Source organism: Papaver somniferum, chromosome 1 (assembly GCF_003573695.1).
Source record: "Papaver somniferum cultivar HN1 chromosome 1, ASM357369v1, whole genome shotgun sequence".
Lineage (NCBI taxonomy): Eukaryota > Viridiplantae > Streptophyta > Magnoliopsida > Ranunculales > Papaveraceae > Papaver > Papaver somniferum.
In genome coordinates, this window is record NC_039358.1 from 120,105,936 (window position 1) to 120,178,024 (window position 72,089).

A 72,089-nucleotide genomic window follows, 5' to 3' on the forward strand; every position below is an offset into this window, starting at 1 on the left:
TCTCTGTTTCGTAGTGCGAGATTTAATTATCAAGACGACTTTAAAATGATAAAACGACTTTCCTCTCTATTTGGTATATGCATCCTGATTCCTGCACTTCAAACATGTCCCCTTTGTGCCTAACGAGAAACTCGTTGTATTTGTAGCACAATTTCTTAACCTGAATAGTCCTTGAAGAAAGATACTATTTCATATGGGCGTGTTTTCTATACTTATCGTCTAACTTGGAATGAACACAGGTGTTGCAACTTGATTCCAAAATATAATATCATGCCAGTATGTTCTAGGAAGATCCTTGACGACGTAAAACTTTCTCACCCATTCGGTCTTTTTGTCAATATCCTTTTGTATGTCCCCAAGTTTGATTTGGTTTTGAATTTATTTGTTTCTCTTTTATATCTTTTCTTCTATAGCAACAATTGACTCGACAGTTGATGATGATGTAGTTTCTTTTGGAGTTATTTGTTTACTTCTTTTGCATAATCCTTCTTCCATAACAATAATATATTTGGTAGGTGATGATGATCGAGTAATTCATTTGTTTCTTCTGAGTATTTCTTCTTCTGTAGCAGCAATTGACTTGATAGTTGTTGAAGATGGATTTTACATTATAGTAGGATGTTTCTTTGAATGAAATAGTGAATGAGGGAGAAGGATTTCTTTGAATGAAGTAATGGATGATGGAGAATGGGTTATCCTATTTATCTACATAAAGAACCAACTTATATATTTTCAAATAAACTAGCCGTTTGAGTCAAAAATAAAAGAAAAGCATGACAAAATCGACATAAATAGATGCACATATAATCCGATTGTAAACTTGGAATTTTGGGAAAATAGTTACTCTTCCACAATCGTCACACATGGGATTCTCATAACGGCTGATTCTAGATTAAAAAACATACATAAAAGTGGGCATTTCAGATGTAAACAATCGATGTATAGGGTACTCCTATAACCAACGATTCTTCTTTTGTGCAAAATTTCAAAATAAAATTTCAGAATCGGAAAATTAGGCACACCCATAACTACCGACTATGTGTTCGTGTGAAAATTCAAACAAGGTTATATAATCAATTAAGATATGCTTATACGTATACCGATTCTAGTCAAACATGAACAACATCAAACCCAAAATCTGTTGATGTGTATCTACTTTATCATCGTTTCTGGGCGATGTTCTCCATGTTTGGTGAACATGCATCAACTAGAATCAGTAGATATTGTTGATCAACGTAGACCAATTTTGGATGATTTTCAGAAGTTATTGATCAATAAAATTCATCGTTGATAGTTAAATAATTGATAAACATTACTGAAAAGAACAAATTAAAGAGATTTTACTCGATTACTTGAATTTTTTGTCGGAGGGAATAATGTTAAAGGAAAAAAATAATTAAAATTGAGTTGTTTTTTGGATTAGGTTTTAGTTTTTCATTATTATGGAAATTGAAAATATAGTATGTTTTATATTATTATTTCAAGGTCTGTTAATAGAAATGATTTAGGTTTTCCGTTTTGTTTTAGATTAAGTGGATTAGTAAGTTTGGTGTAAAGGACAATCTGGTATTTTCATATATTTTAGATACCCGTTATCCCTTTGTCTAAGCGGAAGCTAATTTTGATATTCAGATAATTGAGTAGGCATCACACTAGCCGGGTTATACAAAAAAAAAAAAAAATGAAAAGAAAAAAGTACGAATAATATAGCAAGCATAACAATGGAGCAAAAGGGAGAATAAGAGAGACAGAAATGTAGTTTTTGTTTGTGGTCAGCAGTGGTAGTGGGATTATCCGGAGGAATAACTCTGGTTGCATGCCTTTTTTTCTAGGAGAAAGAAAGAATGTGCCCAAGATGATCTTAAAAAAGAAACTGATACTCACTTGTTCGCAGTAGGTTTTAAACTTTAAACCGAGTGTCGGCATGACATAACAAATTTAGTTTGAGCATATGCATCTTAAGTCGAGATGAGCATCACTCCGAAATTGCTAAGGCAAAAACAACAATTTTAGACGTTATTCAGATGAGCAAATGTCACCAAAACCAGTCTAAGATGTTATCTAAATGAGCCAACGTCACCATCATACCGACATTTGAATTTTGTGCAGATGTAAGGACAAAATTCATCTTTGATAGGGTTATAAACTTTGATTCTCATGTTCCCAACCCAAGTTTGTTCTTCTTTAATCCGGAATAAATCAAAAGACGTAAGCATATATTCATGGATTGGTTTTTTTAGTCGAAAAACTTCAGTTCTAGTTCTCTCATTAGGAAATTGCAACGACATTTAATATTTCCAGGTTCATTATTGGCATTACTTTGGAAACTACTGCATGTGGTTATCAATCGTGTTGAGAAGGCAGAGAAAGAGTTACCACAAGATTTACAGTCATCAACCCTGTAATGTAAACAAGCAAATGCACATACAACCTTGGATCATCTCCATGCACGCAACAAATACAACCCTTTGATAAAGCAATCCCAGCGTAAAGAAGCAAAACAAAACATAAATGATAACCATGGCCGGAGCCTCATGACAGCTAAAAGACACACCAACACCCTTCACTTGACGGCCTATTGCACAGATACTTGCTTATGGCTGTCAATTTGTAACAATACATTAACAATATCGTTTAGACTATTGAAAGAGGAGCCACCCGGTGAAATGGCATCTTCAGCTTTCTTCTTCCATTCCACGGCTCTATTCTTCATTCCCTTGCCCTTTTCTCCTTCCATCATTTCTCTCACTAACTTCTCAACCTCGTATCTTTTCACGTTATTATCAATCTCCATTCCTATATCCCCAGTGAACACAGGAATACCTACAATTTGTCTGTTGTTCAGCGAAAAAGGGCCAGCAAATAACACGAACTCCACCAGAAATACTCTCTATTGTTGAGTTCCAACCACTGTGTGTTAAAAATACACCAATAGATGGATGTTTTAGCACATCTGCTTGAGGACACCAACTAGCTAGTAAACCTCTATCTTTGGTTTCTTCTACAGACTCCGTAGGCAGAGTTGCAGTGTCACCCTTTACAATATCGGCTCGAACTACCCACAGGAAATCATGCTTGCTATTAGCTAATCCCCAAGCAAACTCAATAAGCTGTTGATTTGTCATTACGGTGATGCTTCCGAAATTTACATAGACGACTGAGTTGGGTTCTTTAGAATCAAGCCATTTCAGACATTCCGTTTCTTCTTTCCATAGACTGCTCCCTATAGACATCATTGTTGCCTTCAAGCCTGGGTTCTTTTTCATAGTTTCTGCAATGATCTTATCATCGTGGTGAAGTAATTGGTGAACAGAACCAACTGTATACAACGGAGGTAGTGATAATTGATTGAACCCGTTGAAGACGTCCATTTCTAGTGTATCAAACGTATTCAGAATCAATGCTGTAGCTTCTTTGATTCCTGCAAGTTCTCCTATAAAGAAGTCGAACATGATTTCACTTTGATCCATGCTTCTTGCAAAACTAGGAAGATCTCTAAAACGGATATCTTTCATTCCTGGTATCCAGTCGAATTTGGTGTCTAGATATCCATTTGTTAGGTAACTCTCATCTGCAACAAATACAATAACATGCACATACTGTTATTTGATAATTAGCATACTTCAGAGTTCAGTAAGCCACAAATTCAGATAAACTTTATAAGCATCTGACTATCTGAGACACTACTAAGTGCTTACTTTAAACGGAGATGATTTTTATACAGCATATATCTAACACTTCATGCATGCAGCTCCTAGTTTAATTTTTTTACTATTAGCTTTCAGTGGAACAAGACCTCTCTCTACGAGTTGAGGGAAACTCAAATAACCCATGAGCCCACATGCACTAGCAGTCCAGAACAGAACCACTGGGATTCCAAGTTCTTTACCAACTTTGCGAGGAAAACTAATGACTCCATCAGAAACTATGCACGTAACAGGAGGTACGATGTCATTGGAAGAAAAAGATGATGGATTGCTCTTGTTGTTGTTGCTGCTGCTGTTGAGTTTCTTAATAAGGTTAAGAAACGGTAACAGCATATAGTTCCTAATAGAGTGGAAGAGATATGGAATATCTTGGGTTGCATTTAAATCGGTTGGTAGTGGAAGACCATCAGGAATTGTTTCGAAACGAAAATCTGGTAAACCTTTAACAGAATCAGGTCCTTTAGAGTTTATTAAACGTTGATGATTGAATTCTGTATTCACAAAGGTTATATGAAAGCCTCTACGATGAAGAAGTTTGGCAAATATCATCATAGGACTTACATGACCTTGTGCTGGAAATGCAAAGAAAACAGCATGAGGTTTTCTCTCCTGTGTAATATGATCATTCATATCTCTCTGATGTTTAGAAAGTGGGATGACAATGGAGGAGAAAGGACAAGGCTACACCCCTAGTTTCGCAGTTTTTATAGAAGAAAAGTCTGGTGCTTTTCACTTTCTTTACTAGTTCAAAGTCAGTTTCTTCTTTTCTCATACACCCTGCTAACACCTTTTCTGCAATAACATATTTGGATTTCTTAGACCATCTTCTTATCCTGCATATCAGTATCATTAGGTAGTCAGGACACTCATTAATCACTGGGCATCTATTGACCATTTTTGGTAAAGTTTCATGTAACTGCTTGGTCTCCCTTATTTAGACCATCCAACATATTTGGCCCTTGTGTCATAAAACAGGTGCATCCAAGGCAAAATACTGCCATACACTCTGCCAACTAAAAATACTGCCATACACCAATAAGTACACGTAACATAAGTGGATTTTTATTTATTTTCTTAAATAGATCTGATGCTAATTCTATCCAACCAGCTATGAGCACAAAGAAAAATTCTCAACTGAAAGTCGAAAGTATGTCAACTGGCATCACTCGTATCAAAGAAGAAACTAACCAATTATTACCAGAATATTATCTAGTATAGTGGTGGGAATAGAATATTAATTTGGCCTGTGTTTTTCTATAATTTTGAAGGAAAGTAAATTCCAGTCTTAAGATGTCTTCTTTTGCAAGCATTTTTGTCCCGGAAGCCATATTAAATCCCACGGTAGGCCAAAACTGAAAGTGCTCTCTCGGTCTACACCAGAGTGACCAGACGTCTGCCACATTTTATTTCGAGCATAGTTGTTTATGGTTCCAAATTATTTTCCGTCTAAGCAATTAAAGTGATCAAGATAAGGCCGTCTGAGTTATTGCCACGAAACTGGCCGAGTCAAAATAGCAGCTAAGCAATCTTCAACTATAGAATTAATGATTAATCTTATCTTATCTAAAAAAAGAGGAGGAAGAAGAATGTATCAACTGTGCAAATATAGCAATCTTCCACTTAAACAAAAGTATACCAATTCAGGAAAGAGTCTTTCAACTCTTTTCAAACTTGCTAAATCTAGGTTTCCAAAGGGCAAGCATGTTAAGGGTTATGATTCTCTTCAGAATTCAAACAACAGAGTGGAGTACATGTCCACACAGAGCATTGCGTTCACTGATAGTAGAAAAGGTCGACGTCGAATTTTTCTGCAGTTGGATCGGAAACACTTGGTGACACACACAGCACGCATTTCCGACATGGCAGCTGGAACCACACCTTATTGACTGCTAGATGCTCCCTTAAATCTAGGGCTTCCAGGGTTCTTGCGTGCAATACACGAATGATCTAGCAATTAGGATACTGACTTTAGGTTTACAAAATTTCAGAATTAGGACAATGCCACATCTTTACCTAGTGTCAGGACACACAGCCTGTAAAGTTTATATATGTAAATGCCCCCTCGTATCTTTGATCCTCGATTGTGTATGGAGCAATTCCTGAAAATTATTTCATACTATAATGCTTAGAGAGCTGGTTCTCTCTTAGGTCCTCTAGAATGTTTTTATTGCATTAAACGATTGAAACTAATCTTAATTATTTTCTATTTTAAATGTGATTTCCCTCAATGACACTGCATTGATGGCTAAAATGTTCATTTGGTGCCTCAGTCTGGCTATTTTGAGACACGCTACAGTTCTTCGAATCTATGTAGATATATCTACTTAAAGTAAACCATTAAAATGACCATTTAGGTTCATTATTTATATTTATTTTTTTTATCAAAAAAAGAGATCATTTAGATTCATCCATTGAGGTTGACAACGATGTCCGAGAGGAGATTTCAAAAATAAGAAAACCCATTATCGCTTCTGAACAAAAAAGATATATATGCTGAAAGTTTAGGCTTACCGCCTTACTGTAATAGTATAAAGATAATGAAAATTCTTCCTTCCACCAGATCACTGCATCGCTGGTGTTGATTTTGCTCAGACTGACCTTTGGTTTCATTTGCTGAAAATAAATTACATATTAGTGATTATTAAGAAATGAACACAAACTGGAAGTCGATAGTGACAAGGCTCGAGAACAAGTACATTGGTGATGGTGACACATCTACATGGTATCTTCAAGAGCATTGGGTTTCTGCAATGAGGGAACAGACACATCCGACTTCTTTTTCTGTATGACAGTGCCAAATTTCTCATCAGTTTCATACTTCAAAAGCAGGAACATACAAAATAAGATTGCATATGACTTGCAAAAATAAATAAATGAAGTCTTGCAAATAACGTAAAAGGTACCTTTTGAGTAACTATTCATTGTCAAAGAAGAACCTGTGTTATTGACTTCAAAAATGGTATCGGAATGATTAGCAATACATGCAAATGCTTCATCTCCCTTGAAACCTTAGGAAATCGAACTAATAACACAAGTTTTAGACTGGTGTAAATTAAAGCATGCTAGTAACAAATACTTAGCATCAAAAGCCTAAAAACGAAGATTCTTGTATCTTTCTCATGGTCTCAATCTCGGTTTAACCATTTTGGACCGAATCTTTATAGATTTCTTGAGTTATCATCCAGGGTAATTTCAATGGTTAAGTATCCTCCCAGTAGTCAAGAAATTCTTTCTTCTGTGGCTGCACATTTGATATGCTTCCTTGGCCCCAACCTTTCTGCACCCGCTTAAGAACTCTCACTGCAAGTCCACTCCCATCATCTCTACAAAAGAGAATAAGAAGCACTTAAAGGAAATACAGAGACAATATTAACAGGGGGCTGAAGTTCTGTACGGTTAAAGCATGAGGTAGAACCTATTTATTCTCTATCCCAGTTTCCCTTAGTTGTGAACAAATAACGTCAATGTTATTCGAACGGTTTAGAAGGGTGAATAATCCCATGTTAATTAAACAAAAACAGATAACAAAGAGGACCTCGAGATGCTGATGCAAAAAAAAGAGTTACTAAACCTCTATACCTGTGCAATATTGTGTGCCATTGATTCCCACCATAACCATCTTTCTTGAGCTTCCTAATGTTCAATTTCTTGTCGTTAAATCCTTTCTGATACAACTTCCTGTCCTTCCTTCCTTCTGAATCCATCCCCATCATAGTCTTTGCAAGTTTGTCAGCCTCGTGTTTGTTCCCTTCCTTGCCCAATCCCTCAATTACCGGGATAAATGATGCAGGGTCAAAGTCATAACCTTTCTCAATCAACTTATCAAGTATCTTACGGGCCTCCACGAATTTCCCTTCCTTGCAGAGGTCCTTAATCAGATCTCTGTATGAGAAGACCTCAACATCAAAGCCTCTATCTATTGCAGATCCGAGTATCCCCTTAGCTTCTGAAAGTTCTCTACCAGCAAGTAACTCGTTAACTATTAATCCATAAAGAGATTCCTTATGACCACAAATACTCAAACCAATATCAAATACTTCCTGAGCTTCTCTATAATAGCGAGTCTTACAAAGCGCACTGATCAATAACTTAAAAGAAGACACATTAGGAAAGACATGATTCTTCAACATTTTGTCCAGGACTGAAGTAGCATCAGTTGCTCTTCCTCCTTCGCACAGAGAGCTAATCAAGTTATTATAAGTGAAGACATCGGGAGAAATTCCTTTCATTTCCATTTCCTTCATGAGATCATAGATTGCATCTGTCTTCTGTTCGCTACTTAAGCCTGAGATCAAAGAATTGTAGGTTTGAGTACTAAGTTTGCATCCCTTCTTCTCCATGTCCCTTAGAACTCTAATTGCAGATGAGATCTTTCCCTGATTGCAGAAACCGTGTATAAAAGTCTCGTAGACAACTGAATCAGGACTCACATTCTTAGCCTTCATCTCAACGAACTTCTTTTTAGCTTCATCTAACCTCCCAGCCTTGCATAACCCATTGATTAAGGTGGAATATGTGATCAAGTCAGGAACACATTTCTTCCCATTATTAGTATTATCTACTAACCCAACAAATGAGTTTCCGAGATCACCAAGGGAAGCACTTCCACGGGTCCACATTCCATCTACAATCATAATTGCCTCGTCTAACTTCTCACTTTTGCATAGACCATCGACCACGATATTGCAAGTCACTGTATCTAAACTGTGTCCTCTTTCATACATCCTCTGCAGCAATATCTCTGCTTCTGAGATTCTACCTTCTCTCCACAGACTCTGTAACAAGATATTGCAAGTGAAGGAGTTAGGAAAACACCCATACTGCACCATCTCGTTTAATACACTATTGGCTCCTAATATTTTCCCTTTAGTGCAATGACCATGTAGTAAAGCACTATAAGTTACTGTATCTGGTGAAATCCCATTGTTTCTCATCAAATCCATCACCGATCTTGCATCAGAGACAAGACCCTCTTTGCATAATCCGTCAATCAGGATGTTATAGGAGTATATGTTTGGAGTTATGCCTGTCTCAAACATATCTTTCAGCACCAGCCTTGCTTCTAACAACTTTCCATTCCTCACCAAACCCGACAACCTAATGTTATAACTTTCCAATTTTGTGAAAATACCATCTCTTTTCATAGTCTCAACTAAGTCCTCGGCTTCCAACAACATCCCTACCTTATAAAACCCTTCGAGCATTATATTAAACGTGATGATATTAGGTTCAGGCAACCCCAACTCATCCTTCTTTTGCATATCTAGAAATAATCTCGAAGCTTCAATAACCTTTGCCATACTACAAAGAGCAGAAATCTTTGAATTGTAAGTAACAACATCAGGAAATATACCATCCTTTATCATATTCTCTTCCAATCTATTCGCTTCCTTGATATTACACTCCCTACAAAAGTAAGAAATTAAAGTGTTATATATTACCCTATTCGGCAAACACCCAGAATTCCTCATGTCATTGAAAAGCTGCGATGCTTCAGTACCAAGACCCTCTTTACAATAGCCACCAATCAAAATCCCAAAACTATACTCATTTGGCTTACAACCCTTTAGAGACATTTTATCAAACAAGTTACGGGCATTTTCCAGACGACCCAAATCACAAAATAACGAAATCAAAAGATTAAAAGTATAAGTTTCCGGAGGAACTCCAGCAACAAGCATATCTTTATACAAGTCAGAAACATTTCCTGATTGATTTAACTTAACCGAAGATTCAATAAGTACATTGTACAAACGTATAGAAGGTGGTTCAGTTGGAAAATTCCTTCTAAGAGATTGAAATAGAGATAAAGCCTTATCTAAAAGACCAGATCTAGCTGTTGTTTGGGTAAGAGAAATAAGAGATAGCCGGCATACATCGGGAGGCAGATGGAGAAGGAGTTTATGTAATTGATCCATTTCTTGAAACATTTCGGCACGAATAAGGATTTGGGTGATGGTTGGTATTACAAAATGAAATGAAAATTTGATGGAAGAAGGAGATGAGATTAAGTATTTGAAGAGTTTCCATGAGAGTGATGGATTTGTTGTGTTGTTTTCCAGAGCTTTAATGATTTTAGCAGTTGGGTCCATATAATGATGATAATGGTCGCTCAGATTTGAATTTTGGTTGGTCTTCTTCTGGTAGGTGTTATATTTGGCGGGAGCCTGGTCTTCCTCTATCATGCGCGCCGATAACGAAAAATGAATTGAAAAAGTTCAGTAGTCTACTTTTCAATAGTGATTACACAGTTTCTTTAATTACCGATCAAGAAAAAAGATCGAATGCACAGTACTTAGGTTCAAATCTTCAATGGAAAGAATAAAAGGAAGTCACCTTTTGTTTTAGATAGAGAAAGAAAAAATAATAAATATTCACCAAATATTGTGTATTTAAAATGGAAAATACGGTTAATGGTAGAAAAAGTAAAACCCCTGTCCGGTTTTGCTAAATTAATCTGACCAATCAGGAAAGGGGGAATGTGAGCGGGGTGCACATATTTGCACTCTAAACACGGTGTAAGAAAACATATACTCAATCTACATCACACGTTTAAACACAAAGCGACTTGGGTAGTATATGTTTAAACACAACCTTGTCCTCCTAGACAAACAAATTAAAAAAAGATCACAGTGCGAGGATTTTAGGTCTGTGAGATGATCAACGCTGATATCTCAAAACTGTAATTCCTTGTTCCTTGTTCTGATCTACGTGGGAGATGTGATTAGAAGACAACTTAAGTAAAACTTCTTACAGAAAGACTAGTCTTGGCAGAGATATTATTTAAGATGGAATTGGACCAGAGAAACCGCATCCAACCAGGATCCCGAGATTCAAATAAAACAATGCTTTAAAGTAGTAGGACATAACAAAGGCGATTCTGAAAGACCGGAAATTTTACTTCTAGATGTAGCTACAAGTGCCTCTTGGGATACGGAGTCTGACCATAATGATGGACAAAACTACTATCATTGTCGCACATTGCTCGAGCACAGTTAAGGATGCAGACATCATTATTGTCATACATCTGGGGAACATATTACATCATTTATGTAAGAAACTTATAATCTCGTTTTTAATGGCAACTGCAAGATGAAACTTAACTTATATAAAGACAACTCTCTTTATTGATGTTTAGAAAATTTCTCAAAATTAAACACAAGCTCTAATCTTGCTCATATGATCAACCACAACTTTGGTGATCATATATATATAGAACTATGAATTCTTTTTCCTAGTCCTATTACCTTATTACATGTCTTTCCTTTTCTTAGAACTAGATGACTTCTAATTCCCTTAGGATTACATCAATTTCCTAATCTTGTCCTAACCAGCTTGTTAGTGACTTCTATGTTGAAGTTTAACCAACATTCTCCCCGTTAAGCTTCAACCTTATCCGTGACATATCTTGTACTCCAATCAATTGTCTCATTTCTTCAAACTTGATCCGAGCTAATGCCTTTGTCAATATATCTTCTTTCTGCTCAGTTCCTGGTATGTGTTCAACGTTGATGATCTCCTTCTCGATACATTCTCGTATGAAATGATACCTTTTGTGAATGTGTTTCGTCTTCCCATGAAACATTGGATTTTTAGTGAGTGCAATTGCAGACTTATTATCAATCTTGATGAGAACTTTTTCAGGTTCTCTTCCTTTGATTTCACCCAACAGTTCTTGAAGCCATATTGATTGTTTAGCTGCTTCTGTTGCAGCCATAAACTCAGCTTCACAGGATGAGAGGGCTACATTGTCTTGCTTCTGTGAACACCATGTAATAGGTGTTTCTCCTAGATAAAATATATGACCAGTTGTACTTTTTCCATCATCTTGGTCAATATTATGAATGATGTCACTATACCCAACAATTTCTTTTGATCCTCCTCGACCATACTTCAATCCATAACTGATTGTTCCTCTTAGATATCTCAATATCTGCTTTATTACATCACCATGAGACTTGCGTGGACTCTGCATATAACGGCTTGCTACTCCCACAGAGAAAGCCAAGTCTGGTCTTGTGTGTAATAAGTATCTTAGGCATCCAACATTTCTTCTATAACTCGTTGAATCAATCTCTGCTTCTTCTTGTGCCTTTGAAACTTTAAGTCCAAACTCCATTAGTATCTTAGTTGGATTACAAGTTTCAAGTCATGCTTCTTTCAGAATTCTCCTTGCATAAGCTTCTTGTTTAATCTGAATCACATCTACTCCTTGATGGACTTCTACGCCAAGGTAATAAGTGAGTTTTCCGAGGTCTGACATCTCAAACTTTGATGACATTTCTCTCTTGAACTCATTGATCACCTTAAGGGAGTTGCCAGTCAAAAATAGATCATCTACATAGACTGAAATCACAAGAAGCGTTCCCTTTTCTTCTCTTCTGTATACTGATGTTTCTTTAGAGCACTTAACAAATCTGATTTCTCTTAAGATTTGATCTAACTTTGTATTCCAGGCTCGAGGAGCTTGTCTTAGACCATATAGAGCTTTTGATAACTTATAAACCTTATGCTCTTGTCCTTTTACTTCAAAACTTTCTGGTTGTTCAACATACACATATTCTCGCAATTCACCATGTAAGAATGCTGTCTTAACGTCTAAGTGGTGAATTTCCCATGAGTTTGATGCAGCTTCTGCTATTAAGAGACGAATTGTCTCTAGTCTAGCAACTGGTGTGAAAACTTCATCAAAGTTTATGCCTGATTCTTGAACGTATCCTTTAGCTACAAGTCTTGCTTTATATTTGTTGACAGTACCATCAACATTCCGTTTTATTTTGAAGATCCACTTAAGACCAATCACTTTTACCCCACCTGGCTTATCAACTAGAAACCAAGTCTTGTTTCTGTTGATTGAAATAATTTCTTCTCTACATGCTTGTGTCCATTCAGTCGAGAACTTTGCTTCCTGAAAATTCCTTGGTTCATCATTAACAGAAAGTAGCATAATCTCACATTCTTCTGTAGCTTGAAGAACATAATCCTCCAGATACTGTGGCTTTTGTATCTGTCTTGTTGATTTTCGCAGTGGAATGGGTTGAGTTATTTCATCGATCTCCTCTTCTTCTTCTTCTTCTTCTTCGTTATTCTCAGTGTTTTCATTATTCTCTTATTCTTCTTGATTAACATCATTGTTTCCATTGGTATTGATGATTATGGGTCCTTCTCCTTCATCAATTACTTGACCCCATCTCATGTGAAACATTCCTGGATCCCTACTTGTTCCATCATTAGTTTTTTTCAAGTTCCAGTTTGCTTTTTCATCAAACACCACGTCGCGACTTACTACCACTCTGAATGTTGTTGCTTTTGGAAAACCTTGACGCGTTTGTTTCCCAACTAAACATGATTCACATATCCTTGATTCATCGTTTATCTGTGGTAGCCCTCGAACCATCTTGTTCTGAGACATAGTTTTTAAGGTTCTGAAACTTATGTGTCCTAACCTTGCGTGCCACTTCCATGTCTGATCTTCCAGTCTCATATTCAGACATAATGGCCTTCCAATCATGAGACTTATCTTGTAGAGTCTATTCTGTGAGCGTGAGACTCTAACTAAAAGTCTTCCACTTGGGTCATGAACTGTTAGATAATCTTGTCGCATTCTAACATCACATCCAACTTCTGTAGCTTGTCCTAAACTTAGAATGTTGCTTTGTAAGTTTGGGATGAAGTAGACGTTTGTGACAAGCTTCTGTTCTCCGGTCTTGCTCTGAAATAGAATTGATCCTTTCCCTTCAATTTCTACAGAAGATCCATCCCCAAACTTCACTTGTCCTTTGATTTTCTCATTGAGTTCAGAAAAGTAGTGTCTCTTACCAGTCATGTGATTGCTGGCTCCATTATCTAAATACCAGATTCCTTCTTCTCCATCCTTTGATTCGTAGTTCTTTGGTATTAGTTTCCCTTCGTTTAAGAATACAACTTCGTGCATGAAAAGAGCTGTATCTTCTTCCCTTGTTTCATTCTTGTTTGTTTCTTCCATCTTTTGTATTCTTTCAGGGCATACAGAGGAGAAGTGTCCTTGTTTATCACATCTGTAACAAATAGTGTTTGATCTATCCTTCTTTTCTTTCCCTTGGTTTTGATCATTCTGACTTGTTGTTCTATCTTGTGAGTTAAACCTTCCTCCCCTTCCTCGGCCTCTGTTTCCTCTACCACCTCTTCCACGACCTCTTCCTCTTGTCGCATAGTTTTGTTGGTAAGACTTTGTGTACAAGAGTTTTCCTTGAGTTTCTCCATTGTTTTCTTCATCAAGGATTCTTTCTTCATATGCTTTCAATCTTCCAATTATATCTTCATAGCTAGTCTTCTTTAAATCTAAGACTTGTTCGAGAGAAGCTATGATATGAATATACTTGGATCTTGGTAAACTATTGAGAAACTTCTTTACCAGTTTATCTTCATCAATGGATTGTCCAAGTGACGCAGCTTTTGAGGCTATCTCTGATAGCTTTCCTGCAAAGCTATCAATAGTATCAGTGTCTTTCATCTTCACTCTTTCAAATTCAGACATTAAGGTTTGCAGACGGGCTTCTTTAACTCGATCAGCTCCGAGATTACGTGCCTTTATTGCATCCCAAATTTTCTTTGAAGCTTCCTGTTCACCAACTTGTAGAACAAGACATTCTGGTATTGCTTGAAAGAGTAAACCTATAGCGATGTTGTTCTTATCTACATCATCTGTTCCTGGTTCAATTGTATCCCACACCTTGTAGATTTTCATCAGTACCTTCATTCTCATGGCCCATACTGTGTAGTTTGTGGCGTTGAGGATTGCAACTTGTATTGATAGTGGCGTGAACTGTTTTGCACCCACAATGGTGGTTTCGCTTTCCATGGCTCAGAAACAAGCTCTGATACCAATTAATGGCAACTGCAAGATGAAAATTAGCTTATATAAAGACAACTCTCTTTATTGATGTTTAGAAAATCTCTCAAAACTAAACACAAGCTCTAATCTTGCTCATATGATCAACCACAACTTTGGTGATCATATATATATAGAACTATGAATTCCTTTTCCTAGTCCTATTACCTTATTACATGTCTTTCCTTTTCTTAGAACTAGATGACTTCTAATTCCCATAGGATTACATCAATTTCCTAATCTTGTCCTAACCAGCTTGTTAGTGACTTCTATGTTGAAGTTTAACCAACAGTTTTTACCAAAATTGAGTATTTCTGATAAATCTGTAACCTATCACTACCACTACTTTAAAGTCAATCATACGAGGAAAGTGTGTTGTGTTCATGTTGCTGTAGAAGCCTTAAAGCATCAAGTTGGAATCGTCCATACTAGCATGTACTTGCCTACCATCACACCTGAAATGAGAGAAAAAAAAACTGTAAATAAATTGCAAACTGCCTCTTTTCTGTTCTGCATGTAAATGAATATGCCGAAGGTCTGAACTAAGTGACCATGTCTCAAAACACCTTTGAAGCAATAAAAGACTCCATGGCTACAAACGCAAAAGACAATGCCAAAGTGTAATCAGGACAGGTATGGGTACTGTTCATGGTCCAGAATAGTTACCAAAAATACAATCCCGGTAACGAAATCTAAATATCCATTTTAGTTCGCAGTTTCTAATGTGCATAATTACATGCATTTTTAGTAGTTAAACATGGTGAATAAAAAGAACTTCTTAACAAAAAAGCGTAGTGCTTACTCGCTTTCATGCATAGATGTTACAAAGCTTTGTGCATCCTCATAGCTTGTGAACCTCACCAAAATAACTGCCCGAGGTAGGTGACGCAGGTCCTTGTATGACTGCAAGCATAAAGATAACATGTAAATAGAAAAACTTTTACATGGGTATTTTCCATTTCAGAAGAATTCTTCTATCCTTATACCTTCTTCGTCAATCATCTCACCAACATATTTCAAATAGGAAATAATGGAAAACATATTCAGGGTTCTCCGCATACCTCAACTATATTTCCTGGACCAAAATTTGTGCATCTATCCCCAACAAACAACATCAGTCTGGTTCGCAGATTAATATCGTACTGCAAAGGTGCAAAACAACTCGGAAATTCAAAAGGCTGCAAACAAAAATTCGGAGCCCAGAGTGCCAGATATTGTAAAACAACATCGGTCTGGTTCGCAGATTAATATCCACCCACCCCAGATACTACGCCTAAATATTCCACCAGATATTAACTTACCTGCAATTCAGCTGCAGTCGGCATAAAACGAAGAATAACAGTATGCCCCTCTGCATATGAAAGAAAGTTAAAGTGAGCGACTCATGAGCCATATTAAGTGCATCTACTGGTGCTAGATCAGCACCACTACTTCGATACCTTTGTTTGACGCATTAAGAGCTGGGAGCTTAAAAGACCCATTGCAAGACGAGACTTGCCCCATTCGGGCATCTTTTCCTCAATTCTCCTCCTTTTTTTATTTCTATCCTCATTTACTTCTGTAGAATTATTACCTGCAGAACAAGTAACGGGCCCTTGTAAAAATTGAAAGACAACCAATGCCCTCCATATTCCACAAAATTGAACTGACGTAGGACATTGGTGTTACATATATGTTACCTTCTTTCTCAAGTTCCAAGCTGGCAGTCGATGAACTGGTCTCTTGTCCAGCAGAAGCCACCTAGTGGGAGGAAAACATATCCCAAAAATAATTTAAACAAACATACAATACAGTTAAAGAAATCCTGTGCAAGACGCAAGTGAATCTCAAAACAAGCCTTTTTTATGGAGCTAAGACACATAAGTAAGAACAAAACCTAGCACTTACATCCTCAGCATCAACGGGAACCCAGAAGCCACTTTTGAACTTTAGCAAAAACTTCACGCATCGCTTAAAGCGTTTCTTTGTCTTCTTAGCCATTGCATCCAGCTTTCGGCTGCTCATATTGCAGAACTCACGCAAGTCGTTGAGTAAATCTTGGTCACTTGTGCACTTAACGGCCCATATCTGTTTCACAACCCTTATCAAGAAGATTCACACAATACAAAACAGTAAGAATAAAACAATGTGAAAGGTCAACGCACCTGAATAATATCAATAACCTGATCGTCATGAAGAACTCCTAGGATCATAAGCTCAGCCAAAAGCCTTAACAGCCTTTGATCTTGCTGAAACCAAGTGAAAAGAGTTTCCCTCAACATGACCTTTTGATTGGGAAATGAATTCAACAGATACTCGATTGCCATGCCAAATGTAAAGTGTCTTTCTGGAAACTTTGATGCATTCTTCATCATTAAGTTCAGAAGATCCTCTAGTTTTAAACCTCCGGGCTCGAACTTGGAGACTAACAGATTTACTTGTTTCTCGATATTATCATCTGATAATTGATTTATGATAATAATGTCTAGCATGCCCAAGGCATTATTCTCAATCACATTCTGTTCATTCGGGTTTAAAGGATTGTCTTCCATGACCTGTTCAATAGTGTTCTCAACCACATTCGGTTCAGTCGGGTTTAAAGGAATCTCTTCCATGACCTGTTCAGTAGCATGAACCCTATCTGAGAGTTCTTGCAAAATCTTATAACGCATTGCTCTTTCTCTACCACGAAGTTTATGTGATTTCTCCCTGATTCTGTTTATAATTTCATCCATTGTAAGGGCTACACCATCATCACCATTCACAATAGAGATTAGCCCATTCACTTTCTCATTGATATCCTTATATACATTTTAACGATCTTGTCTACAGCTTTCATGAGATCAGCCTTTACTTCAACAGCAAGAACTCTATCAAAGAATGCCTGTGGGATCATCTGATAAACTTTTTTTCTTTCAATCTGCGGTCTCTGAGCACATTTTGCTAAAGTGACCCAATTATCCTACAATTCAGCATATGGAACAGTCAGGAACAGCTCGATATACAAAAGATTAATGCGAGGGAGAAATAATTCTGATACACAAACTGGTGTAATTGATTTTCAGGACCAGTTTGAAATGATACAATCATATGAGCAACAACTTAAATACATCACAAACACATCAGAATTCTCTATAACTGAAATCCAAATCTAACTAACTAATAAGAAAACTCATAAAGTAAGAAATTGCAATAAAATACGTACCCTCAATTTGAATCTATCCTTAGTAGGATCATCTTTATAAACCTGATCTTTCAAATTAGCATATGAAAGCCCATGAACTTCAGCTGCTTTCAACAATTTTTCCGAGGCGATCCATTGATCTAATTCTTCTTTGTCAAAATTCGCTGCAAAAGCAGGAAGTGAAAACTACAGGGAGACCCATTCTCCCAGACTTTTTCACTATGAAACCCACGCTCAGAAAAAACACAGGCGTGCACCCATTTTCTGAAAGAAAATTATTCTTAAACCCATAATTTCTGAAATTATGTTTCGGTCTTTTTTTTTTCCCTTCTTCTTCTTCTCAGATTCGTATCTCCCTACAACTTTCTTTCCTATCTGCCGACGGAGTCTAAAATCTCGATTGAGATTAGAAATTGCAACAACCAAGTTGGGTCCGTTTGTCAACTGGATTGGGTGTATTCAAGGGTTCGTTTGTGATTCGAATCATCTACAGTTGAGGTAATGTTTGAGAGGAAGAAGTTAGGGTCTGATCTGTTGATGTAATTGATTGTAATTGATTATGAATGAAGTTTTAGAAGATCAGATAAGGAATTTGGTGAAGTTGCAAAACTGAAATCAACAAAGAAAAGGGGATCTGAGACTGATTGATTAAATGGGTTTTGGTGGTTGTGTTCGTAGAATCGGGAGCTCGAGATGATGTAGAAGTTTGGGTTGTATTTTAACTCAAGAGAACCAGGAAAGAAGAATTTCTTACATCCCCTCTTTTCTCTGTCCAAGAGATGTTGTTGCTGTGGTTGATTGTGACAGTAAATGATGATGATTGAGTCTAGTTTATAATTCCTGGAAGAAGTGGAGTTATTGGGCTGTGTTGAATGTGAAATTGCAGGAATTAGAGAGCTGAAGGAGATGGTTTCTCAACATACAACAACACCATCAGGTAGTGTATATCAACTGTTCGACAGAAAAGCTGAACCACCATCTTATTACCACCTAGTTCGCAGCTGTTACAATGGTTGCTGCTATGGGCATTGCTGATTATCTGGGTCGTGTAAGAAGAGGAGAAGAAACAAATGTTGCTGCAGATGTTTGTGTGGGTGCTGTGTGCTGTTGTCGTGGGTTTGAAACTAGCAAGATATCGAAGGATACATGGTGTCTATGGTGAGGGTTTGGTACAGTTCTGGCAGCGAGAAAAAAAGGAAGAAAAGGGTGCAGAGTGATTCGCAAATTTGGTTAGTGTTGTGGAAGATTTGGTCAAGGCTAAACAACAAGAACATAACCAGCTGCAGCTGCTTGACCGCACCATTTCCTTGATAGTTTAATGTGCGTTTGTGGGATGAGTACAAGGGTTGTTTGCAGCGGATGTGACGTTAATTAGAAGCCAGTAGGGTGAGCTAACTTGGGTACCAATTTGTTTCAGCATCGGATAGAGTTTGGGTCCTTGAAAATAGCTAAGAAAGAGTGTAGTTGCCGTCAGTTTTACGAGATGAATGGCTGCAGATTGGTGGTGTTTAGTGTTTGTACTAAACAAGGATTGTTGGAGGCGGTTTAGGGTGCGACATTACAGGGTTTAGCACATCAGGTTTTGACAGAAGAAGCATTATCAACGGCAGCTTGGTTTGCGGCCAGGATTTGACTTGAATCTGTGATGTTTTATTCTACGTCTGCAACAATGGATATGAGGGTGTGTTTGTTGTCCGAGATTGAAGAGTCTGATTTTTGTCGAGATATAGATGGGGAGCTGTGAAGTTGGTGGCTAGTTATGCATGACACGTTGTTATGACTGCATAACATGTCATGCGGTCGAGAAAATGTCTGCATAATCTTTCATGCATCAAGAAAATAGCTGCATAACCTGATATGCATCCAAAAATATGGCTACATAACGCATTATGCATCAATTTTTTCTGTATCCACTAAAGTCAACCAAAACAGTGGCTACATAACTTATCATAGATGAAAATGGATGCATAACTTGATATGCATCCAAAATATTGCTGCATAATGCATCGAGAAAATTGTTGCACAATCTTTTATGCATCGAGAAAATAGATGCATAACCTGATATGCATCCGTAAATATGGATGCATACTGCACTATGCATCATTTTTTTTTATGTACGCACTAAATCAACCAAAACAATGCTTACATAACTTATTATAGATGCATAACTTTGTTATGCAGATGCATAATTTGTTATGCAGTCGAGAAAATGGTTGCATAATTTGTTATGCGTCTGCAGAATGTGTTATGCATCTTTTTTGGTGGCTGCATAATGGTTATGTATCAAATTTTCGAAAAATTTACATAAGTTGGTGATCACCTCTGATTTTTTCGTGAAAAACAAAAATTTGATATTCTTGTTTGTACTCGTTGCGTAGCTCTCTTAAAAAGATTTCCAACGATATAAAATTTGTAAAATTTCAAGGCACGGATTTTTAGATATGTAATGTCCAAGTTGTGTTGCCAATTATACCCTTGAAAAATTAGGGTGCATAATGAGTTATCCCTGAAAAAAATAGTATACATTACCCGTCATGCGGATGCATAATCCGTCAAACAGACATATTTAATAATTTCATATAATTATGGGTGTCACAAAAATAATTATGGTTGTCACTGTACCCAAAATTAATTGTGGACCTGACAATAAGAATATTATTATTTTTGGGTCTCCCCCTAATTTTTCCGGGCAGGAGCATTATCCGGATGTTCTTGATCAGGAGGATTATGATCTAATTGATCAAGCGCATCATTTTCGTCCACCATTTTTTAAATTGAGATCTGAATCGGGTGGATCTCAAATGAGAAAGACGCTTTTTTGGGTTTTCAAATTTTTTGAGAGACACGTTTTTTATTTTCAAAATTTTAGGGCTCTTTTTGATTTTCGCTTGAGAAAGACGCGTAATATGAACTTATATATAGAAGCCTAGGTTGAGAGGGGCTCCTCAAAGATACGGTTGTTGGTTGGGCTGTCCTTAGACATATCAATTGTCTAAGTTATCTTGCGGCCCGACTACGATGGGAACGGGGCGCATACACAGAGCATGAGGCCCTCCCATCTAGCCGACACGTCAGTCCCAATAACCGTCTTTCAACTGAGTTCGATATGTCTACTTCGATTTTTAACTTCCCTAAATCTAATTACTGATTTACCCTAACATTCCTTACGAAACAAGATCTTTTACTATATATTGGAGATTTTTTCTCAAACGGTTCCTCATTAATCTGAAACAGACGAGATAAACCATGTTTCTTCTTCCAGAAACAAACTTAAGCTTATTCAGAAGAGAAAAGTCGTTAACTTATTTCATTCCCTTATTTGTATGTTGTGAAAAATACTAGAACCCCCTACTATATGGGTTCAATATATAGAAGCCCCACAAAATGGATCCTTCACTATCAACTCCATACTTTAGGAAAATGATACTGCTAGGCCCAAAATATCAATTTTTCTTCAGATCTGGCCCATAATTAATTATTCCGAATTTTAATAATGGCAAGACTACCCTTTACTATATATACAAGAGGAATATCAACACATATTTTCATTTATCAATTTATTTTCTCTCTCTTCTCCGTTCTTTTTCTCTCTCGGCTCTGGCAAAAACCCTAGAAAACTTCTTCATCGTCTCCAAATTTCACCGATCTTCATTTTTTTTCATTCATTTCATCTCCCTGATCTCATATTTCGAAATTATCATGGACTTCTCATCATTTTAAGCTCAGATTCGTTCATTTCGTAAGCCAAAACCCATAAAAATTCGGTGAAAATGTCTGTGAAATGAACTCATAATGCGTTTTCAGCTATTCTTTGAGGCTATGTAAACTTAAAACCTGTAGTTCAAGTATTTAGATAAAAATCTGCTGGTAATATCGCAAGATCGACTTTGATTACTGATTTCTGACTCAGATTCGACTCATTATGTTGTGTCAGAAACTCGGTTGAATGAGAAACTGTTCAATGGCGATATTCGTAAGGGATCTGTGGTTCAATCGATTGATTAGATGTGTCATACTAGTCAGAATCGGAAGTAAGTTTCACTGAGTTTCGATCTAATTTTAGGTTTAATTTCAATTTTTGATATTACGAATTTTTCAATTTGAAATGAATCTCAGTTCAGATTATTAGTTTCATTCATATCTCTGAATACTATATTGAATGCCTGCCTTTGCTTATTGTTTTCAAGCAATAAAATAACGAAGAGCTGAAGTTGTTACTACTGATTATTTTCGTGGGATATATATGAAGGGGATTGTTGCAATGATAGTGTCAATTTGAACGATTTTATGATTGTGTTTTGTGTTGGATGTGGAAATGTTGCAGGAAGATTATCCCTTCTTCACCATTTCAAGTTCATATGATTCTTGGTAAGTCTCTGTGCAAGTGTTTTTGCTGCAATTTTTTTGCCTTAAGTTCTGGCAGCCGTTAGGTGAAGAATTTGTGGAATTTCAAGACATAAAATAGCTGGAAATGGGCGGTTCTACGATAACTTGATTTTGTTCTTATTATCAAAGCCACCAGTAAGCAAAGGCAGTGGTATGTGTGGGTCTTTATGATGGATTTAAGAGATAATTGAGGTTGTGAAGATCTCAGGCAGAGAAAAGAAGAAAGTGTGAGTATGGTGGATGTTACATGGATATGAACTGGGGTTGTATTTATGGCTTGAGCATGGTTGAGTATTTGGCAGTTGAATCTAGTTGTGAAGGTCGGTGAACCAGGTGGGTATTTGTCATGGATTCTGGAGGTTCTGGGATGAATGTTATCTGAGCAAGGAAGAAGTCAAGTGGTGTTATTAACCGATAAAGCTGTGGAGACGCCAACAGTTTGCATTGGTCTTGTGCTATTATATCCCTACATTAATGGCTAAGTAGGAGGGTTCATTACGCAATGGCTAATGAATGTTATCGATGACCACAATAAGAGAAGATATGGATTAGATTGGTCAATTTTGGAAGGAGTTTACTACCGTAGGAAATTCATGTCTTTGGAAAGTTGTGTATGAATCTCTCCCTAATTTGTGAACTTCTTTAAAAATTATCTTATTATTGTTTGGTAACTACCTGTCCTTGTCTTAATTTAATTGGTGGACCTTTTATCAGCTTAATGGTACACACTCCTTGGATGGGATTGGGATGAATCATGCTGGAATACGTCTTTTGGAGAAGTAGCAAAACCTGCACCTTGAGGTAAGATGGATTCTCAGTTTTTAGTTCATTCGATAAATACAATCTCTTTGTACTGGAACTCCCTGTTTAGCATGAAGTCTATAAACATGATTGACTAAACAATTACATGCTTACAACAACTTGTATTATATAAACTATGCATTAATGAATGGTTCATATCTGAGATGTATTATATAAACTATGCATTAATGATGATTTCTGCTAACTAGTAGTTACCAGGATGTGTAACTGCTAGTTACACATCCTGGGATATAAAGTTTATGTTATATATATTGCAGGTTCTTATAAAAAGAATAGTTATATGGATGTGTAACTCGCAGTTACACATCCTGGGATATAAAGTTTATTATATATTGCAGGTTTTTATGAAAAGAGTAGTTATATGGTTGGAAAGGTTTCTCTCATTTTCTCTTCTATCAAGTTTATGAGTGTCGGTATTTCCTAGCGTTTCCACCTGAGTACTCGTTTATGAATGTTTTCCTTACACATATTTTCTTTACTAGGTTTGTGGTATGGAAGATGCTTTGGAAATTTTATATCACTATGGTCTTGGGTTCAATATCTCAAGTATGTGTAGCTATTAGTTACACATGCTAATTAGATGTGTAACTTATAGGTACACATGCTAACTGATTGAGTGATTTTCGTTTCATTTGTCAGGGTATTGAATTGGCATGATCTTGAGCGCGTTATCTAGTCATTATACATTGTTATTTAACAGGGGGGAAAGCAAAATTATTGGATTATTGTGTAACTTCTAGGTACATTAGCTAAATGGATGCGTATGTACTAGTTAGACATGCTAATTAGATGTGTATCTAGTAGTTACACATGCTAAATTATGTGTAACTAGTAATTCTGTCACAAACATTCAATCATTCTGTACCCTGCATTAGTCATTTCCATAGATCATCTTCTTAATGTGTTATTTATGTCTATGCTGACATAAACCCTGACTCTCACTTTATCAACTACTGGAATAACATATTGAAATTTGCATCTAAATATAGAACTTGATTAGAATTATTTATGTCTATGTTGACATAAACCCTGACTCTCACTTTATCAACTACTGGAATAACATTTTGAGTAGACCTTGCAGTTAACATTTTGAGTTAACGTTTTGAGATATGTGAATTTTGAATTATGCATGGTTTGGGTTTCGAGTATCCCTAGTTTATTTAGCATTAGTGAAGTAAGATACTACTCTTTTTAATAGACTGAATCATGCCATATGTTGTTGTTGTTGGTGATCATCAGTATATGTCCGAGGATATACTAATTGAATGTGTAACTACTAGTTACACAATCAAATTGGATGTGTAACTTCCGATTACACATGCCATATGCATGTGTAACTTCCGGTTACACAAGTCGTATTACACATCTACTTAAGTTCTTATTGCAACTGATCTCTTAATTGTAATTTATTTTTGAAGTGCAGGATGAGGGCTTACTGTCTTGGACGAAACTGAAGATGCACTTTTATGTTTTGGGTTATATGGAAAACCAATACATTTCAGGTCAGTGTCAGTGCTAAAATGGGGAATTCAGAGCTCAATTTGTCTACTTTTTTTTTTATGAACTTCGATATTATCCATGGGTTTTGTAAGTGTTCTTGATAACTTGACTTTCATCTTTCAGTATCTAGTTTCAGGTTTGTATCCTTACTGACCTTTTTTGGATGGGTAATACCTTTTATTTTTTGACAGAGTCCTACAAGATATTTTTTCTATTAGGAGTGACGTTATAAAAAAGCATAAATAGGAATTGATGTGTTATACTAGAACTTTGTACTACAAAACTATGTTATAAAAGTTGAGAACATTTAGAAAAGTTAGGTGTTGGCTTGTTTTTCAGATTATGGCTGTAGTGGTCTTTTGGAATCAACAATCATGGGATTCCATTATAACCAAATGTTGTTTGAGTAATGACTTGTAATTGATGAAATATCATTTCTTTCGAATTATTTGGTGTCTTTTTGTTCTCGCAATGCTAAGGTAGTTTCCTTGAAAAGTCTTAGTGTAAGATCTGGAATACATGCATCACGCAGTTGAAGTTGTGCCAGGTTCGGTTCTTTTCTTATATTTTCCTATCCTATTTTTCCCTATATCTTAAAATATTTTTATTATTTACATTACTCAACTATAATTAGGCTAGGTGATTTTGGATGTTACCAAGATGATTCAGTAAATTACTATGTAATAATTTTCCTTGTTGCACTGTAAGTTGAATATTTAGTGTTTTTGCTTTATATGTACAAAGATATTTCAAGTTTACATGCCACTATATATGTGTAACTATTGGTTACACATGCCACTATGCATGTGTAACTCCTAATTACACATACAACAGGCATGTGTAACTTTCAGTTACACTACCCATATCCATGTGTAAGTCCTAGTTACACATGCTAAAAATGAATAACAAAATTGTTTTTTTTGCATCTCTGAATCTAAGTACATTTAACCTTATATGTATGTTTAACTCCTAATTATACTAGTCACATGCATTCGAAAGTGATTATGCATTGTTTTGTATGTCTTTCTTTTAATCTCATAAAATATGTTTGTTTGTTATTCTTCAGGTTGCAGATAACTTCATAAAAGCTGGTGGCTTATTTGTGGTGGTGGAGGTGCAGGTTTTGGAGGAGGATGAGGAGGCAGTGGTGGTGGCTAGCAGCGGTTGTTGGGCCTAGACAGATGCATGTAACTCTCAATTACACAAGATAGATGCATATGTAACTCTCAATTACACTAGACAGATGCGTGTGTAACTTCTAGTTACACATGCTAAGAAATTATTATAAATGAATATTAAAATAATACATGTACTTTTTGTATGCATTCTTTTTGATGTCTATTTTTTGATATGTAACTTTGCATTACACATGTCATAATGATGTGTAACTTCTGGATACACATGGCATATGCATGTGTAACTTCTGTTTACACATTCACGCGATATTTTAATAATCCTGGGCCTAGATTTAATAACTTTGGGCTTAAATTTAAATTTTATTTAATTTGGGGCTTGACAATATATGTAAGGGTATGCGTGTCTTTTAATAATTCGGGGCCTAGATTTAAACTTCTTTTAATTAAAGGCCTCATGTTATGGGTTATCCATGGGTTGGGCCTTAGCCTAATTTTCCCTTGTATGTTTGGGTGGAGTCTTGGATTATACATGAGTTTAGATTACGGTCCGCGAGTTATAACCCCAGAGGTGTCACCATCCTTCCACAAAAACCCATCAAAACAAAAGTAACACAAAAACTCCATCAAAACAAAATTAACACAAAAACCCCAAATTTAAATGTTGGTTTCATCAAATTTGGAGTTTTTGTATCAATTTTTAAAAAATTTGGGATTTTTGTATCAATTTTATTTACGATGGAGTTTTAATGGATCCCAACATTTGAGTGGGGTTTTTGTACCACAAGTTTGGTCACCTTGAGTTTTTATGACTAGGTTTCTTTAGATTATCTTAATTGATTGCCAGCTGAAGACTTTGATCAAGACGATTTGATCAAGACGATTTGCATCACGATGATAATGGATTGTTAGAGTCGGACTTGAATATGGACAGTAGTGATAACAGTGATAATTAGTACCTGATGGGGATTATGAATTAGTAATCCAGGTGATTACGTGCCAAAACTTGGAATGACATTTGAATCAGATGACAAGTTGTTTGATTTTTATATGGACAAGCAAGAAAGGATGCCAAGTTTTGATTATTAATAAAGTCTCGTCAATTCTGCCATTGCGTGCACCTAGACATTATTTTTTAGCTTTGTTGTGTTCATTGTTTGATAAACTTGCCGAAATAATCTTCATTTGTTAATTGTATTCGTTGTTGCCATTGTCGTCTGGATTAATCCTGCCCAGAGCTAATTTTTAATTTGATTCCGTTGATGAACAAGAGTAATTGAGTCTTATGAAATTGCTTGAAACTTGAAAATGTAACAGATATCACTCCATTGTTTTGAGTTGCTAGTCTGATTTTTCTTATAGGTTTCTCTGGTATACTTCACCTTCCTCGTCTGGGATTGTCATGCCAATAGTTTCCGCTATTAGTTGAGTCAACAAAGGAAAGAATATATTTTAGAGAAATCAGTGGAATCATTTGAGGGGCAAATCAGTAAGTCGAAAGAAAAATATCTAAATAAAATTGCGAAACAAATAATCAGTTGAAAGATGGTTATTAGGACTGACGTGTCTGCTAGATAGGAGGGACCTCATACTCTGAGTACGCGCCCTGTCCCTTCGTAGCCGGACCATTTATCTTGTTGTTCTCGAGGTGACAGTGTGTGTGCATGTGAATGATGATTTTTAAGAAGTCTTAGTGAGATATATAGTTTCAATTTAACATTGAAGTGGAGTGTAGCAGTAACACTCTTTATGGAAATTCACCTATCTGAATGAGAAAATGGGACCGCTTCCTATGAGAATATGAGCTTTGATTCTCTAGAGCATTTTGAGAAACATGATATGTCCAAGGTCTAATTGGACAAAACGATTCGAGCTTGGCAGCAACCTTGGAGATATCATCTATGGTTATTATCGCGAATTACATCAAAGGCTAGCAGTTCAAGATATCGTGTTCACTGTCTCTAGCAAGTAGTTCCCGTAATATCTCACTATGTAAAGGTTCAAGACCTCATGGACACCTATGCCTAAAATGGTATTTCCCCCGTTTTTTTATGTGATTTTCGTTTTGATGGTTTTGGTATTACTGGAACTTAGGACCTTAGGGTCACTAAGGGTTCACTAGTTCATGCTTTTTCACTTTGGTGAAAGAAACCTTTAGTCTATTATGTGAGAAACTAAAGATGAAAGCTCTATATACTATTATGATTTATACAATCCATAGTATGACCTGGGGTCAACACACTTTTGTGTGAGGGAGATGACTTAGAAATGACTAGTATGATTTCAACACATGGACGGTCCGTATGTCTGTTCGTTCAGGCAGGGTCGTGGGGATTAGGGTGTTGATTTACCAAGATCTATCTGTGTTTTTCATGTTTTACTGAGGTTTTCATTCATGTGGGGGATTGTTGGGAAACAATATATATTCATTTTTATTTTTAAAGTTTTTAACTAAATAAAATTAATTTTTGTTTTTTTGGTGAATGAAAATCTTATTAGTCCCATATCGGGGAGTTCCTCTTCTTAAGTTGTATTATTCCATTATATAAACAATTTATCTATTTTTGTAAAATCTATGGGAAAGGGGTTTCTCTATATTTTAGAGAGACCGCCACGGGAAAATTTATTGTTTTCTTTAGCGTTCGTGATTTTCCTTAAGGGTTTTTCGGAGTTGCTAAGCTCAAGTTGAGTATCTACTGCATATGCTAGTAATAGGTGTAGTAGGGTGTTTTATCTTGGAGATATCCGTCCAGTGAGGGCTATAGTATCACTCATGAGTGTATCCGGGTGCTAATGTCTTAAGGACAACGTGTTAAACACGTGGTTCATTCTGTTTTTACAAAGTTTTGCCTTGTTGCTATTGCGGAGATCTGGGGAGCTCGTCCGTTTCGTCAAATCGGTCACTTCCATTATAAAGGACATAAGTATCAATAAAATTTTCTTATTTGATTTTTCCTTGTTTTTGATTATTGCACTCAACAATCTTAAGACATTATAGTTTGTAATAATTATGGATGTTGATTGTGGAGTGAAAAACAAAAAACAAATTTTTGGTCAACTGCAGAGTTTCGAATTTATCTCTTAACCTAGAAGGAATTTCCGTGAACCCTTTTGACCTAATGTAGTAGGTTATAGTTACCCACATAAAATTTCAGAATTTTTGGTGTTGTAAAAGTATTTTTTGATATTTTACAAAACAGAGAAATGTTCCTGGAAAATTCTGACGAGCAAAAATTTGTTGTTGACTAAATTAGTTTTTATGGGGTAACCATGAGTTTTTTGAAATGTTGATTCAAACTAAGTTTGTATATCTAGATGTTATGTTCAATACTCATATTTTATTTTCTGATTTGGAACTATGGTTTGTGAGATGTAGTGTATTAGGTGATTGAGAAATTAAGGGTTTTTTCGGAGTTTCCAAGCTCAAGTTGAGCATCTACTACATATAAAAGTAGTAGGTGTAGTAGGATGTTTTATCTTGGAGATATCTGTCCTATGAGGGTTATAACATCACTCATGAGTATAGCCGGGAGCTAATGTCTTAAGGACAGCGTGTTGAACACGTGACTCACTCTGTTTAACCGATGTAATCCAGGATTTCTCATCACCATTTTGAAGAAAATTCAAATAGGAAGAGAATACAAAAAGAATGAGGTCATTTCGAGTTCATACGAAGAAATTACGGCCAAAACAAGTAGTCAAATATTGACGTCTACAGGCGAGTTCGCAAACGGTGTTTGCAAATGAAATTTCGTGAACCGGAGATGTTGCAAATGGTGTTTGCGAACTTATGTCCCTGAATTTTAGTTTTAAATGATGGTATGCATACCTGGTATGTGTACCATGAAGGCCAAACATCCCGAACTACTATTTTCAAACCTAAACATTTAAGAACCTTAAACACAAATCAAGTTAGGTAGACATGAACGATACACAGGGTATATGGATCATTATAAGTACTTTAAGCAAATAATAAAAACATAAATATTTCTCAAGTTTATAGACATACCTTTTTAGAGGAACCCAATCGAATTCTACAACCTTACCAAAGACTCAAAATCACACTCAACATAATATGTGCGCCCCAATTCTTATGCTTCCATCACCGTATACATAAAATGACATTTCTTGGTAAGGATGCACTATACAATCAAGTTGTGCTAAGGTGAACAATGTCTTTCTCGCCACAAGTGACTGAAACTGATTTTTCCGTAACTATGAAATTTTCACCATCTATAGTTTTTAGCTTATTCCGTTTCTTGTTCCACCAGTTCTTGTGTTTCACTTTTTGATTATCATAAAAGATCGCTTTTAGAACCTTTCATATTCAAATCCAACTTTCCAAAGAACTTTTAACTTCCAACATCATGGATACTAGCTTCTCCATAGTCATGGAATTTTCGGGGAGATCATTCCTTTTCACACTCAAAGCATCATTGAATTTCTTAGGTACCCACTTCTGAGTGGGTTTAGGACCAACCAGAACCTTCTTCCCATTACTCTCTTCTATAATTCTCGGAAGAGAATTGGATCGACTATTCTTTTACAAGTTAGTGTTTCTCCATTTAGGAGCATCAGATCTTGTCTTTGTCTTTACAAATTTATCCTTTTGATAATTATTACAATTGTAAAAAGACTTTGTATGACGTTTACAGGAAAAAATCTAGGTTTATCACAGCACTGATTCCTTTGCCTAAAGGTTGGACGTTCACAACCCGTAATTTCAAGGATGTTAGCCTTAACATATGATCTAGGCTTAATCACTTCTTTTGACACCCAAACAAGAATATCATGAAGTTTTTCATTCCTTATACGAAAACGACATATCCTTTCTAGGTGACCTTTGTTTCCGCAATAATGACAAATATAAGGAACGTTCTTACCCGCTGGTTTTGGAGGTTGATATACTTTTCTCTTTCGAACCTTAACTGTTGGTGAAGGAATTTCACTTTTGCCATCAGTGGAAACCTTTTGTTGAGAAGAGTCACTAGCTTTGGCAAATTTTACCTCTTTGCTAGAACTTGGAGCATCTATTCCCTTATATCCCAACCCTCGTGTATCATGATGATTTTTACTTGCTCCTAGGATAGTGGTTAATTTGTTTGAGCTAGTATTGAACTTTTCAACTCCTCTTCCAACATCTTGATTTTATCAAGAGCATCAGCTAAATCAGCCTCAAGGCGTTTTTCTCGAGCGAGACAAGCACTTTCCATGTCATCAGAACTTACTTGCTGGGAGTTAATCCTTGCTTCAGTTGCTTCAAGTTTTCCTTCCAACTTATAGAAATCTTGACGAAGATTATCACATTCATGTAGCTTTTTACTTAGGTCATTCACACGATCTTTGGGCATCAAATCGTTAATGTTATTCCAAGAATAAAGACCTGAGTGAATTCTTCTCAATTTCTTATTTTCTCGACAGATATGGGTTAGAAAAGGAGTGACAGAAGAAGTCGTCAACTTTTCCACCGGTTTCAACAACTTAACATATTCTGAGATTTCCTCGTCAACATCTCTATTAATATCTGAGTCACCTTCGTCAGAAAGTTCATCCAACTGTTCTTTTAGGCATGTTTCCCAGTTATCAACAATTTCTACATCAGGAGGATATTTAAATATTGACCTAGATGTGACAGTTATCTCAGGTAAATTTAAGCTTTGATAAACATCTGATAATTTATGATTTGGTACATTATTAGAGATAGAGTCATCCATAAAAATAATATTGCTTCAAATACAAACTTATTAGGTCTTAGATGTTTACTGGCTCTGATACCAATTGAAAAAGCAGGGGTATAACAACCACACCCAATAATTTGTTCGGAAATGTGTATGGACTAAACGCCAATATAATTCCGAGAGGACCAACTTAAAAGTGAGATCAATCAAGAAATATATCAAAGAGCTTTATCTTTCTTTCTCCATACAATCAACAAATCAAACAGATAGAAATCTGTGAGCTTGAATGATATGAGAAATAACTTGGATGGTACCAAAGACCGATACCCAAGTGGAATCACAAAGAAGGAGACGAAGAGCATTTTGATTACTTTTTATATCTTACATATCGGAGATAAATCTTAAGCAAATCTTAGAGAAGATAGTACTCAATACGATAGAACAAGTAAGATCAGAACACGCAACTACATAATAAATAGTTGGGTCTGGCTTCACTAATCCCAAATGAAGTCTTCAATTCGTTAACCTATAATGGTTTTAGAAAACCTAGGTTAAAGGAGAATCGACTCTAGTCGCAACTAGTATCACACAAAAGTGTGGGGATTAAATTTCCAGTTGCTAGAGTTCTCCCTTATATATTCTTCAAATAAGGGTTTGATAGATTTAATTGAAACAAAGCAATCAATATTCATCGTTAGATGAAATCCTGATTTAAGATTCAAGCTAAGTTTGCGTAAAACCAAAGCAATATCTCTCCACCGTTAGATGGTCTTAGCTAGCTTGTTACACACAAATGAAATATACATTCATTTAGATATGGGTAACCCTACCTAAACGTGTATATTGAGTTGGCCCAATAACAGTTAACCGAAGTTGGCCATATGAACACTTTTTTATTAACCACATTCATCTAACACTTCTAGATCAAATATGATGATCAATCAAACATGAAAGATAATCAAATGAATCTAGTTGTGTTACTCATAGAATTGTTCAATTGTTTATATCTCATAGAAGTATATAAGAACACGATTGACACAAAATCGTATTTGATTCATGATTGTACAAAGTACTTATTCAAGAATCAATTCATGAACATTTAGCCACAGTTTGCAAAGGTTGCATTCCTTAACTTATAAATGTATTTGTTCATGAGTATGAAATAATACTTAACCTATTTTAGAAATTTAACCAACACAGTTTGCAAATGGGTACGCAAACTTAAGTTTCGGACTTTGGTCTTGTCCGACAGTTCGAAAACCGGTATGCATACTATCGTACTAGACCTAACTCAGGTGAAACCGTACGCGTACTGGTATGCATACTTGGTTCTCGGACTTTAACAGTTAAAACCATTCGCATACTAGTATGCAAACAAGGTTTCCGGTCCTGAAACATATCACAACAGTTTGCATACTGGTATGCATACTGTAGTGTATCCAGACAAAGGTTAATCTTTCTAAACTCCCAATTCAAAATTTGAAACATCCTTAAAAAGCGACAATAGCTATCTCACACAAACTATTAGATTATAAGTAATTTGCAAGTGATCGAATGATCAATATGAAACTTTCCGAGTCGACATCAAATGACTGTCTCACGCAAATCATGTAAGAATGTTTCAAGGAAATTCTCACATGATCATCTTTTGACTTATTATTTAGTTTCCAACAAATAAATTGTTTCCAACTAAACTCGTCAATAATAATGATGAACGTAGCTAAATCAAAAACCTTTCAACTCGTATTTCGATAAATAGATAAGCGAGATAAACTCGGCTCGAAATATCAAATGTATATAATATGAAAGTCTATATAGTTATACGACTTAGTCTCATTAGGAGATAGAATAGAATAGACTTGTGAGTGATAGATAAGTTTTAGTCTCCACATACCTTTTGTTGATGAAGTTCCTCCAAGCTCTCCTCAGTAGATCTTCGTCTTCAATCGATGAACACCGTGAAGTCTAAAGCTCAACTACACATTCTATCTTAATCCGAGACATGACTATAAGTCGACTAGAAATCAAGACTTATAGTTTTGACACCTAAACTTGACAAACTAACTTGAGAGAGCAACGCTTGCGAGTTCGACCGAGCAGTGCTCTAACAATCTCCCCCTTTATCAATTTTAGTGACAAAACTATCAATACATATGGATTACAAAATAAATAAACTTTGTAGCTTCTCATCCAACATGCTTGATTTCCTTGGTTCTTCAACATTCCTTGAATTCTTCTCCACTACAAGTACTTCAGTGATTCTGAACGTGTTCAACTCAGCATCATTGTTGTTGAAAATCCGTAACCATAACAATTATGAACAAGATTATTTTCGTATTGTTATACAGTGTCATAGTATTATTACACAACATCAAACTTCAATTGTACAACTTTGAAAATAATACTATGGTGATATGTATCACTCCCCCTAGTTAATACTTCATCTCACAATGAAACCACCCCCCCTTACATAATGATCCGTAAACCATATGTATTTGTAGTGTGACCTACACATTAAATCTCCCCCTTTTTGTCAATAAAATTGGCATAGGTACGAAAACTAACGGGATCACAATAATGAAATTCTCAAAGTGATTATTCATGACTAAAAGAGAACATATCAACTTTGTTTCGATGATTTCACATAGTCGAAACTTAATGTATTCATCAAGGAGTTTATAAAGATACAAGATGACTCCTACAATATTCCACAACCGCACTCCCCACAAAGATTTGGAAATTCAGCACAAGTTCAGTTAAGAACTCTCCCCCATAAAATTTCATTCCCGAAAGAACAACAAGAGCGACCTTACTTTCACGAGAAAAGAAGGATTTCTTTGGACATTAACAAATTACATGAATTTATATCCTGAAAACTCGAATAAATTAACCACAAGAAGGCCTTAATGATTAATTTAATCGGAAATGCTCAACATAAGAAAACTTACGGAGCCGTACAGTAATTTCACATAGAAGTGGATCCGAGAAAGATCGGTACTGCGGAATATTCAAAAGTTCATTCTATCTTTTATCAATATTTGCATAAAGACATAATAGACTTAACTTTTGACATATATGAGATAATCATAATTCACGGATGTAAACACACATATCCCATAAAAAAATTGCAATATATAAAACCAATAAAGATTAATACTACAAAATCATTTTTCAAATAACTTAGAATTTAAATAAATAAATCAAAAAATATTGCAAGATGAAAATCGTTGGCAATAGCTATGTGTAATCACAATATGTGCTATTCCAAACTCTAGGTATCCTTCTTAAAAACATAAGAATAAATTCTCATAAAAAGTTTCTTAGAAAAAATAAAACTGATAAGAGTACTTAGAGAAGCTGATCATCATCTTAATCATCGTAATCGATCCAAGAGGCTTGAACTTTTTCCATTTCTTCCTTGATTTCGGGAAACTTTGAAGCAATCACATGTAATTCTTCTTACACACATTTTACCTTGGAATTGATCTTATGTACACCCTTGCGAATTTGATGAAGAAGACTCAAGGTGGTAGGATCACAAGAACCGTCAGGAGAAGCACATCTTTGTCTTTTGTAGATATTCGTCTTCATACGTTTGATAGTAATAGAACGAACAATTTTTGGAGTTTCAATAGAGTTGCCAATGGAAGCAATGGAATGTGCACTACAAATTTGCTCAATTAAACATGGAAAGCCTAACTTCTTGTTGGATGACGTCAAATATGTGAAGTTTTTATGTGAAGTTTTTTCAAGACCGAATCTGGGGAAATATGTTCGGATTTGAAAAATATTCACCAAACATAGTAAGAATTTTTTATGGTAATATTCACAATATTAATCATGAAAAACTTACTTTTAGCACTTTTGTTGGAAGTACTTTTCTTCATGTCAACATAAAGATGATATCAGAAATCATCAACTACAATGTGAAAGGACATATGATTACTGGTTTTGAAATTGAGCACGATAACATTTCAAAACTCATCAGTGGTAAAACTGTTGAATGGAAAAGGGAAAGATGTTAACCAAAGATGTACCCTTACACTTAAGGATTTTCGGTAAACTCGCCGTAGCAACTCTCTTTGCTTGTTCAAGAGATTCTCTAATAGAGAATTTGCTGAACTTATATACTATCTTCTTGAAGGCAAAAAAACGAATTTATATTTGTGGAATAATTATCAATCAAATGGTTAAAATCATTGAATCTCTCAATATCACAGGGTTTCATAGAAATCTTGGATAGCCCTGTCTCATCACCAAACTATGTGAAAAAGCAATGGGGAACAACTTTGGAGATGAGAAAGATATTAAAATTGTCTCACAAGGAATTATCAATCGAATGAGTGGAACTAAAAAGGGATGTAGTATCTCATATGATCAAATCTATAGAAATGGAGATATCATGTTCCACATTTTACGTCTTGGGAGACAATTGGAATGTATTCAGAAACAATTGGCATTTTCCTATATAAATGATCTGGAAACCCTTCAAAGAATCCTAATGATCAATAATGAGTTTCTAAAAGGAGAACAAGAAGAAGATTCTGATGAGAAAGTAAATGAAGATTGAATTGTCTTCAAGAAAAGAAAATAGACATTGATTTTTGATTTCTTTCAATAATTGTATTAGGTCTATTATGAATAAAACTATTATTATGAATAAAATTATTTGATTTATAATTTTTCTTGTGATAGTTTTTTATTTACATATCTTGTACTTGAATGCTTTATTTATTGCTATGTATGTTCATGGGATGTTTGATTTCGGTTTTACTACCTTGATATTCGATCTCATAATGTTGTGAACCCTTATGGTTTGGGTGACTTTTTGATTTAGCAGGATTAAGTTCTATCCCATGTTGGTAGGCTTTATCAAAGGATCATGAGGGGTTATGATAGAAACAATATGTGAATAAATCACAATATATTGAATCGTTTGGTTTAGCATAAAAGCATGTGTGTTTCGGGGTTTTCAACTTTTGCTTGCAATAGTTAAAAACCGGTTTTCAACCTTTCTATGGTAAAGGTTGGTTGTTGTTATTCTTTTGTTTTGCATAAGGATGACAACATAATGATATTTCGATATCAATTCTCCCTGGAAGAGGATGCGAAATTTGAGGTAAGAATCTTGTTAGTTAATTGTTTTCCTGTTTAAGAAAAGTCTGATTTTATTTCATATATTTATTGCTTTTGCTTAACAAAATTTCGGTACAATTGATATTTTATTCCATTATTTGTGTATGGACGTGTGTGTGATTCAATTGGTTCCGGTTAAGAAAAACTATTGTTATCTTACTTTATAGTTTGGTATCAATTGTTTAGGCTTACAAAATTTCGGTGCAATTGCGGTGCTTTAATGTGTATGTTGTTTCAATTGCTTCCGGTTGAGGTGAATAATTATGCAAGTTGATTTATTTGGTTTGTATGAATTTTTTATGGCTTAACGAAAGAAAAAGGTTTACGAGATGAATTGTTTAGTCCAATTCGATTCCGGATAAGAGAAACTAAGTTAATTATGATCTTAGTTAGACTTATCAAAGTGGAGTTTTCTGCAAAAGCAGGGGTATAACAACCACACCCAATATTTCGCTTAGCAATCTGTATGGACAAACTCCAATATACTTTCTAGAGAATTAACTAGACAGTCAGACTCAATCTAGATAAAAAGTATATCAAAGAGTTTATATATCAATCTCTCAATTTGATCTTTACTCAAGCAAATATAAATCTGCGAGTCTCTATCAAAGAGAGATAACTTGGATGGTACCTGATAGACGCATTTATGTGTCTATTTTGTTCTCAATATTCTGTATTGTTAGACTCGATTAAGTACTTATTGTGTTATTTTGTGTTTTTGTAGATGTTTTTAGAGAAATAAGCCTTTGCGGCGAAATGAGCTCAAAAAAGTGATGATTTACACCCCGGAGAAAAGTACTAAAGGCACCCCAGAAATGCACCGGAAGCGTCCCAGAAATGTACCGGAGGAACCCAGAAAAATTATTATTTCCACCCCAAAATTACTATTTCCACCCCAATTGCTAAAGGGACACCCGTACAGGATTAGGGGGAGGACACTTTTCTTCTCATAATTCAAATTTCATTTTTGGCGGGAAAATATATTCTCTCTCTGGCAGATTTTCAATCAACAAAATGAAGGTGTTGTGGTGCGATTCAATGGCTAAAAATTGGTAGGAAGATGTGATATAGCTTAAGGAATACAGTATGGGTGTCAGAATCGATCGAATTTGGTTAGAATCGGCTAAACAAGTCATCATCAGAGAACATGGCAGTCACGGGTTTGAGAGGATTTTTTGAGGGATTCGGACGTGTTATGATGATGCATGGAGGACTCTAGCACACTTTTGGACCGTGTAGAAGCTAAATAAGGGAGTATCAGAGGCTGTTTACGCGTGGAGAATCATTTCAGGGAAGAAAATATTCGGAAAATATTTTCTTTAAACACCGAGTAATGAAGATTATATGGAGTAATTGAGGGAGATTCAACGAGCTGTAGGTGTATAAATATGTTCCCTGGGAGTACTAGAGAGGCTGTCGAGAGTTGGGAGAAGAGAGGAGAGCCACAGACGCAGAAATCAAGAGTTGATCAAACTCTGCTGCTGCTGCTGCTGCTGATGAAGAACACCAAGAACACGAAGAACGGACTCGCAGCAGCAGTCGTTTATCAACAGTGAAAATGACTCACATCCGTGGGTCGTAGATGTGGGTCGTATCATTTCAGCGACAACAGCACCTCAGCTTTGTCGTTCATTTTGGACGCCTTCTGTGGGTCGCAGAATCCTGTTTTAGAACATTTACTTATCTTTCTCTTTATTGTAAACATCAATTGAGCTTAATAAAATATTTTGAGAGGTTTTCCAACATGATGAGTTAATTCCCTCGTAACCAAGGCAATGTAGGAAGCTATTCACGCAACATAAATGGGTAACTATTTCATTTAATTATATAATTCACCTAATCGCTGCTTTTGCAGAGTTTTAAATTGTTTGAATGATTGTCTTAATTATTTGTTATTCAGTTTGATAGGTTATTCTTGGTTTAATATCTTGATAATTTATGCTTAAGGTTTACAAATAATGTTTGAGAATTTGTATGATTGATAGTGAATTAAAGATAAAAGAGGACTTAAGAATTGAATAGAGTTTTGAAATATTTATCATTCAATCTTGCGTAGTAGTGGAATCTAGTGTCTTGGTTACCTCTCGCCCAAAATTGTTAATATTTTGTATATATATTTTTATAAGTCTAAAAAAATCCTTTACCTTCACAAGTCTTAGAGTTCGAACCTTTATTACTACAACCCACGAAAAATCTTTAATCATTTCGCCGCAAAGGCTTATTTCTCTAAAAACATCTACAAAAACACAAAATGATTAAAGATTTTTCGTGGGTTGTAGTAATAAAGGTTCGAACTCTAAGACTTGTGAAGGTAAAGGATTTTTTTAGACTTATAAAAATATATATACAAAATATTAACAATTTTGGGCGAGAGGTAACCAAGACACTAGATTCCACTACTACGCAAGATTGAATGATAAATATTTCAAAACTCTATTCAATTCTTAAGTCCTCTTTTATCTTTAATTCACTATCAATCATACAAATTCTCAAATATTATTTGTAAACCTTAAGCATAGATTATCAAGAGATTAAACCAAGCATAACCTATCAAACTGAATAACAAATAATTAAGACAATCATTCAAACAATTTAAAACTCTGCAAAAGCAGCGATTAGGTGAATTATATAATTAAATGAAATAGTTACCCATTTATGTTGCGTGAATAGCTTCCTCCATTGCCTTGGTTACGATGGAATTAACTCATCATGTTGGAAAACCTCTCAAAATATTTTATTAAGCTCAATTGATGTTTACAATAAAGAGAAAGATAAGTAAATGTTCTAAAACAGGATTCTGCGACCCACAGAAGGCGTCCAAAATGAACGACAAAGCTGAGGTGCTGTTGTCTCTAAAATGCTACGACCCACCCCTACGACCCGTGGATGTGAGTCATTTTCACTGTTGATAAACGACTGCTGCTGCGAGTCCGTTCTTCGTGTTCTTGGTGTTCTTCATCATCAGCAGCAGCAGCAGCAGAGTTTGATCAACTCTTGATTTCTGCGTCTTTGGCTCTCCTCTCTTCTCCCAACTCTCGACAGCCTCTCTAGTACTCCCAGGGAACATATTTATACACCTACAGCTCGTTGAATCTCCCTCAATTACTCCATATAATCTTCATTACTCGGTGTTTAAAGAAAATATTTTCCGAATATTTTCTTCCCTGAAATGATTCTCCACGCGTAAAAAGCCTCTGATACTCCCTTATTTAGCTTCTACACGGTCCAAAAGTGTGCTAGAGTCCTCCATGCATCATCATAACACGTCCGAATCCCTCAAAAAATCCTCTCAAACCCGTGACTGCCATGTTCTCTGATGATGACTTGTTTAGCCGATTCTAGCCAAATTCGATCGATTCTGACACCCATAATGTATTCCTTAAGCTATATCACATCTTCCTACCAAATTTTAGCCATTGAATCGCACCACAACACCTTCATTTTGTTGATTGAAAATCTGCCAGAGAGAGAATATATTTTCCCGCCAAAAATGAAATTTGAATTATGAGAAGAAAAGTGTCCTCCCCCTAATCCTGTACGGGTGTCCCTTTAGCAATTGGGGTGGAAATAGTAATTTTGGGGTGGAAATAATAATTTTTCTGGGTTCCTCCGGTACATTTCTGGGACGCTTCCGGTGCATTTCTGGGGTGCCTTTAGTACTTTTCTCCGGGGTGTAAATCATCACTTTTTTGAGCTCATTTCGCCGCAAAGGCTTATTTCTCTAAAAACATCTACAAAAACACAAAATAACACAATAAGTACTTAATCGAGTCTAACAATACAAAATATTGAGAACAAAATAGACACATAAATGCGTCTATCAGTACCAAAGACCAATATCCAAGTGTCAATTAATTTAAATCAATAACCAAAAGGTCGGATATTCTAATTGATTGAACAACGCACAACCTGTGATATTTCAATTATATAAACAAATATAATGCGGAATAGAAATAACACAGACACCAGAATTTTGTTAACGAGGAAACCGCAAATGCAGAAAAACCCCGGGACCTAGTCCATATTGAATACACACTGTATTAAGCCGCTACAGACACTAACCTACTCCAAAATAACTTCGGTTTGGACTGTAGTTGAACCCCAATCAATCTCACACTGATCCAAGGTACAGTTATGCTCCTACGCCTCTGATCCCATCAGGATGCTACGTACTTGATTCCCTTAGTTGATCTCACTCACAACTAAGAGTTGCTACGACCCAAAGTCGAAGACTTTAACAAACAAATCTGTATCACACAAAAAAAGTCTACGGTAATAGATAAATCCGTCTCCCACGAATATACCTACGAGTTTTGTTCCTTCTTTTGATAAATCAAGGTGAACAAGAACCAATTGATAACCCGAACTTATATTCCCGAAGAACAGCCTAGTATTATCAATCACCTCACAATAATCTTAATCGACGCAGCGAAAAAAGATATTGTGGAATCACAAACGATGATACGAAGTGTTTGTGATTACTTTTCTATCTTACCTATCGGAGATATAAATCTCAATCCAATTATTACAATTGTACTCAAAATGATAGAAACAACAAGATCAGATCACACAACTACAAGAAAAGTAGTATCGGTCTGGCTTCACAATCCCAATGAAGTCTTTAAGTCGTTAACCTGGTTTAGAGAAGAAAACACAAGGTTAAAGGAGAATCGACTCTAGCTTACACAAATAGTATCACACGTAAGGTGTGGGGATTAGGTTTCCCAGTTGATAGAGTTCTCCATTATATAGTCTTTCAAATCAGGGTTTGAAATCAATGTTAGCTTGGTAACAAAGCATTCAATATTCACCGTTAGATGAAAACCTGATTATATTCAAGCTAATATTTCTCAACCGTTGGATCGAAAACTTATCTTGTTACGCAAAAATGAAACGTTCAATTTTGGGTTTATGTAACCGTACCCAAACATTAACATTCGTTGGTTCAACAATAGTTAACCAATGGTTAGCCATATGATTACTTTCATATCAATCATATTCTTCTTCACCATAACTAGTTCAAATGACTCAAATGAACTAGTTAGAGAGTTGTTCAATTTCTTAGATCTTATGTACCTACACAAGACACAATCGAAGCAAAAACGGTTTGATTCACTCGAACAGGTTCATGAACTATATAGCCACGGTTTGCAATTGCATTCCTTAGTTTATTTAAACATGAGTTCAAGAACAACCTATTTTAGATATAACCACTCAAGTTCGCGGACTGGATTCGCAGACTTAAGTTTCTGGAAGGAGTTCACAAACTCCAGCAAAAATTCTCGGGTCGAGAACTTCCGCCAGTTCGCGGACTTGGCTCACGCCAAACTTCCAGTTCTCTTGATCAACAAAGTTCGCAAACTTTGGTTCAAGGAGTAGGACTTATGCATATATGTGTTTCCACAACAATGCTTATATCCATCAATGGTTATATAATCTAAACTCTCATTTCAATCATTGATACATTCTCAGAGGACGTTATATAGCCATTATTCACAGACCATTTTCGTCAGAGCAATTTTCAAAGTGATTAAAACATAACATGACATTCGTCACTGGGTAAAGATGAATTTGGCAAAAGCGAAAGCTTACCAACACATATTTCGAGAAATAGATAGGCGAGTTAAACTCGGCTCGAAATAACAAATGTATATAATGAAAGTGTATATATCAAGACGACTTTTATCTCAAGAATGGGAGATAGAGTAAATAGACTTTTGAGTGACAGATAAGTTCAAGTCTCCACATACCTTTCAGTCGATGAAGATCCACCAGTTCCTTGAGTAGTCCTTTGTCTTGTATGATGATTTCCATGGAGTCTTGAGCTCAACTACACTTTATATCCTAGTCCAAGACCTTTAGCTATATAGTATAGAAATCAAGACTTATAGTTTTTATCAGTAACATTGACAAACATGCTTAAGATAGAAACGCATGCGAGTTCGACCGAGCAATGCTCTAACAATTTCTGTTATTCAAGTCTAAACGAATGTCTTAACAAGAAATGCTAGTTAACTAACCTAGTACTTGTCTTGTTTAAAGTTAAAGGTCTAAGTTATATGGATAATTAGAACCTGATGAGAAACATAGAGTTATCTTTATTTTGGTCTTATCTAACAAGCGGTTGTATTTGTACAATCGGTTTAGCAAAGGAACTAAAGTGCTTAGTTGATTTTTGGTTTGCTAAACTATTTGGGAAAATTGCTTCAGCAATTGTTTCCTTGGTAACATATCAAAATAAAATTACTTTGAAGTTTCGTATTGATATTGGTTATCAAAAATGGTGTTTGGAACCCTCATGCTTAACTCTATAGGTTGCAAGTCTTGTGAGATTTGTAAGATCCTTTCGGTTTGTCCTTTATTTTTTCGTTTCTTTGACATTTTGTGAAAAAAGGGGGAGAAATATATGGAGTAAACAAGTGATGCTGGTATTGATTTATATTGATTCGTATCACTAATGGAAAGCACATTGGTTCTTAAACGTTTATGTAACGAAACAGTGAAAGCATAGACTAAGGGGGAGTAACATATCATGTGATTGTAGTTATGATGTACTAAAAAGGAAATAAAAAAGACGTGCAGATTGATAAAATTTACCTATCTTACCTTTAGGGGGAGTATTAGCTTTGTTATTATAATATCAACAACGGCATTTATGGATTGAATGTATACAGGTTATTGTGCTGTTGAATTCGGGAATCAAGCGTATGTGTAATGAATTCTTGTAATTTGTTTATCCATATGATGTAAGAGTTTTGTCACTAAAATTGACAAAGGGGGAGATTGTTAGAGCATTACTCGGTTGAACCCACCAAGCGTTGGTATGTCAATTTTGGTTGTCATATTTTAGTGAATCAAAACTCATTTAAAGAGTCGCTTGATTATGTACTAGAGTCAACTTTGTACAGGTTAGCTTGAAAGTATTAGGATATGAGACATTACAAGTATTACGAAGACTTGAAGAAGTGAAGAAGTAAGAAGTAAGAAGCTACAACGACAACATCATCCTTCCACTTGAGGTTAGTGATATTTGACTTGAACTGTTTCATTCCCTAACGTATCTTTCAAGTCGTGCATATTGAAAACAAAACTACAAAGCATTATTACACTCTAGATAGACATAGTATTAAGGAATACAATACGAGGTTTATTGCTTAACCATTAAACTTTGTATATAAGACATCGACATAATCGTTTGAATGCTACTGTGATTATGTATGGGTATAAGGTGAGGATTTCATCTTAGGAAACAATGTTTTACATGTGTTTTAAGAAAGTAAATTCATGAACTTGTTTTATGAATCGAAAAGGAAATCGCCAGGCATTATTGGTATTGTTATTCATTGCATATCTTTTGAAATACCAATATGTGTGATTAGTATAACCGCTCATGACTTGTTTATGTTCTTGGTAAAACTATTCACAAAGGCCTGACTTTTTTATTGGTATGACTTTTATTAGTGAAACCTATCTTAAGTAATCACCTGAGATGGTATGATCGATTTTGTGTTATTGGTATGACCGACTCTGGGTAAAGGGGAACCGATCCTAGTAAGAGGTATAACCTATCACAAAGGGGAATCGATCCTTGTATGAGGTGCATCAAGTTTTTAGCAGAAAGGGGAACCGATCCTATGGACATGTGCAACACGTTTTTAGCTGGAAAAGGGGAACCAATCCTATGGACATGTGCAACACGTACAAGTTAGATACCATATATATGTGGGGAACAGATCCTAGTACCTAGTCAACCGAATTTTGGTAACTAGTGTGACTATGCACAGTACTCACATGAAGGTAGAACCAAAACTTGTTTTGATAGAACCGTGAAACCCATGTTTGGTGATTGAGTGTTCTTGATCAATCACATAGTTCTTGAAAGTTAGATGAACAAATTCTAAACTTGTTTGGAAGTGTGGCAAATCGGTTTCAAGATGGTAAGTATGAAAGAGGACTTACAAAGTAAAGATGTCGACATACTTTGAACATGTGCAGTAACGCTTATCTTTAATTATTCAAAGTTATTCCTTAATAACTAAAGGAAGAAAATCTCGGATCGAAATAAATAAGTTAAGAATATTTTATTTAAGGTTTTTAATTTTATATTTGGAAAATGAAAATTAGTAATGTGCATTTGCTAGTTGGAGATTTTCTAAGAGATTTTCGGTCAATATTTGGACAAAGAATTTCCAGGAATTATGGAAACCGAATTCGGAATATATTGCATATCTTGAGAATATTTTCGGTTTTGGAAATTCCTTGGTGTCCAAACTTCCTTGGTCTATAAATACTTGAAGTTTGCATTTAGAGCAAACTAATCCTGAGTGACAGCAAAAACTATCTCAGTTGTGCTGCTACTGGTGAAGCTGCCTATTCAGAGAGGAGAGTAACCTAATTAGGCGAAATCTCTTACGGACGCTCAGTTTAAAGTCTTATTTTGGATTGAGAATCTCTATTAGTACCGTTGGTGGGAAACTAGATAATTGTGGTTTATCTTTTGTTTTCGATTGATTTGATTGACTAACTGTGTTTGAACTTTGATTGCACCTAGTTTGTTTATGCTTGAGAATCTTCTCTTATGATATAAGATTCACTCAAACTAGATCGAAGTTTCGACATGGATCTTTAGACTGTTTGTAGATCTAAAGACGTCTTGTGATAATCCATTGTTATCAGACTCCGTTCTGTGAGTGATTGATCACAAGAGATTCAAGTTGTTGTGTGCAGGTGTTTATTGAAGATCTAAGAAGATTTGAAGATAAAGAAGACTTTGAAGATTTATGATTTGGGTTTATAATATTTGGTGTGCACAATACTTGTTTCGGTAAAAGAGGATCCAACTATAATCGGTTTATCCTTGTGGTAGATTAGATTGATTAATTGTGTTGATCGGCATCAATACAATTATTTGTGATTAAAAGTATTGATTGCAAAATCTTAACAATTACTTTGGTAGTTGATTATAAGATAGATCTAAGAACCTGACAAGGGAGTTTATTGAGATAAACAGAAGAGCCTTTTGTCGAACTCACATCACTTGGTTGAAAAGAGTTGATACCGAACAGATTTGTTGTTCCTTTACTGTTTGGAGTATGAACCAAAGGAATTGTTCCAAGTACGTGAATTATTACAGGTCGGAGGCGTGGGAATACAAATGGAACTAGTTGAACTATAGGTTTAGTTTCTTGGTCTCAACTATACCAAGTTGGTTTGATTTTGTATAGCGTCTTAATCCTGAGAGTATTCAATTCTTGACTAGGTCCCGAGGTTTTTCTGCATTTGCGGTTTCCTCGTTAACAAAATCTTTTTGTGTCATTTACTTTTATTTTCCGCAATTATAATTTTGGTTATTATAATTTAAAGTAAATTACACAAACGTTAATTCCTATTTACTTGATAGTAATCCTATTGTGTTTGGTTAAGTCCGAACCTCTTATCAAGTAAACATACTTCGTTGTTGTATTGTACCGATCTCGTATCCATAGATGATCACACAAAGTGTGAACCGACTAGTTGTATTGTCTCGACTCAGTCCATAGACAATCATTTTCGTAGAAAGGACTTAATTATAGGTGAAAAAGTTTTAGCTTGAGATATATTTGGGTACCCTCACTTTTCATGTCTCACTACTAGAGTAAAATATTCATCCATGGCATCGCAGTTATGTTTTAAATATAACACGACTTGAAAGATACGTTAGGAATGAAACAGTTTAAGTCAATATTACTAACCTCAAGAGTAAGGATGATGTCGTCGTTGTAGCTCAGTATTTCTTCATGTTCTTCAGGTATTCGAGTAATACTTGTATGTCTCATATTCTTAGAATTTCTAGTCTAACCTATACGAAGTTGTCTCTAATACATAATCGAGCGACTCTTAGATGAGTTTTGATTCACTAAAATATGACAACCAAACTTGACATACCAACGCTTGGTGGATTCAACCGAGCTATGCTCTAACAATCCCCCCCTTTGTCAATTTTAGTGACAAAACTCTTAATACATATGGATAAACAAATTACATGAATTCATTATACATACGCTTGATTCCTAGTTTCAACAACGCAATAACCTGCATATATTCAATTTAATGTCGTTGTTGACACCTGAATAACAAATCTTATACTCCCCCTAAAGGTAAGATAGGTAGATATTCAATCCGAACATCTTTATTATTTCCCTTTTGTAGTCAAGATAACTACAAAAATCACATAAGATATGATGTGTAGTTATTATCCTCCTTAGTCAATGCTTTATGTTTTCGTTAAATATAACGTTTAAGCACAATTGTCCTTTCCTTTGTGATTGCAAATCACTTGTTTACTCCATATATTTCTCCCCGTTTTTGTCACAAAATGACAAAGGTTCGAGCAAATAAAGGTCAAACCGAAAGGATCTTATAAATCTAAAAGACTTGTACAACTAATAAAAATTAAGCACGAAGGTTTCACATACCACTTTAGATAACCAATATTAAAACCGAAACTACAAGTAATTTAGTTTTAATATGTTATCAAGGAAACAATTGCCCAAAGCAGTTTTCCCTAATAGTTTAACAAATTGACTAAGAAACTTAGTTCCCTTGTTAAACCTATTCGATAAGACCAAAATAAAGATCAGAATTAACTTTATTTCTCTCATCAGGTTCTAATTATTCAGACAATAACTTAGATATTTCCCTTTAGACAATACAAGTACTAGGTTAGTTAACTTGTATTTCTTGTCAAGGCATTCGATTAGACTTGAATAACCGAATCCTTTAATTTGATAATTCTAACTAAGATCAAAATTAACTTAGTTTCTATTATCCAGAATAAAATTGGACTAAACAAATGATCTTGTATTCTGTTAAGCCATAAACAATACATACAAACCAAAATAAATTTACTTGCACAATTATTTTTCTTAACCGGAAGCAATTGAAACAAACATAGACATTATAACACCGCAATTGCACCAAAATTTCGTTAAGCAAAAAACACAATTATTAGCTCATGATGTCTAATATAGCTTCTAACAGTAAGAATGTGTCTTCTTAGAGAATCTTGAAGATTATCATGTTGTGAGACATCTCGAGTTTTAATCATAACCGATGCACAAAGTGCTAATTCATCAAGAGATTATCCTTAATTTACCGATTTCTCCATTGATGCACGAAAGTCTTCTTTCAGACAAGAAGAATATATAAATATATATAAGATAATAGAAAATCAAGGGTGATATAGTTTGGTTTATGAAAACCGAATATATTTATCCCAAAATTAAAAGATATCGATTATGAGATTATTGTTACCTAAAACATATTTGCACATTCTGCCCAGTTTTATGCCTCCTCACAAACAGAATTTGGGAAACAAGTGAGGATGCATTTTTTCAACATAATCAGTGTGTGTTGAGGTGAGGATTAATCTCACTACAAGTAACAAAGACATCCTTAGGATGATTTATAAACACAATAGATTGTGTTTCTTTGTGTTCTTTCTTTCTCTTTTTATTGCAAGAGTCTGCACTTCTTGTTGAGATCTAATAAACTCATCAACCTTCAAAATCTTTATGCCTTTGCGAAGTGCCTTGATGAATTTATTTTGTTGGAAATTTCTATAGAAGATTGCAGTGTGGTTACTTTCTCCACATAAAGAACTTAACATATTATCATAAGAATTAACTTCTGACCTTTTTGGTTTGTCAACCAATTTTTCTTGCTCAGATTTTACCTCTTGAGTTTTATCTCACAGGGGTTTCATAAGGTTTTTAAGTTCTAGACTTAATCTTCGACTTTCCTTAATGTTAGAGCATAGCTCGGTCGACCTCGCATGCGTTGCTATCTCAAGCATGTTTGTCAATGTTAGTGATCAAAACTATGAGTCTTGATTTCTAGTCTACATAGCTAAATCTCGGACTAGGATAGAGAAGTGTAGTTGAGCTCAAGGACTTCATGGCGATTTATCATACAACGACGAAGATCTACTCAAGGAACCGTGGAACTTCATCAACAAAAAGGTATGTGGAGACTTCAACTTATCTATCACTCAAAAGTCTATCTCTTCTATCTCCTAATTCTTATGAGACAAAAGTCGTATGCTATATAGACTGGATCATACACATTTGATATTTCGAGCCGAGTATATCTCTCCTATTTATATCTCGAAATCATGTGTTGGTAAAACGTTTTGCTTTGATCGGGTTTATCTTCACCTAATGAAGAAAGTCATAATGTTTCAATCACTTTGAAAATCGCTTTGACGAGAAATAATGTAACAACTATATAACGTCCTCTAAGAATGTTTCAATGGTTGGAATGAGAGTTTAGGTCAATATAACCAATGATGGATATAAGCATTGTGTGGTAACACATATGTGCATAAGTCTTGTTCCTTAATCCGAAGTTTGCGAACTTTGTTGATTGAGAGAAACCGGAGGAATTGGCTTTGCCAAGTCCGCGAACTCAGTTTGCGAACTCAGTCCGCGAACTGACGGAAGTTCTCTTGCCAAGAATTTCTGCTGGGATTTTCCAAAAACTCGTTTGCGCGTTAAGTCTGCGAACTCAGTCCGCGAACCTAGTCCGCGAACTGGCGGAAGTCTCCTTGCCGAGATTTTCTGCTGAGTTTGGAAAACTCTGCTGGTTGCCTTAAGTCCGCGAACTTGCTTGCGTACTTGAGTGGGTTATGATATAACGATGTGCTCTGAACATGAAACTTAAATTACTAAGGAATGCAATATGAAAACCGTGGCTATAAAGTTCATGAGACGATTCAATCGAATCGAATCATCTTTGTTTCAATTGTGTCTTGTGTAGTTACATAAGATCTCATAGCAATTGAACAACTCTCTAACTAGTTCATTTGAGTCAATTGAACTAGTTATGGTGAATAAGAAAAAGGTTAATATGAAATGCTCGTATGGTTAACCTTTTGGGTTACTATGTTGAACCAACATACACGTACACGTTTGGGCACGATTTTGACTAAGGGGGAGTGATACATATCACCGTAGTATTATTGTTAAAGTCGTGATGCAATTGGACTTTGATGTTACATAACAATACTATGTCACTGTATAATGATGATTGAGAATCTCGATTTCTCTCATTGTTATAGCTACGGGTTTTCAACAACGGTGATGCAAAACTTACAACCCTTGGGATCATTGGAGTACTTGGAAGGACGAAGATTTCAGGGAACGTTGAAGATTAAACTATGGAATAGGAGCCACTAAATTTTATCTTTTTTGTATTCCATATGTATTAATAGTTTTGTCACTAAAATTGACAAAGGGGGAGATTGTTAGAGCATAGCTCGGTCGACCTCGCATGCGTTGCTATCTCAAGCATGTTTGTCAATGTTAGTGATCAAAACTATGAGTCTTGATTTCTGGTCTACGTAGCTAAGTCTCGGACTAGGATAGAAAAGTGTAGTTGAGCTCAAGGACTTCATGGCGATTCATCATACAACGACAAAGATATATTCAAGGAACCGTGGAACTTTATCAACAAAAAGTTATGTGGAGACTTGAACTTATCTATCACTCAAAAGTATATCTCTTCTATCTCCTACTTCTTATGAGACAAAAGTCGTATGCTATCTAGACTGGATCATACACATTTGATATTTCGAGCCGAGTATATCTCACCTATCTATATCTCGAAATCATGTGTTCGTAAAGCGTTTCGCTTTCATAGGGTTTATCTTCACCTAATGACGAAAGTCATAATATTTCAATCACTTTGAAAATCGCTTTGACGAGAAATAATGTAACAACTATATAACGTCCTCTAAGAATGTTTCAATGGTTGGAATGAGAGTTTAGGTCAATATAACCAATGATGGATATAAGCATTGTGTGGTAACATATATGTGCATAAGTCCTGTTCCTTACTCCGAAGTTTGCGAAATTTGTTGATTGAGAGAAACCGGAGGAATTGGCTTTGCCAAGTCCGCGAACTGACGGAATTTCTCTTGCCGAGAATTTCTTCTGGGATTTTCCAAAAACTCATTTGCGCGTTAAGTCCGCGGACTCAGTCCTCGAACCTAGTCCGCGAACTGGCGGAAGTCTCCTTGCCGAGATTTTCTCCTGAGTTTGGAAAACTCTGCCGGTTTCCTTAAGTCCGCGAACTTGCTTGCGTACTTGAGTGGGTTATGATCTAATGATGTGCTCTGAACATGAAACTTAAATTACTAAGGAATGTAGTATGAAAATCGTGGCTATAAAGTTCATGAGCCGATTCAATCGAATCGAGTCACCTTTGTTTCAATTGTGTCTTGTGTAGTTACATAAGATATCATAGCAATTGAACAACTCTCTAACTAGTTCATTTGAGTCAACTGAACTAGTTATAGTGAAGAAGAACAAGGTTAATATGAAATGCTCATATGGTTAACCTTTTGGGTTACTATGTTGAACCAACATACACGTACACGTTTGGGCACGGTTTTCATAAACCCAGTAAACGTATATCTCAAGTGTGTGTGACAAGCTAAGTTTTCGATCTAACGGTTGAGAAATATTAGCTTGAATCCAAATCAGGTTTTCATCTAACAGTGAATATGGATTGCTTTGTACCTAAGGCAAAACCATGATTTGAAGACTATATAAAGAAGACATCTAGCATTGGGAAAAACTAATCCCCACACGTCTGTGTGATACTAGTGCGCTCGCTAGAGTCGATTCTCCTATAACCTTTGGTTTTCTTCTCTAAAACCAGGTTAACGACTTAAAGACTTCATTGGGATTTTGAAGCCAGACCGATACTACTTTTATCATAGTTGTGTGATCTGATCTTGCATCTTCTATCGTATGAGTACAATCTATTGATTGGATTGAGATCGTGAGAATTCTCTGATAGGCAAGATAAAGAAGTCACAAACATCTTTGTCTCACTGTTTGTGATTCCTCGACGTCCTCTTGTGTATTCAAGTAAGACTGTTGAGAGGTGATTGATTAATCTAGGTTGTTCTTTGGGAATATAAGACCGGATTATCAATTGGTTCATGTTCACCTTGATTTCATATCTTAAGACGGAACAAAACCCTAGGGTTTTTCTGTGGGATACAGATTTATCCTTTGATAGACTTTTCTGTGTGAGACAGATTTTTTTATCATCAAGTCTGCGATTTTGGGTTGCAGCAACTCTTGGTTGTGGGTGAGATCAGCTAAGGGAATCAAGTGCGCAGTATCCTGCTGGGATCAGAGGCGTAGGAGTACAACTGTACCTTGGATCGATGGGAGACTGATTGGGGTTCAACTATAGTCCAGTCCGAAGTTAGCTTGGAGTAGGCTAGTGTCTGTAGTGGCTTAATACAGTGTGTATTCAATCTGGACTAGGTCCCGGGGTTTTTCTGCATTTGCGGTTTCCTCGTTAATAAAATTTCTGGTGTCTGTGTTATTTCATTTTTCGCATTATATTGTTTATCTTTATAATTGAAATAATACAGGTTGTGCGTTAAAGTTTAATCGAATAGAGATCCGACCTTGTGGTTGTTGATTTCATTGATTAACACTTGGACATTGGTCTTTGGTACCGTTATTCCTTGTATTTGATAAAGACTCTCTATTGTTTTTAGCTTGAGTAAAAATCAAATCAAGAGTGAGATATTAACTCCTTGAGATACTTTTATCTAGATTGAGTCTGACTGTCTAGTTGATTCTATAGCAAAGTATTTCAGAGTTAGTCCATACAGATTGCTAAGCGAAATATTAGGTGGTGTTGTTAGACCCCCGCTTTTTCACTTAATTCCCAACTCAAGTTTTTCTAAACAGTTCTTTAAGAGTTGATTAGACTCACAAGATATATTATTGTTAGAATTGGAAAGAAGTACATTACAACTTGATATTCCTTCATCGGGTTTTTCTTCCGGAATATCATCTAGAGTAGAGACGTAAGCCTTGTCGCACTTCTGAGCTTTTATGCTAGGAAAATGTTTTGACATATGTACGAATCTATAGCACTTGAAATATTGGATTTCTTCATTACCTTTTTCATGACAAAAAGACAATGTATCAGGATTAGATTTATATTTCAATAAAACATCCTTAATCCGTTGTGTTAGGAGTACAATTGTTGAGTTAAGATCCTTTTCAACAAGTATTTCATCCTCTTGACAACGTTTCTCAGTCAGGTTTATACATTCTTTTTTGGAAGATTGATTTGTATTGGCTGAGACATTATATCCAATATTTTGGTTCTTCAGCAAAGTTTCTTTGTCAAAGATATTATTTAACTTTCCTACAAGAGAGCTTCGAGAAAGTATAGAAAGATAATTGGCTTCAATTATGTCATGTTTCTTAGACTCGTATCGGGATGATAAAGATCTGATAATCTTGCATACTATTTGTTAGAGCATTGCTCGGTCGAACTCGCATGCGTCACTATTTTAAGCATGTTTGTCAATGTTAGTGATCAAAACTATAAGTCTTGATTCTAGTCTACTATAGCTAAGTCTCGGACTAGGATATAAAGTGTAGTTGAGCTCAAGGACTTCATGGCGATTCATCATACAAGAAGAAGAACTACACAAGGTACCGGTAGAACTTCTCGACAAAAAGGTATGTGAAGACTTGAACTTATCTATCACTCAAAAGTCTATCTATTTTATCTCATACTTCCTGGACAAAAAGTCGTATGCTATATATAAACTTTGATTATACACATTTGGTATTTCGATCCGAGTATATCTCGCCTATCTATATCTCGAAATATGTGTTGGTAAGCTTTTCGCTTCGACCAAGTTTATCTTTACCTAGTGACGAAAGTCATGATATGTTTCAATCACTTTGAAAATTGCTTTGACGGGAAATGGTGCAACAACTATATAACGTCCTCTAAGAATGTTTCAATGATTGAAATGAGAGTTTATATTACATAACCAATGGTGGACATAAGCATTGTTGTGGAAACACATTTATGTATAAGTCATATTCCTTGAACCAAATTTTGCGAACTTTGTTGATCAAGAGAACCGGAAGAATGGCGTGAGCCAAGTCCGCGAAATCAGTCCGCGAACTGCCGAAGTTCTAAAACCCGAGAATTTCTGCTTGAGTTGACAAACTAGTGCGTGAAGCTAAGTCCGCGAACCCAGTCCGCGAACCGGCGAAGTTCTCATCCCGAGAATTTCTGCTGGAGTTTGTAAACTATGCCCGGTAACTTAAGTCCGCGAACCAAGTCTACGAATTTAAGAAGGTTATATATCTGAAGATGATTTCTGAACTTAAACTTAAAAAGACTAAGGAATGCAGTTTGCAAACCGTGGCTATAAAAGTTCATGAACCGATTCAAGTGAATCAAATCATCTTTGCTTCAATTGTGTCTTATGTAGTTACATAAGATTTCCTTGCAATTGAACAACTCTCTAACTAGTTCATTTGAGTCATGTGAACTAGTTATGGTGAAGAAGAACATGGTTGATATGAAATGCTTATGTGGCTAACCTTTTGGTTAACTATTGTTGAACCAACAAGTGCATACGTTTGGGTACGGTTAACAAACCCAGAAGCGTGCATTTCAATTGTGTGTAACAAGCTAAGTTTTCGATCTAACGGTTGAGAAATATTATCTTGAATCTAAATCAGGTATTCATCTAACGGTGGATATTGATTGCTTTGTTACCAAGGTAACTTAATGGCAAACCCTGATTTGAAAGACTATATAAGCGGACATCTAGCATCAATGCAAAACTAATCCCCACACCTTACATGTGATACTAGTTTGCGTGCTAGAGTCGTTTCTCCTTTAACCTTTGGTTTTCTTCTTCTAAAACCAGGTTAACGACTTAAATACTTCATTGGGATTGTGAAGCCAGACCGATACTACTTTTATCGTAGTTGTGTGATCTGATCTTGCATCTTCTATCGTACGAGTACAATCATATTGATTGGCTTGAGATTGATATCTCCGATAGGCAAGATATAAACAGTAATCACAAACATATTCGTCTCATTGTTTGTGATTCCGCAACATCTTGTTTCGCTACCATACGATTAAGATTGCTGTGAGGTGATTGATAACTCTAGGTTGTTCTTCGGGAATATAAGACCAAATTATCAATTGTTTCCTGTTCACCTTGATTATTATCAAAATCCGGAACAAAATCTTTTAGGTTTTATCTGTGGGAGACAGATTAATCCTTCGACAGACTTGTATGTGTGAGAAAATATTTGTTTATCATCAAGTCTTCGACTTTGGGTCGTAGCAACTCTTAGTTGTGGGTGAGATCAGCTAAGGGAATCAAGTGCGCAGTATCCTGCTGGGATCAGAGGCGTAGGGAGTACAACTGTACCTTGGATCAGTGGGAGACTGATTGGGGTTCAACTAAAGTCCAGTCCGAAGTTAGCTTGGAGTAGGCTAGTGTCTGTAGCGGCTTAATACAGTGTGTGTTCAATCTGGACTAGGTCCCGGGGTTTTCTGCATTTGCGCTTTCTTCGTTAACAAAATTTCTGGTATCTGTGTTATTTCAATTTCCGCATTATATTGTCTTATCTTTATAATTGAAATAATACAGGTTGTGCGTTAGATCATCAATTAGATTAATCCAACCTTTGGTTGTTGATTGTCATTGATTGATCCTCGGATATTGGTCTTTGGTACCATCCGCGTTGTTCCTTGTATTTGGTTAGAACTCGCAGTTCCTGCTTGAGTAAATCAAATCAAGAGAGAGATATAAACTCGTTGATATACTTTTAATTGATTGAGTCTTGTTGATTCTCTTAAAAGTATATTTGAGTTTATCCATACATATTGCTAAGAAAAATATTGGGTGGTGTTGTTAGACCCCCGCTTTTTCAATTGGTATCAGAGCAAGCAAACACTTTAAACCTAACAAGCTTGTGTTTGTTCGTTCCTTAAAAATTGTCCCATGGGAAATTTCTTTGGAAAACTTGCTCTTGGCATCTGTAACGCACGCCAGAAATTCTTAAAGATTGCCTCAAGATTATTATGGTCAAAACCTCTGGGTTTTCATGATAGTCTCTCTTCATCTAAAAGGGAATCTTTGGATGATAAGTATCAATCTAAAGGAAAAAATAAAAAGAATGAAAGAGTGAGTAAACGTTCTCCACGCTCAAGGATATGGACCCTCGCTGGACTAACTCTAGATCTCTTTGAGGAGTACTATCATAATGGATCAATTGACAAAGATCTACTCAGAGCATTCGAAGGCGTTTTTAATCTCTTAGAAAAACTTAATTTTGTTAAGTCTAAGAATCATTCCGAAAAAGGTTCAGTACATGTGTAATATTTGTTCCAATTTCAAGAGTAATTTTGTAATTTCATGATAGGGGTATTTTGTAATTTTAAATAAAATCTATTTTGGTAATTGTTTTCATTTTGGTAAAAATCATTAAAGACTAGTTCCAAATCGCATACATGAAATAAACGGAAAGATTTTAATTAGTTATGGTAATATAACATATGAAAATGGTACATGTAGACTTACCACTGGTTTTAAAAATTAGTTAATATAATGACTTCCCTTAATAGGATGAAGGAAATGCTCGAAAATAATGTTTTATATACTTCTTGCCATGTGCCATCATCTGATAGGGCCATTAACGCATAATTTCTTGCTGTCATTTGTCGCATTTTGAACTCCTACACATGTAAAACCTAACTTTTTAGAAAAATTTGAGCCTTCCACCAATTTATTTGACACTAGAATCAGTTTTGGAACAAATATTTTAATGCCAAGTGTCACGGCTTTATTATCCGATAGTTATCTAGGGTTTTAATCAGTTTTACTATAAATATCAAGTTGCATTAGTCGGGTGTTTAGGTTTAGAAAATATTTCTTATTGTTCACTTCCTCCTAGACACAAATTTTCTACCTCTTTCCCATTATTATTTTCTCAAGGAGAAAATATGAAACAGTAGCTAGAAAATAATATCTAGAATTTCTTTTGAGTTCGTTATTGAAGACGTAATTTCGGTGATAAAGCTATTTACTGTATCTTTTTTGGATTTGCGATTTGAGGTAGGCGCAATACAATCAAAAACCTTCTTTTTATTTAAGTTTTTTTTTTTATCAAATTTATGTTTGCAAGTTTTCATTAATATATGGATGATAATCGATGTTGTGAGCATGATTATGAATGTTGGGTTGCGGTCCATAGATTGTGATTCTTAAAAACAACTTTGATGGGATACGAGATATCCTTGGGAACGGTTGTGTTTTCCTAAACCCACGTGGGGCTCCCTGGGGCGAGCAAATTGATTGAATTTATTATTGTTTATGGATGAGGTGTTTCCATGTGTTTGCGGTGTTGTTAATTATGTTATATGCTTTTAAAAGGAATTTAAAAATATTGCATAAAATATTTTGTTGCTTCTTTGCCTACTGGGTGTCACAACTCATGTCGTATTATGACGAAAAATTCCAGATTTGATGCATGACAAGGGAGTTGATCATCGTGGAGGCTAGAGAATGATTTTAGATGTCTAAAGTTATTATTTAGGCTTAAACTTCTATTTTGAGATGTAATTAAACTTAGTTTAAAGCTGTAAAATATTGTATGATGTTGAGTTGACTGAATGTAATTTTAAATCCCTAATCAATTTTTGTATGATTCTTTTTGTAATTAATGAAAAACATCTTAAGGGACATTCAGTAAAAAATGTAGAATTTTCTGAGTAGTATACATATTTTTTTTAAATAATTCTTTGTACCCGTGTTAAATCCATAAAATATTTGACAGATGTAAATGTCTCGTGAATATCTTATTTTAAAACTATTATAAGCTGATTTATAGACCTTAGTGTTTTCTGAGAAAATCAACATCTATCTTTTAGCTTTATAAAATGGCAAGCCTCATGTAATTCCGAGTTTCGGGTGATTTTATATAATATTTATAAAATAGACTATCACAATTTTGATTTTCTGCAGTGCTGGTCAACTACATGTTTGACCGAGATCATATAATATTTAGATTCATTTAAAAATCCTGGAAAATTTATAACTAATACTCCCTCCGTTCTTTTTTAATAATCTGGTTTTGATTTTAGAGAAAATTAAGGAAATTAAGAGAACCAATCATTGAAAGTGGTCCTCATGACACTTGTCAATAAAAGAAGTGAAGTGAAATGGTCCCCATGACACTTGTCAGCAAAAGAAGTAAAGTGAAATGGTCCATAGAATCTTGTCATCAAAAGAAATTAAGAGAAAGTGGTCTCAGAAACTAAAGTAACATTTGACTTTCCCAATTAGGAAACCAGCCTATTTTTTTCAAACATTTATTAATAGAAACCAGCCTATTATTTAAGAACGGAGGGAGTAATATATACAATTTAGATCAATCCCTATAAATATCATGAACTTTGGAACTCATATGAAGCCTGTAAAATTCTATGAATCTACCTTTGTCTGTTTTCAGTTTTACAATTTAGTATTGAAATCGTTGCTTATTAGTTAAATCTTAAGATTCGAACGGTGTTAGTATTTTTATTTGAGAACCAAAATGTGTTTTGTTTCCGGTGGCTTTAAAATTAGATTAAACCAATGGTTAGATTATCCTAAATAATTATCCTAAATAAGCCCAAATAAATTGTTTAATGAGCTTGGGCTTAGTAGTCGGGCTTCGGCTATGGTATCCAAGTAGCACTTCGGATTTTCGGGCATGAGATCTGGGAAGGATCCGGGTCCGAAAATCGGGGTGTTACAGTTTGGTATCAGAGCAGCAATTAGATCCTTTCGGAACTAGTTGTTGCGCAAACAATAATAAATGTTAATTGTGTTTTTTTTTACTGCATTACTTTAAATTTAGGGACTAAATTTCTTGAAGTATGTGAGGTTGTAATATTTGTTCCAATTTCAAGGGTAATTTTGTAATTTCCTAATAGGGGTATTTTGGTAATTTTAATTAAAATCTATTTTGGTAATTGTTTTCATTTTGGTAAAAACCATTAAAGACTAGTTCCAAATCACGTACATGAAATAAACAGAAAGATTTTAGTTAGTTATGGTAATATAATATATAAAATATGAAAATGGTACATGTAGACTTACCACTGGTTTTAAAAATTAATTAAATATTGTTAATATAATACTTCTCTTAATAGGATGAAGGAAATGATCGAAAATAATGTTTTATATACTTCTTGCCATGTTTCATCATCTGATAGGGCCATCAATGCATAATTTCTTGCTGTCATTTGTCGCATTTTAAACTCCTAAGCATGCAAAACCTAACTTAGAAAAATTTGAGCCTTCGACCAATTTATTTGACACTAGAATAGGTTTTGGAACAAATATTTTAGTGCCAAGTGTCACGGCTTTATTAGCCGATAGTTATCTAGGGTTTTAATCAGTTTTACTATAAATATCAAGTTGCATTAGTCGGCTGTTTAGGTTTAGAAAATATTTCTTATTGTTCACTTCCTCCTGGCCACAAATTTTCTACCTCTTTCCCATTATTATTTTCTTAACCATGAGGAGAAAACATGAAACACTAGCTAGAGAATAATATTTAGAATTTCTTTTGAGTTTGTTATTGAAGACGTAATTTCGGTGATAAAGCTATTTACTCTATTTTTTTGGATTTGGGATTTGAAGTAGGTGCAACACAATCAAAACCTTCTTTTTATTTAAGTTTATTTTTTATCAAATTTATGTTTGTAAGTTTTCGTTAATATATGGATGATAATCGATGTTGTGAGCATGATTATGAATGTTGGGTTGCGGTCCATAGATTGTGATTCTTAAAAACAAATTTGATGGGATACGAGATATTTTTGGGAACGGTTGTGTTTCCCTAAACCCATGTGGGTCTCCCTGGGGCGAGCAAATTGATTGAATTTATTGTTTTTTATGGATGAGGCATTTCCATGTGTTTGCGGTGTTGTTAATTATGTTATATGCTTTTAAAAGGAATTGAAAAATATTGCATAAAATATTTTGTTGCTTCTTTGCCTACTAGGTGTCACAACTCACGTCGTATTACGACAAAAAATTCCAGATTTGATGCATGACAAGGGAGTTGATCATCGTGAAGCTAGAGAATGATTTTAGATGTCTAAAGTTATTATTTAGGCTTAAAATTCTATTTTGAGATGTAATTAAACTTAGTTTAAAGCTGTAAAATATTGTATGATGTTGAGTTGACTGAATGTAATTTTAAATCCCTAATAAATTTTTGTATGATTCTTTTTGTAATAAATGAAAAACATCTTAAAGGACATTTGGTAAAAATTGTAGAATTTTCTGAGTAGTATAAATATTTTTTTAAAATAATTCTTTGTACCCGTGTTAAATCCAGAAAATATTTACAAGATGTAAATGTCTCGTGAATATCTTATTTTAAAACTATTATAAGTTGATTTATAAACCTTAATGTCTCCGATAAAGTCAACATCTATCTTTTAGTTTTCCAAAATGACAAGCCTCATGTAATTCCGAGTTTCGGGTGATTTTATATAATTTTTATAAAATAGACTATCACAGTTTTGATTTTCTGCAGTGCTGGACAACTTCATGTTTGACCGAGGTCATATAATACTTAGATTCATTTAAAAATCCTGGAAAATTTATAACTAATAATATATACAGTTTAGATCAATCCCTATAAATATCATGAACTTTGGAACTCGTATGAAGCCTGTAAAATTCTATGAATCTACCTTTCTCTGTTTTTAGTTTTACAATTTAGTATTGCAATCGTTGCTTATTAGTTAAATCTTAAGATTTGAACGGTGTTAGTATTTTTATTTGAGAACCAAAATGTGTTTTGTTTCCAGTGGATTTAAAATTAGATTAAATCAACGGTTAGATTATCCTAAATAATTATCCTAAATAAGCCCAAATAAATTGTTTAATGAGCTTGGGCTTAGTAGTCGGGCTTCGACTATGGTATCCAAGTAGCACTTCGGGTTTTCGGGCATGGGTCCGGGAAGGATGCGGGTCCGAAAATCGGGGTGGTACAACATGTACAACCTAGGAATCAGAAGAATCTTCCTTCTAATCAGATTAAACAAAGGAGAGAAAGCTATGACTACCCTAATTATCATCATTATTTTGATTATACAAGGGAGACTGTTCACACATATCAACCAGAAATGCTGCATGAGGATTCCTCTGCGCATTATGCCTCTTGGTAACAATGTTGGCACTACCCCATTTGTATATATCTTGGAATGGGGCAAGAAATGGTTTGAATTGTGTACAATTTTGTTATTCTCTGTTTGATCACCCAATAAAGCTTTCTACTGCATCCATCGTCTCTCACAAAGTGTGTTGTTACGGGATGCATAACCTTTGTTGTGCAAAAGAAAACCCCACTTTCTGTGTGTGGGTCGCCGTTCAAAAACGGGTCCAATCCCATTATTGGTCTTATAAAGGAGAAGTTTGCGCACCCTCTTCTTCTTCACCCGTCCGCGTACGTGTACCTCTAGGGTTTTGTGTGTTTTCTCCGTTAAAGGCTCTTTGGAGAAATTAAGAGAAAGGGCGTTCAAGATTAACTCCAAGTAATTAAATTCCTCTTGTTCCTTTCAATTTCTTATTGCTCATGATGAATTCTAAGACTCAAAAACCTCTAGCATGGATTCTCCTTGTGACCAAAATTCTCTTAGGATTAGGTTTGTGGATGATTCTTGTGCTAGAATATTTGAAAATATTTCATCTAAAGGTTTTATCCTAGAAAAGAAATTGAATTTATCTAGCGGACATGAAGAGGATTTAACTTGCTTCAAAAAATTCAATCTTGGAAACATCTCTGATGGCTATGGTCAAGGTTTTGATTCTCTCACAAGAATTTTGTATGCCAAAATTCATGATGTTGATCTTGATAAGATGGAATTCAAATCCATGGTAAATAGATAAATATTTCTTGTTAATAGAGAATTAATTTCAAGAATTACCAACATTCTGTTGGGAAACGTGCGTCTTCCTAGACCAAGTGAAGAACGTCCATCTTGTGATGAAATCTCTCTAGGGCTTTGTGGAAAGAAGGTAGCTTGGAATCAAGGAAGTTTGATACTAATGATCTTAGTATCCTGTTGTTGGCATTTGGGAAACTTGGTATCCCCAATCTTTGTCCCTCCACAATTGAGAACTCTTGGTGGAGTCATGAGTTTGCGGAAATAGTTTATTTCCTTGAATCGGGTGTTGAAATAGTTTGCGGAAATAGTCTCGATATTTGTGGGTTAATCATCTATCAAATGTCTTCGATGACTTCATCTATAAAGATGTTAGGATACCTTGCTTGATTGGACAAATTTTCCGTCATCGTGGTCTTGATTCGATTGGCAACTCTCTCGAAGTTCCCAAACTGGTTCGTCTGTGTACCTTCAGACGCATAAGGGAGAATGTGTGCAAAAGTCAAAGAGATGCTTCACTTAACAATTGTCACCCTACCACTTTGAATCTTCTTCAAAAAATTCATAAGGGTGTGTGTAAGGTCGATTCAAGGGTGAAGTGTGTCCAAGAACAATTGTCTTTGGTTGCAACGAAGTTTCCCGAGCTCAAGGAAGAATTGAACACAATTCAAGCATCTTGGAGTATCTCCGATGAGGAAGAAGATGAGTAATTTGTGTTCTGTTTGCCTACTATGTCTTCTTTTTGGTTTAGTTGGAATAATAACTAGTGCTTGAATAGCAATGATTGTGACTACACATAGCTATTATTTTTCATCTTCTTGTTCTTTTTGAGGTTTTTTGGTTTAAAATTATAAAAATATTTGGAGGATGATGTTTTTGCAGTATTTAAACTTTATGATTTGTTATATTGCAACTTGTTATGGGATATTGGTGTTTACAATCGTGAACTATATTTGTCCCATACTTTGTCAAAAGTAAAATCGTTTGTGATCGATATTCATGTATTGGTTAAACAATGAATGGACTTTTGATAAATACAAAAGTTCACCCTATATTGTCAATCTTTGATAAAAAAAAGGTTAAAATCTTTTGTTTGCAAGGATTATATATATTGAATGTCGTTATGCGAATAGTGATGGAAGATAGAATGAATCCTTGTGTATTCCACAATATTGATCTTTACTGATCCATATTTCATGTAATACTGTGAGGCTCCGTAATGTGTCTTATGTTGAGCACTAAACAACCAAGTTGATTATTTTTAATTGGCTTTGTTGTTGGTCCGTAAGGTGCTATATGTCGAGCATTATGAACTGAATTAATCATCTTGTTTGGTTACTTAGTTATTACTCCATAAGTTTTTTCTTGTGTTGAGTATATGAACGGTTAAGCTAATCATTCCTTATGGTTAAACTTAGTCGTAGCTCCGTAAGTTTACTTATGTTGAGCACAAACAATTAAATTGATCACTTTTTGTGTTTAATTTGGTTGTGTATTCCAATTAAACTAATCATGGGTTTACTTGTGATTAATTTGATTGAGTTTTTGGGTATAAAAATAATTCTTATGGTTTTGGTGTCCAATAAAAATCCTTCGTTTCTTTTGAAATTAAGGTCGCTCATTGTTGTTCTTTCGGGAATGACATCAAATGGGCGAGAGTTCTTTTGAACTTGTGCTTAATGGTCATATCTTGAAGGGAGTGGGGTTGTGGAATTTTAGAGGGGTTATCTTGTATCTTTAAGCTCCTTGATGAATGCATTTAGCTTCGACTTTATGATTGCATCTAAATTAGTTGGTATGTATTGTTTTTATTCATGAAGTGTCTCTTACGGAAATTTCATTATGATCCCGTTCTTGTACCTTTGCCAATTTTATTGACAAAAAGGGGGGGAATTAATATGTAGTTCACACTACAAATACATATGTTTTTCGGATCATTGTGTAAGGGAGAGTGGTTTCCATGTGAGATGGAGTATTGACTAAGGGGGAGTGATACATATCACCATAGTATTATTGTTGAAGTTGTGATACAATTGAACTTTGACACTGTGTAATAATACTATGACATTGTATAACAATGATCGAAAATTATGTTTTCTCATTGTTATAGATACGATCTTCAACAACGGTGATGCTAAACTTACAACCTTTGGAATCATTGGAGTACTTGGAAATGACGAAGATTTCGAGGAACGTTGAAGATTAGACATGTGGAATAGGAGCTACTAAAGTTTCATTATCTTTTATGTATTCCATATGTATTGATAGTTTTGTCACTAAAATTGACAAAGGGGGAGATTTTTAGAGCATTGCTCGGTCGAACTCGCATGCGTTGCTATCTCAAGCATGTGTGTCAATTTTAGTGATCAAAACTATAAGTCTTGATTTCTAGTCTACTATAGTTAAGTCTCGGACTAGGATAGAAAGTGAAGTTGAGCTCAAGGACTTCATGGCGATTCATCATACAAGAAGAAGAACTACTCAAGGAACCGGTGGAACTTCTCGTCAAAAAGGTATGTGAAGACCTGAACTTATCTATCACTCAAAAGTCTATCTATTCTATCTCCTACTTCTTGAGACAAAAAGTCGTATGCTATATATAGACTTTGATTATACACATTTGGTATTTCGATCCGAGTATATCTCGCCTATCTATATCTCGAAATATGTGTTGGTAAGCTTTTCGCTTCGACCAAGTTTATCTTTACCTAGTGACGAAAGTCATGATATGTTTCAATCACTTTGAAAATTGCTTTGACGAGAAATGGTGTAACAACTATATAACGTCCTCTAAGAATGTTTCAATGATTGAAATGCGAGTTTAGATTACATAACAATGGTGGAAATAAGCATTATTGTGGAAACACATTTATGTATAAGTCCCATTCCTTGAACCAAAGTTTGCGAACTTTGTTGATCAAGAGAACCGGAAGAATGGCGTGAGCCAAGTGCGCGAACTGCCGAAGTTCTCAAACCCGAGAATTTCTGCTGGAGTTGACAAACTAGTGCGTGAAGCTAAGTCCGCGAATTCAGTCCGCGAACCAGAAAAGTTCTCATCCCGAGAATTTCTGCTGGAGTTTGTAAACTCTGCCCGGTAACTTAAGTCAGCGAACCAAGTCTGCGAACTTAATAAGGTTATATATCTGAATATGATTTCTGAACTTAAACTTAAAAAAACTAAGGAATGCAGCTTGCAAACCGTGGCTATAAAATTTCATGAACCGATTCAAGTGAATCAAATCATCTTTGCTTTAATTGTGTCTTGTGTAGTTACATAAGATTTCCTTGCAATTGAACAACTCTCTAACTAGTTCATTTGAGTCATGTGAAATAATTATGGTGACGAAGAACATGGTTGATATGAAATGCTCATATGGCTAACCTTTTGGTTAACTATTGTTTAACCAACAAGTGCATACGTTTGGGTACGATTAACAAACCTAGAAGCGTGCATTTCAATTGTGTGTAACAAGCTAAGTTTTCGATCTAGCGGGTGAGAAATATTAGCTTGAATCTAAATCAGGTTTTCATATAACGGTGGATATTGATTGCTTTGTTACCAAGGTAACTTAATGGCAAACCCTGATTTGAAAGACTATATAAGGGGACATCTAGCATCAATGCAAAACCAGGTTAACGACTTAAAGACTTCATTGGGATTGTGAAGCCAGACCGATACTACTTTTACCGTAGTTGTGTGATCTGATCTTGTATCTTCTATCGTACGAGTGCAATCATATTGATTGGCTTGATATTGATATCTCCGATAGGAAAGATATAAAAAGTAATCACAAACATCTTCGTCTCATTGTTTGTGATTCCACAACATCTTGTTTTGCTACCATACGATTAAGATTGTTGTGAGGTGATTGATAAATCTAGGCTGTTCTTCGGGAATATAAGATCGGATTATCAATTGGTTCCTGTTCACCTTGATTATTATCAAAAGACGGAACAAAAACTTTTAGGGTTTATCTGTGGGAGACAGATTAATCCTTCGATAAACTTGTATGTGTGAGACAGATTTGTTTATCATCAAGTCTTCGACTTTGAGTCGTAGCAACTCTTAGTTGTGGGTGAGATAGCTAAGGGAATCAAGTGTGTAGTATCCTGCTGGGATCAGAGGCTTAGGGAGTACAACTATACCTTGGATCAGTGGGATACTGATTGGGGTTCAACTACAGTCCAGTCCGAAGTTAGCTTGGAGTAGGCTAGTGTCTGTAGCGGCTTAATACAGTGTGTGTTCAATCTAGACTAGGTCCCGGGGTTCTTCTGCATTTGCGGTTTCCTCGTTAACAAAATTTCTGGTATCTGTGTTATTTCAATTTCCGCATTATATTGTTTTATCTTTATAATTGAAATAATACAGGTTGTGCGTTAGAACATCAATTAGAGTAATTCAACCTTCGGTTGTTGATTACCATTGATTGGTCCTCGGATATTGGTATTTGGTACCATCCGAGTTATTCCTTGTATTTGATTAGAACTCGCAGTTCCTGTTTAAGTAAATCAAATCAAGAGAGAGATATAAACTCGTTTATACTTTTAATTGATTGAGTCTCGTTGATTCTCTTAAAAGTATATTCGAGTTTGTCCATACAGATTGCTAAGCGAAATATTGGGTGGTGTTGTTAGACCCTCGCTTTTTCACTATTTCTTTTTCAGGTATAGTCTTTCCAAGGGAGAAAGAAGCATTGACAATCTCAAAAAGCTTAGATTTAAACTCCTCGAAGGTATCATTATCATCCATTTTAAGGAATTTTCATTCAGAAGAAAGATATAGAAGTCGATCTTCTCTTTCAGAATCATTTCCTTCAAATACAGTCTCAAGAGTATCCCATGCTTCCTTAGAAGTTTCACATGACAGAACATGATGTAAAAGATCATGACTTACTGCATGTATTATGGCATTCAAACCATCAGAATTCTGTTTTGCAAGAGCTCTTTCTTCATATGTATAGAACGCTAAGCGTTTAAACTCAGTTTCCAAATATTCCACTTTCGGTCGTTCATATCCGTATTCGATTAATAGCCAAGTATTAAGATCTCGAGATTGAAGAAAAGTTCTCATATCAGATTTTCATAATGGATAATTTGCCCCACTAAATCTTGGTGGTACGTTAACTGAATCAGACATAGATTCAATTCTTATAGGTTGGATCGCACCAAACACAGATTGTTAGATCTTTTCGTGTTTGCCTGGTCTGATACCTATTAAAAATACGAGGGTACCCAAATACACAACAATATTTAATTTATCCACCTATAAGTCCTCTTACCGAAAGTGATTGTCTATGGAAAAAGTCGAGATAATACGACAAATCGGTAGTCACGCTTTGTGTGATCGTCTATGGGTACAAGATCGAGACAATATGACAATCAAAGTGTGATTACTTGATAATAGGTTTGGACTTAACCAAAATCTATAGGATTACTATCAAGTAATAGGAGTTAACTTTTGTTAGATTTACTTTAAATTATAATAATAACAATTATAATTTGTGGAAAAGAAAAGTAAATGACACAACAATATTTTGTTAACGAGGAAACCGCAAATGCAGAAAAACCCCGGGACCAAGCCCAGAATTGAATATTCTTAGAATTAAGCCGTTATACAAAATCTTAACCAACTTCATATAGTTGAGACCAAACAACTAAACCTAGTTCACTTAGTTTCTTCAGTATCCCTGCGGTTCCGACATTCCATAAATGCACACACTTGAACAATTCCTTTGGATCGTATTCCAAACAGTAAAGGAACGACAAATCTGTTTGGTAACAATTCTATTGATTCTTTCCAGATAAAGATATCTCAAGTCATACGCAAAGGCTCTTCCGTTTAAACTAATAAACTCCTTTGCCTGGTTAGATTAATCCAATCTCAATTACTTAAGTAATAAGATTCGGATTTGTAACAATCAAAATAGAACTCAAGAGAACTATTAGGTTCTACCGATCTCATGCAACTAATCAATCAAATAAATTTGATTCTAGTTGGATCCCAGCCGATCAAGGTTTGGGCTACACAAAGATATGAGAAACCAATAAGAAATCTTCTTTGTCTTCAAATCTTGTTTAATCTTCAATTAAACCTGCACAACACCACTTGAATCTCTTGCGATCAATCACGCACAGAACGGAGTCTGTTAACAATGGATTATCACTAGATGTCTTTAGATCTACAAACATTTCTAAAGATCCCGCCGACACTTCGATCTAGTTTGAGTGAATCTTATATCAGAAGATAAGATTCTCAAGAATAAACAAACTAGGTGCAATCAAAGTTTAACAACCGTTACTCAATCAAATCAATGTAACCTAATAAACTGAAATTATCTAGTTTCCCACCAACGGTACTCGCAGAGCTTCTTGATCCCACAAAAGTCATAAAATGAGCGGTCGTAAGTGATTTTGTCTAATTAGGGTACTTTCCTCTCCCAATAGACGGCTCCACCAGAAATAACAAAAAGATGAAGTTTTCCTAGCTCTTAGGATAGTTTTATAGAAATGCAAACTTAGGTATTTATAGACCAAGGATGTTTGGACACCAAGGAATTTCCAAAACCGAAATTATTCTCAAGATATGCAATAAATGCCCAAATCGGTTTTCATAATTCATGGAAATGCTTTGTCTAATATTTTCCGAAATCTCTCAATAGAAAATCTCCAGTTAGTAAATGCACATTACTAATTTTTATTCTCTAGAGATATGCATTTAATTGCTGTTAATTAAAGCATATAAAACTAACAACCTTGATTAAAATATTTTTAATTTATTTCGGACCGGGATCTCCTTGAACAATAAAAGATAAGAGTTATTGTTCGTGTTGAAAGTATGTTGACATCTTTTCTTTGTAAATCATATTTCATATATACAATCTTGGAATCGATTATACTATACTTCGAAACAAGTTTAGAATTGGTTCATCTGTATTCCAAGACAATTATGTGATTGATCAAATATCAAATCACAATCATGGGTTCAATTGGTTCTACCAATCACTAGGATCGGTTATACCTTAATATGGATTACTTGTGATCGAACACACAACTTACCAGGATCGGTTACGTCAGTTACCAGGATCAGTTACGTCAATTTCCAGGACCGGTCACCATATACTCATGGTATTGCTTGTGATCGGTTACACAAGTCACTAGGATTGATTACACTGATTACCAGGATCGGTAACAACAATTACTAGGACCGGTTACACCAATTACAATGATTGATTACACAACTCTTTTGTGATCGGTCACATCAATTATTAAGATCGGTCACACCAATTACAAATATCGGCCATACCATCTCAGGTGATTACTTAGGATCGGTTGCACTAATTAATCAAAACTAGTCATACCAAGTCATAAATCAGGCATTGTGATTAGTTATACCAAGATACATAACAAGTTATGATCGATTCTACTAACTCACACATATTGGTAATCCAAATATATGCAATGAATAACAATACCAATAAGCCTAGCGATTTCCCTTTCGATTCATAAAACAAGTTCATGAATGCACTTCCTTTAAACAAATGTAAACATTGTTTCCTATGATGAACTCTTCATCTTTACCCATACAAATAATCACAATAGCATTCATACGATTATGTCGATGTCATATCTACGAAGTTCGAAAGATAAGCGTTATACTTCGTAGTCTAATTCCTTAATATTATGATCATATGATCTCTCACTACTAGAGTAAAATATTCATTCACAGCTTCGCAGTTATGTTTTCAATATCGCACGACTTGAAAGATACATTAGAAATGAAACAGTTCAAGTCAATATTACTAACCCTAAAAGGAAGGATGAAGTCATCGTTGTATCTTGTTACTTCTTCACGTACTTCAGGTCTTCGAGTAATACTTATATGTCTCATATTCCTAGACTTTCTAGTCTAACCTATACGAAGTTGTCTCTAGTACATAATCAAGCGACTCTTAGATGAGTTTTGATTCACTAAAATATGACAACCAAACTTGACATACCAACGCTTGGTGGGTTCAACCGAGCTATGCTCTAACAAAGAAGAAATATGATTTTTTGACATCTTCTTCATTATTTATTTTCCTCATGAAACCTAAAAATTGAGAGAAGGAAAAGGAAAATCTTACTTGATATGCTTCTTGTGGATGATTACAAGCCCTTGCTTCTTTAGACCTCCAAAAAAGAATATTTTAATGGAGTTGATACGTAAACACTAAAAACACCTTTGTTCACGTACGCGGACAAGGAGATGAAGATGAAACGTATGTGTATTGTAATCCTTATAAACCCAGTGATGGGATTGGACCCGTTCAAAAACCGTGACCCATAAAAGGAAGGCAGGATTCCTAGGTGATTCAAAAGAAATAAGAATCACCTCAAACCATGAGGTTCACACACTATGAGAATCACATCACAATACGATAAAAAAGATAGTAGAAAACTACATCTCAAAATTTATCAACAGGCAGACAGAGAAATATTTTCAAAGGAGACTTTCTTGAAGGAGAAAAAACTAACCAAAGGTACAAAAACACAATACTAATAAAACTGTTACTTTCCCCATTTCAAGTTATATACAAACGGGGTGGAGCCAAACTTGTTACCAAGAGGATAGATGGGTAGAGGATACCTCACGCACCTTCTATGGTTGATATTTATGAAATGTACCAGAAGTATAATCATAGTAATGATGATACTCAGGGTTAATTAAAAATTTTGACTCCTTTTTCTTACGATTAAGGAATGGAGTTTTCCGACATATATGACTTGCAACAAAATCAGCAAAAACCTTTTTATCGATTTTACCAGAGTTGTTAACAAAACCCAACTGTATGTCATGAATACATGAATTGACGGAATCGTAATTTTCACCTGTATAAACATTTTCCTTAATCGAAATTAGTCGTTCCAGCGATTTAAAAACGTTTTTAAAAGCCTTAAATAGATTTTTGTCAATTGATCCATCATGATAGTGTTCCTCAAATATATTGAGAAGCAGTCTAGTGAGGTTCCATATCCTTGAGCTTTTGTTCACACGTTTCTTGGAACGAACCTTTTTAAAGGATCCTTTATATTTCTTTTAGATTGCTTTCCATCATCTAAGATTTCTAGTGTCTTAGATGACTCGAGATTATCTTGAGAGACCAGAAGTCTTGAAGAAAATAAGTTCTGAACAATCTTTGAGGATTTCTGGTGTACGGTACTGATGCACAGAACAAATTTCCCAAAGTGGTTTCCCATGAGGACAAACTTTAGGGTCAAACAAACACAAACTTATCAGGTTTAACGTGTTTGCCTGCTCTGATACCGATTGAAAAAGCGGGGGTGGGGTAGGGGGGGTGAGTCTAACAACCACACCCAATATTTCGTTCGGCAGTCTGTATGGACTAACTCCAATATAATTCCTAGAGAATCAACTAGACTCAATCAAGGAAAGATATCCAAGAGTTCATCTCGTTTATGAAATTTCTGTCTCACACAGAATAGTAGTCACAAACATCCCCGCACTAGTAGAAAAAGGCCATTCTCGATGTAATCAACAAATCAAACAGATAGGAATCTGTGAGACTGATTATTATGAGAAACAACTTGAACGGTACCAAAGACCAATGTTCAAGTGTCAATCAATTTCAATCAACAACCAAAGGTTGGATTTACCAATTGCTTGAACTACGCACAACCTGTGATATTTCAATTATATAAAAAAATATAATGCGGAAAAGAAATAATACAGACACCAGAAGTTTTGTTAACGAGGAAACCGCAAATGCAGAAAAACCCCGGAACCTAGTCCAGTATTGAATACCATACTGTATTAAGCCGCTACAGACACTAGCCTACTACAAGTTAACTTCGGACTGGAATATAGTTGACCTCTAACCAAATATGATACCAATTAAGGTACAGTCGCGTTCCTTACGCCTCTGAATCCCAGCAGGACTCTATGCACTTGATTCCCTTAGCTGATCTCACCCACAACTAAGAGTTGCTACGACCCAAAGTAGAAGACTTGATAAACAAATATGTCTCCCACAGAAAAGTCTATTCTGATAAATAAATATGTCTCCCATAGAATTACCTACGAAGTTTTTGTTCTGTGTTTTGATAAATCAAGGAGCACAGGAACCAATTGATAATGTAGTCTTATATTCCCGAAGAACAACCTAGAAATATCAATTACCTCACAACAACTTAACTATATGGTAGTAGATGAAGTTATTGTGGAATCACAAAGAATGATACAAAGATCTTTGTGATTAGTTTTTATATCTTACCTATCAGAGATAAATCTCAAGCAAATCTTAGAGAAGATAGTACTCAATACGATAGAACAAGTAAGATCAGAACATGCAACTACAGAGAAAATAGTTGGGTCTGGCTTCACGAATCCCAAATGAAGTCTTCAAGTCGTTAACCTATAATTATTTTGGAAAAACCTAGGTTAAAGGAGAATCGACTCTAGTCGCAACTAGTATCACACAGAAGTGTGGGGATTAGATTTTCCAGTTGCTAGAGTTCTCCCTTATATAGTCTTCAAATCAGGGTTTGATACCTTTGAAACAAAGCAATCAATATTCACCGTTAGATAAAATCATGATTTAAGATACGAGCTAAGTTTGCTTAAAACCAAAGCAATATCTCTCCACCATTAGATGGTCTTATCTTGTTACACACAAATGAAATATACATTCATTTAGATATGGGTAACCGTACCTAAACGTGTATATTGAGTTGGAACAATAACAGTTAACCGAAGTTGGCCATATGAACACTTTTTTATTAACCACATTCATCTAACACTTCTAGATCAAATATGATGATCAATCAAACAAGAAATATAATAAAATGAATCTAATTGTGTTACTCATAGAGTTGTTCAATTGTTTATATCTCATAGAAGTATAT

The 72,089-nt window shown here is 35.3% G+C and overlaps 2 protein-coding genes and 1 pseudogene across 2 annotated transcripts; all 3 read right to left on the reverse strand.

Annotated features, from left to right (window-relative positions):
- Nucleotides 1-2,386: 2,386 nt before the first annotated feature.
- LOC113298569 lies at nucleotides 2,387-5,456 on the reverse strand (annotated as a pseudogene).
- Nucleotides 5,457-6,610: 1,154 nt separating this feature from the next.
- LOC113298557 (pentatricopeptide repeat-containing protein At2g17140-like) lies at nucleotides 6,611-10,022 on the reverse strand. The gene is made up of 2 exons (XM_026547331.1): nucleotides 7,287-10,022; nucleotides 6,611-7,030 (listed from the first exon to the last, which is right to left on the reverse strand). Exons 1-2 carry the CDS (start codon nucleotides 9,890-9,892, stop codon nucleotides 6,907-6,909), a joined length of 2,730 nt encoding a protein of 909 aa, XP_026403116.1. The 5' UTR covers nucleotides 9,893-10,022; the 3' UTR covers nucleotides 6,611-6,906.
- A 4,807-nt stretch (nucleotides 10,023-14,829) lies between these two features.
- Nucleotides 14,830-17,884, reverse strand: LOC113332349. Its single transcript, XM_026578899.1, has 9 exons — nucleotides 17,762-17,884; nucleotides 16,722-17,518; nucleotides 16,465-16,644; nucleotides 16,257-16,317; nucleotides 16,017-16,150; nucleotides 15,879-15,928; nucleotides 15,639-15,719; nucleotides 15,380-15,480; nucleotides 14,830-15,032 (listed from the first exon to the last, which is right to left on the reverse strand). Exons 2-7 carry the CDS (start codon nucleotides 17,289-17,291, stop codon nucleotides 15,692-15,694), a joined length of 1,023 nt encoding a protein of 340 aa, XP_026434684.1. The 5' UTR covers nucleotides 17,292-17,518; nucleotides 17,762-17,884; the 3' UTR covers nucleotides 14,830-15,032; nucleotides 15,380-15,480; nucleotides 15,639-15,691.
- Nucleotides 17,885-72,089: the final 54,205 nt, after the last annotated feature.

Excerpts from the sequence above, each read along its gene's own strand:
- LOC113298557 (XM_026547331.1), bottom strand. The coding sequence starts at position 9,892 with ATGATAGAGGAAGACCAGGCTCCCGCCAAATATAACACCTACCAGAAG. Across the intron at positions 7,031-7,286 it reads TGGCACACAATATTGCACAG|AGATGATGGGAGTGGACTTG; the intron begins GTATAGAGGTTT and ends TCTCTTTTGTAG.
- LOC113332349 (XM_026578899.1), bottom strand. The coding sequence starts at position 17,291 with ATGGATGAAATTATAAACAGAATCAGGGAGAAATCACATAAACTTCGT. Across the intron at positions 16,645-16,721 it reads AGGTTATTGATATTATTCAG|ATATGGGCCGTTAAGTGCAC; the intron begins GTGCGTTGACCT and ends GTTGTGAAACAG. Across the intron at positions 15,929-16,016 it reads TCTTAATGCGTCAAACAAAG|AGGGGCATACTGTTATTCTT; the intron begins GTATCGAAGTAG and ends TTTCATATGCAG.